The 72,089-nt window shown below is 42.5% G+C and overlaps 2 protein-coding genes across 2 annotated transcripts; one reads left to right on the plus strand and one right to left on the minus strand.

Annotated features, from left to right (window-relative positions):
- The first annotated feature begins 2,976 nt into the window (after window positions 1–2,976).
- LOC127343156 (uncharacterized) lies at window positions 2,977–17,819 on the plus strand. The gene is made up of 21 exons (XM_051369270.2): window positions 2,977–3,220; window positions 3,349–3,433; window positions 7,300–7,339; window positions 7,430–7,678; window positions 8,652–8,751; window positions 8,825–8,899; window positions 9,122–9,220; window positions 9,382–9,498; window positions 9,581–9,696; window positions 9,800–9,899; window positions 10,605–10,954; window positions 11,333–11,663; window positions 12,779–12,975; window positions 13,101–13,319; window positions 13,784–13,970; window positions 14,214–14,461; window positions 14,740–14,832; window positions 14,910–15,011; window positions 15,155–15,524; window positions 15,747–15,884; window positions 16,734–17,819. The coding sequence occupies exons 1-21, from the start codon at window positions 3,089–3,091 to the stop codon at window positions 17,565–17,567; spliced, it is 4,182 nt and encodes a 1,393-aa protein (XP_051225230.1). The 5' UTR covers window positions 2,977–3,088; the 3' UTR covers window positions 17,568–17,819.
- Window positions 17,820–18,741: 922 nt separating this feature from the next.
- Window positions 18,742–20,384, minus strand: LOC127343157 (uncharacterized). The gene has a single exon (XM_051369273.2). It carries the CDS (start codon window positions 20,320–20,322, stop codon window positions 18,826–18,828), a length of 1,497 nt encoding a protein of 498 aa, XP_051225233.1. The 5' UTR covers window positions 20,323–20,384; the 3' UTR covers window positions 18,742–18,825.
- Window positions 20,385–72,089: the final 51,705 nt, after the last annotated feature.

The following is a 72,089-nucleotide window of genomic DNA, read 5'->3' on the forward strand; positions in this document are numbered from 1 at the left end:
AAGGACGACGAAATTAGGGGGAGAAGGGGGAACAAGTTCCTTCTTTTTAAGTAGTAGAGATAAGTAGTAGAGATAAAGCCCTGATAAGGTATATACTACTGATAATTCCATTAAGACTGCAAGGTACGTGGTACCAGCTAGGCGACGCACTATCGCCCATGCCGACAAGGATGTAAATTTGGATCAAGGAAAAAAGCAATATTTCAGTTTTAAGCTGCTCAGCTGAAGTACAGATTGTTCAAGAGGATGAGGTGAAGCCCACCTTCAGAACTCCATGCCAAAAATCTGCCAAGCTTCACCACCATTAGAGCCACCTCAAGAACACAAGATTTGCAAGATCTCCTCCCTCACCCAACCAAAGTTCTTGAGCTTTGGAGATTCGAAGGAGAAGACACCGATCTACATCCTCACCGAAGCGATTTACATTTCCCCCTCATATGCTTGAGGACCCTCTTGCTAGTGTTCCTCTTTGGATCCCTAGTTGTTTGTTGTTGATGTATTGTTGTTGATTGTTGTGTTGTTACAGATTTGGGAGCCTCCAATTTGGTTGTGGATGTGTGCCCCAAGAACCTTGTAAAGGCCCGGTTTCCGCCTCGAGGAAATCCCTTAGTGGAAGTGGGCTAGGCCTTCGTGGCGTTGCTCACAGGAGACCTGAGTGAAGTCTTCGTGACTGTTGGTCTGGCTTTCGTAGCGACCACACTCTTCCAAACGTAGACGTACCTTCTTGCAAAGGAAGAGAACTACGTGAATCAACTCCGTGTCTCCGTGTGCTCCACTCTCGGTTACCTCTATCCTTTATCTCCTTTATATTGCGTTGCCATATCTTGCTTAGACGTTGACCTTGTCATATAGGTAAATTCACATAGTTGCATATCTAGAGAATTTACATTTGTGTCAAGCCTAAATTGAAAAAGAACTAAAAATTGGTTAGCACCTATTTACCCCCCTCTAGGTGCGGCATACGATCCTTTCAGCCTTGAAGTACTCCAAAGCAAGGGCACCTACGCATATGCAAATTGTGGTAGTACAAACGTCTTTGCACCTGCGGACGTGATCAAGCTTGTTGAGGAGGCGTCTCCAGCCTATACCCTCGCGTCAGCGAGCGCCTCGCCCTTGATCACAAGGACAACTTTGCGATAGCTTTGAGCTGAAGAGTTGGGCACTAGCCTTGGCACGAATGGCCATGAAGAGCTCGGCCTTTTCCTTGGTTGTGGCTGCGGTTGCTGCCTTGTCCTTCTTTACCCTCACTATGACGTGCCAGACACCGCCCTTGTTGGTCTCAAGTGCCCCACCGCCGGTGCCACCTCTTTTCTTCGGGGCCTTGACCTTGCAACTGATGACGGCTTTGGTGGTAGGGGGAGTAGGGGCAAGGTCGATGGTGACGGCTTCCTCCATGGTAGGCTAGTGCTTTGGAAGCGGCACCGACAAAATTCGAGGCAGGGTGGCAGGAGAGGGAGTGGCTGTTGTGCCCCGAGCTGGCGGGGCAAGGGAATAAAAGAGGAGGGCGCGTGTGGACGCATGCGGTGTCTGTGCTGACGCATTTCCAGGTCAAATTTTTGTCCGGGATCGATTCGTCGTCGTGGACAACTCTATCAAATTACGTTGCCGTTTGGCTGGGTTTTCCTGCGGACCGAAATAGACAACCACTGTCAATTTGCATCAGGATGCTATGGACCAGGTCGGCACCTACAGTGCGCCGCACTGCTCACGCCGCACACCCCGCGTGTGGTACAGTCGACCTAATTAGCCACACTACATTTTTTCAATTCTATTTCATATTTTTTTTCTTTTCTTTCTATGTTTCTTTTTTCATTTTCTTTTCTATTTATTTTTTTGTAAGATTCGAAAAATATTAAGATTTTTTTTTGAAAATGTGTAGATTTTAAAAATGTTTAAAACTAAAAATCATTTAAATTTGAAAAATGTTCATGTTGAAAAAATGTTCAAATTGAAAAATTATTCAAATTTGAAACTTTTCTAATTGAAAAAATGTTCAAAATTGAAAAATATATGGATTTACAAAAAAAAATTCAAAATTATTTGAAAATGTCTAGTTTTTTATAAACAAAAACATTTAGATTTCAAAAAATACAATTTGGAAAAAAGAAATATCTATATTTGTTTGAAAAACCATTAGTATTAAAAAATAGAACAATAAGGAGAAAAAAGAAGAAAAGAAAAAGAAAAGCTTTTTTTACCTAATGGGCCGCGGCCCATTTAACCTTCGCTGGGTCAGAGGGGTTTGGGGCACCCCGTACATGCCGATGGGAGGTCCTTTACACTGACCTAGTCGACCCTAGTAGGCTACCTGTAGCAGGTTTGTTCGGCCACGACCCATCGCATGAGATACCTTCCTTTTTCTTTTCACATATTTTTGTTATTTTGCTTTGTTCTTTGTTTTTTAAAATATGTACGTTTCTTCAAAACCAGAATATATTTTGAGATATTAATTTTTTAATCCTTATATTTTTCATTATATAAACAATTTTGAATTTGAACAATATTAAGTTCTAAAAAAATTTAAATTTTGAACACTTTTAATTTCCAAACAATTTTAAATTTTAGACATCTTTTAGAAATATATACATATTTTTAGTCTGGATATTTTTTTAAAAATAACATTTTGGTAATCTAAACATTTTTTAAATAAAATTTGAATATTTGAACAGATTCAAATTTTGAACAAAAATCAAAATCGGGATATTTTATGTTTCTTTGGAAATGTTCATATTTTGAATTGAAAAAGTAAAAAGAAACAGGAAAACAAAAAAAGCAGTCCTTACTCGAAAAAAATCATGTGTCCTTATATATTCAGGATAACCCTGATATGAAGCCCATTCGTAGCTTACACCAAAGTCCAAAAAGCGAGCAGGCCCAAGTTACCCATTCGCAGTTTCGCACAGCTCACCTTGCTCTGTCTTCTCTTCTCTTCTCTGTCGTCGTCCAAAGTCCCAACCCAGATCTCCCCGACCTCCAGCGAGCTCCCACAACAAACCACACTGCCCCGACCCCTCTCCTCCGCTTCCTCCCCCGGATCTCCAGATCCCTATACCCGCTCGTCGCCGCCGCTCGCGGCGGGCGCGGCGATATGCTCCGCCTCAGGGCGTTCCGGCCGACGAGCGACAAGGTGGTGAAGATCCAGCTCCACCCCACTCAACCCTGGCTCGTCACCGCCGACGCCAACGACCGCGTCGCAATCTGGAACTGGGAGCACCGCCAGGTACCACTTACTATCTGAGAGATCCCGCTCTGAATTGGGCCCTCTCATCCTTTTCGTCCCCATTTGTGAACCAGCTCAGCAACCTCTGCCTGCGGTTAATTGATCTCCACTTGCTTTGGAATTTGTAGGTGATCTATGAGCTCAAGGCAGGTGGCGTCGATGAGCGGAGGTTGGTCGGCGTGAAGCTTGACAAGCTCGCAGAGGGAGAAACTGGTATGCGCTGCACTACTTCTGCTTGAAATAGCTTGTTGGCAATTCCATAGGTTTTTGTTATGCGCGGTTGGACTGATAATGTTAGATTTGCTAGTTCTCTAGTTAGATGAAAGGCCTGTTGCTTAAGTTGTTCAAATGCGTGTTTTAATTTACTATTCTAGAGCTAATACACAATCCGGTCCTTGAACTATCGCACGTAGCTCAGTTGCATCCTCGAACTACAAAACTGACCGAAGCAGTCCTTGAACTTTGGCTTGCTTACTTCTCGCCGCTCACATGACGCTACATGTGAATCACCTGACTCAGTACAGCCAAGTCATTGCCCACTCATAGTGTGCAAAAGGTCTCATCCATGCTTTGAGCTTATTCACTTATGAAGTCCAGACCGAAGTAGGATCCGAATTCCTATCACATTGACCCTTACAAAACCCAAATTGATGTGCTGGTGGGCATGCTATGTTTCCATGGACCTTAAGCCAAAGGCAGCCCTGGAAGCTGGTTCTTTGTTTCTGTTGCAGCCTTTTATTTGGTGGTAAGCCAATCCCAAAGCTGGAACAAATGGTCCTAAGGATTTATTACGTGTGTCAACTCTTTCTGTGTTGCAAATACATTTTATATATAATGGCAGCATAGCTTGGAATGGATGCACAATATCTTAATAACATGGTCTGAGTGCAATATTACCTGTAACAGTCTATCAGGGGTATTTGGGTCTTTTTGAGTGTTCTAATAACTGGGTTGAGACTTTCCCTACTGCGTTAGCTTGTCCAGCAGTAGCGACACATAACGACGGGATGGAGAGGACCAAAATTCAAAGTTCAGGCCTTCAGAGGCCTTGTTGGTGGTTCTCTAGTTCAGAAACTAAAATTGAGCCCCAATTATTTTACATTGGTTATACGTTTCCGACATCTTTACCTACTAATAAAGGAAGTAAGGTTTCTCCCCAAAAATTTCTTCCGTTTTTTAATTACCTCTAATCTCCAGATAATATTACAGAAAATGCCACCGCTCTGTGTAAAAAACGTTTCATCCAGTATAGAAAAATATACTCCGTACTTCCGTTTCCTGCGCGCGCCCGCGTCGCACTGACCCCTGGACATCGGCATTTCTCTTGGGCCCTCCATTTGGTGGGCTTCTCTATTGGGATTTAGAAAAGCAGCAACCGAACGAATTATTATTCTTAAAATAGTCCCACATCGTTTCCTTAGGATGATTCCAACCGGTTTATATACGATTCGAATTTGCTTGGAATATCAGCAAGGTGAATCAACAAGATGTACTTCGATTGATTGGCTGAAATCTTTTGCCTGCGCATATGAATTAAAGGAGGGATTGCCTGCATGAATAGAGGGATTTCTGGTGAGTTTGATCTAAACTGGCTGGCCTAATTAAGATCCAGATCCCGAAGAGAAAGAGGATGGGGAATATTATACGGTGACCCGAGAAAATCACATGGCGAGAGAGAAATTGGGGGATGTTCTGAATCTGAAGTACCGGACCCCGGCGGCGGCGTGCAGTTGGCCGGCCCGCGCAGATTAAGAGACATCAGCGGCGGCCGCTGCTCCTTCGCCGAAATCCACTCGCCGCCTCTACTTCATGGCTCAGCACTTTGTCCGCACGTCTATCTCCAGAGGGGATCACATGCCTGCAACCGGAATGGGGTGGCTCCTCTCTCCTCCGAGTGGAACGCAGAAGACAAACAATACGCCATGCCGCGCGGATTATATGCTCTCTCGTCTTTTTTTTTTTTTGCTACTGTACAATACATTCTCGAACATAAAATCATTCTCCTGTTTTGTATTTATTAAGTATTTGTGGAACTAAATATCACGGATTACATGATTTTTTTTGAACATAGAGAATACCATGATTTTGTGAAAGAATACTTTATGATATATTTAGTGATAAGCAAGTCTAATACTCCTTATCAAAACACATAAAATCTAAGAAAAAATGTACCTCAGACGAATACATGCGAGCACAACATGATTGGAGAGACCCCGTTAACTAGAATATATAGAAAAAAAAATCCGCTGATCCAAAATATGTAGTTACATTGAATTCTAAACATTATTATTCTTCTCTACGACACCGTAAGTTAACGAAAAGAACGTTTCGTCTTGTCCGCTCCCGCAAGTAGCAGGGCGAAATCCTAGCTGCGCGCCGCCGGTCCTTCCACCTCCCCCCTCGCTGCCGTCGGGCAAAGCCCTGGGGCGTAGGCGGCGAGGACCCTCCTTCCTCCTCGAGCCGCGGTGTGGCGCGGGCCGACTTGGTCATCGGGGACGACGTGCTGGTTGGAGGGCGCGGCGGCACTGCTTCCTGGCGGCGGTGTGGTGGCTTCATGTGCAGGGCTTGCTCGCGGCGGCGGGCGACGCGGGCGGGCGCTCCGATCTATCCAAGGCGGGCCTGGTCTTCTCCGACGCGGGGGCGCGTGCATCACCGAGCTGGGATTCTGGCGGGGGCGGGTAGAGCGACCGGTGGCCGCCGCGAGCTCGGGCCAGGGCAGAGGCCCCGACCCTTCGTGCCCATCTTCCTCTGCCCCATATCTTCGTCAAATGCAACCATGGGGCGCTGGATGTCGATCTGGAAGGGGATCTCTGCTCTGGTGCCTCTTTTCTCGGTGGTGACCTCCGGTTTGTCTCTGTTCATTGGCGTGATGTGCCTGGTCCCTAGGGCGGCGACCCTGGACGGTTGGAGCCTTGTTGGTTGGTGGGCGTGCCAGGGTTCCGGTGCTGCCTTGTTTGCTTGGTCATGTGGACGGCGTGGTGCCGACGATTTTTTCTGGCATGGTAGTGGTACGGCTGCTGCTTTGGTGTCAGCCACTACCCTATGTGGACGGCCGAGTTCTTTCGCCGGGGAAACCATTGCCCTTTGGGCACGATGGGTCTACAGACGCCGTTCTTTTCTTGAAGGCGTCGATGCGGCGGTGCCCGGTCTCTCTGCGTACTCCGGGTGAAACCCCAAGATCCTCAGATCTGGTGGTAGCGGCGCTTTTGTGTCGTGATGCTCTTGAAGATGCCACCTTGGAGTTATCACGCCATGCGGCTCTCCCGTGTTTGGGTGGCGGAGGCCCTCCTCAGTTTTGCTCTCATCGGCAAAGCTTTCTTCGTGTTCTGCACCTGCATGCGGTGTTTCTCGTTGGGCTCTCCCTTGGTGTTCCTCGCCGTTCTGTGAGCTATGTTGATCGATTCCTGGTGGTGGCCGGCCTATGGTGGTGTCTGCGACGGTGGTGTTGTCTCGTCAGTTGTTGTGGTTGTTGGTCCGCCCATGCTTGGCTGAGCACCGGTCCGACAACATATCCCGCCCTGCGCTTCCTCAACCTCATCGTAGCCTGTAATAGTCGTGCCAACTGTTTGTGTTTCCGTTTGTCGCACCCTCGAGTGGCTCTTGTCGTGTGTATGTGTACAATTCTACCTTGTAAGCTGGACTCAACATCTTATATTTGTTTTGCTGGCTGAAGTCGTTATTAATTTAATATTGGTCTTGTGGCCTTTTATCAAAAAAGTTAAGGGAAAACTGACTTTCTTTGATAAAATTCTAAAATGTAATCCGTGGCAATGCACGGGCAAATGTACTAGTTCTATTATAATTTTTGAAAGTAATTTGTAAAACTTGTTAGTTCCTCGATCCTAACTCTCAAGTGCAAGCTAAATTGTAATCCCCGTCAAAGCTGGTTTCAGTTTAGTTTTTACGACAACAGTCTGTTTTCTGACTTCACAACTTTCCCCTCCAACTTCGCTATACATGGTTTTTTAGTTATTTGCTTTATTTTCGCATTCTCTCTTTTCAAGATGGGCATGTGAAAGTAACATACCATATGAGATATATACTTTTGGCTTACTATGACTTTGTCAAAATCTGTGCAGATTCAAAAGGAAAACCAACTGAGGCAATTCGAGGCGGAAGGTATTGATTTGAGAGTTTTGTTACTTTCCCATGGCCATTTTATATGGTATCTTGCCTGACATCGCTACCGGCCAACTATTGTACTCCAAGTGTAAAGCAGGTTTCTTTTTATGACGACGATATACGCTTTTGGCAACATTGGCGCAATTGCTCTGCTGCTGCCGAGGCTCCAACTGCAGTTAATCAACAATCATCCGCTTTCACTGCACCCGCACCATCTACAAGAGGAAGGCATTTTGTTGTCATTTGTTGTGAAAACAAAGCAATATTTTTGGACTTAGTGACTATGCGGGGCCGTGATGTTCCTAAGCAAGAACTTGATAACAAGTCACTTTTATGGTACACTTACTTTGCAGAGTACCCATCCTTATGTCTATATGTATTTCTTTTCATTTATTCATGGTGTTTTACATGTGCCTAAATGAATTGTGCATGCCGGATTCAGTTTTCCTTTTAACTAAGATTTTGGTTGGTGATGTAAGGCGTAAAATAGGAAAAACATAATTTCGTGTGATGCTTGTCATGCATCATTTAGAGCCTGTAGGCTATACTGGTTGTGAACCATTTCTCAGCTGAGTATCCCTGGGTTAATGTTTCTTGGAAATGATAATAATCAATCATAATAGGTACTCCCTCCGTTCCTTTCTATAATGCCTATTGTTTTTTCGCATTTGTTTCAGAATATAAGAGTAAATCTATGTTTTTTTTTTTGCAAAGAACCCCTTCCACCGATCAGGTCAAGTCCAGAAAATCTGGAAACCGATCTGGTCATGTATTTCTGAGATCTGATTTCAGTTTCCTATTTTGTCTGTGATATCGCTAGGGGGTTTTGCGTGAAAAAATGGCTCGCGCTAATTTCCGTGCCAAAAAACAATAGGCACTATAGAAAGGAACGGAGGGAGTATTATATTCTTAGTTTTCACAACAGCATATTGTTCCCAAATCCTAATTACATGCACTCTGGTGGTATTAACAAATAAATCTGCATTTGGCATCGATTCCAACATTTCAGCATTGTTTTGTAATTGGAACCTGGACCTGAACTGAGCTGAAATGTTATGTTCATAAACCTTATGCTCCTTTTTTATCAGTGCTGCTGCATTTCCTGGTATATTTGACCATACTATATATGATAAAATAAATCAATTACCACCAAGTCCGATATATGATTAAGAACTACAAACAGCTTGGCTTCTGTCATTTAATTATCTCTGAAACCCAGTTCAACATACATCTGTTGAACATCAACAAGTACTTTAAAGCTTTGGATTAGTGCTAGATTTTGACTTAGATCATGTTTGTGCTTTTGCAGTATGGAGTTTCTCTCCAGGTCATCTTCTAGTGATGCCCCTCTAGTTGCATTTGGGGCATCTGATGGCGTGATCAGAGTTCTCTCAATGATAACATGGAAGGTTACACATCTTATACTTGCCCCCTTTGCTTCTTCGTAATTGCATTTCAAACCTAGCAGATTGGTCCTTGCAGCTCGTGCGAAGGTATACTGGTGGACATAAAGGAGCAATATCTTGCTTGATGACATTCATGTCTGCAGCCGGCGAGGTAATTTTTCTCATGGTTTGTTTTGTTTTATTAGGATTTGGTCAATTCTGTTTGATCATCAAACTGTGATTTTCCCCTATTGACTGTTGTGTCCATATGCTATGTGCTTGTGTTGTTTGTTGTACTTATCTGCTATTTCATTGTTGCTAGTTTCTGCAGCTTTTCAATTTTCCACATGGTACTGTTATATCTTTACTTATCAATAAGTATGCGTGTCTTCAGGTACATTTAGTTTCTGGTGGTAGTGATGGTCTGCTGGTATTATGGAGCGCTGATCATATCCATGACTCTCGTGAACTTGTACCTAAGATTAGTTTGAAGGTACCATTTTTAACACATTTTTTGTTTCTGCTTTTTTTAAATGCATAATCTTTTGGACAGATATGCAGAATGTTTAGGTTAATCATGTAAATAACATTAGTAAGCAGTTTCTCACGTGGGTTGTTTGATACTGGTTCTTTTCTTTGTGTATCTTTCCAAAGGCTCATGATGGAGGGGTGGTTGCGGTTGAACTTTCAAGAGTAATGGGAAGTGCTCCACAACTCATTACTATAGGGGCTGATAAAACTTTAGCCATATGGGATACCGTTACATTCAAGGTATGTATACTCAATATTTACATGAAACTATGTGTTTTGTTATCCTAGGAAACACTTATACAATAGCATATTTGCTGCGCAGGAAATAAGGCGCATTAAACCAGTACCTAAGCTTGCCTGCCATAGTGTTGCATCTTGGTGTCATCCTCGTGCACCAAACCTTGATATTCTGACTTGTGTCAAGGACTCGCATATTTGGTATGATTTTCTTGTGTTTGGGAAGAAACATCAGATTGTAGAAATTATATATAGTGTTGAAAAAACGATTACATGCGTAATTTTGCATTTTGGATTGTTACAGGGCCATAGAACATCCGACTTATTCTGCTTTAACAAGACCACTCTGTGAATTGTCCTCGCTTGTTCCTCCACAAGCCCTTGCACAGCATAAGAAACTGAGGGTATGCTTCTGGACTGATACCTTTAGTAGAAAATATTTTGCCATTTCAGGTCAAGCTATTGTGTTTTTGACTATTATTATCGGATGATTCCACAATATTCCTGTAAATATTTATTTCCGTCTCATTTTCTCCCAGCTTTAGTAACTGTTGTGTTGCAATGCTAGGCATGTTTATTGTAACTAAGAATGTAGCACAAAGCCAGATTGTAAGCACTCAACGATCACTGAGCATGTTGTTAACGTTGTCTCCAGTCCTATTTGTAGGACATGTTAGGTTTCATTAAGACAAGATTTTGACGAAGAATTACTCCATTAATACATACTTCATATGATACCAATTTCATGTCATAAAACACATTAAAAAGTGACTCTTGGTCAAAGTCTTGTCTGAACAAAACCTAATCCGCCCTACAAATAGGAACGGAGAGAGTATTAATAATTTAGGTGTTAAACATATGTCTCTACTCTCCAGTGTCTATAATGATGCAGTTTGCAAAAGTCATATACCACATCATTCTGGACTTAAAATTGGAAAGGGAATTATCACAGATCAGTGAAAGGTAACTTGAATGCACGTAATGTAAAAAAATCTGGTTCACAGTACCATGTTGCTGATAAGATGCTGGTTTCCGTATGAAGATAACACCACTGTAATGCAGAGTTTTTCAAGCATGCTAACATAGACTGAACTTTGTGGCTACTCTAGGTTTACTGTATGGTGGCACATCCCTTGCAACCACATCTTGTTGCTACTGGAACGAATATTGGTATTATCTTAAGCGAGTTCGATCCAAGAGCACTTCCAGCCGTTGCTCCTTTACCAGCACCGGCAGAAAGCAAGGAACACTCTGCTGTTTACATTGTTGAAAGAGAACTTAAGTTACTGAATTTCCAATTATCAAACACAGCAAATCCATCCCTAGGAAGTGCATCTGAAACAGGAAGATCAAGGAATGAATCTATGGATCAGCTGATAGTAAAGCAATCTAAGAAACATATCAGCACGCCTGCTCCACATGATTCGTATTCAATCCTTTCAGCTAGCAGCTCTGGAAAGTAAGTTTTTATGCCATCTTATCGCTATTGCCTAGCACTTGAGTACTACAAAAGAAACAGACATCATGTACTGGGTTTTTCTATTCCATGAATCTCATGTTGGATTGTTGGCTGCAGTACGCATAGGCCCTAGCTGAATTCGTTTTAGTCATCATTCTGGTTATTGTTGCATTATACATTGCGTGAGAGAGGTTTAGTGTTGCATAGTAGTTACTTTGCTGTTATGTGCTGTGAGTTGTTCATTGCAACTAGAAGTGAATGTTTCGGATATCTAATCTGTTTTGTATTCACTACTGTTTTACGGTGCTTGTGTAGGCTATAATTAGTTGCTCGGTATATGCTATGAATTTTGTAAAAAAACTATTTACTTATTTGCAGGTACGTTGCAGTTGTATGGCCAGACATTCCATCGTTCGCTGTGTACAAAGCTAGTGATTGGTCAGTTGTTGATTCAGGTACAGGAAAACTTTTTGCATGGGACAGCTGTCGTGACAGATATGCTCTGGTCGAGAGTGCATTGGCTCCAAGGATGCCACTTATTGTGAAAGGCGGTTCTTCTAAAAAGGCAAAAGAAGCAGCTGCAGCAGCAGCTCAAGCAGCAGCTGCAGCAGCTAGTGCTGCTTCTGCAGCCACAGTACAAGTTCGCATTTTGTTAGATGATGGAACAGCTCATGTTTTGCAGAGGTCGATTGATGGCCGCAGTGAACCGGTTGGTAATCTTCATTTATGATATATTTTTTACTTATGGAGAATCTTTCCTTTTCTATAGATACCGGTTGGTAATTTGACAGCATGCGATTTTTGAGGAGCAGTAACTTTATTCCTTTTATTTTCTGGTTTTGTTTCTTGATGGAAATATGAAGGCCATTGGCATCACTTATGGAAAACTATCATACCATGCTTGGCATATACTGGAAAAGTTCCAGCCTGAGTACCTTAGTTACATTCATACATTGTTGAAACAAACATGCTACTTGACCACATTTTGACATGATGCACTCAATTTTTTTTTTGTTTTTGTTTTTGGGGTGGGGGTGGGGTAATAGAGCTATAGTCGTAATTATTTGATATGAAAATGCTTGTTTTCTCTAAATGGGCAGAATAAGTTATAGTTCAGTTATTGTTATTAATCTGTATCATACAAATTAAAACATGTGATTTATTTCTGATTATGAGGTCATCTGTTTTCTTATTATGCTTGGTTAATTGTACTGAGTACTTTTAAAACTCTATTGTGTTGCCATTGCTTGGGAGATTTCTGTGCATACCTTGGTTTAACTGTCTTGGATATCAGTATTACTGAAACATAAGGTGGTCAGCAATGCCCATTTTGATGTTAGCATGGTTGTGCGTTCTTGCTTTCACCTCTAAGCAAGTGAAAATAATCTTGATTTTTTGGCCATATAGCTACATGATCTTTCTTTAGGCACATGTCCTTGGGACTGAAGGAGTTTCATTGTATTTTTGTGGCATTTCAATGAATTTTTTCCAATATAGGGCATTTGTATCCCAAAGTTCCTTGGATTGCTTCTATAGGATTCGTTGCAAGAGGTTTGACCTCATGGAAATTTCCCTTTATTTCTTGGATGCACCTTTTCTCTTTTGAAATTCTTGCAAAAATCCTTTGGAGTACCCGAATGCCATGTTTGCAAATTCCTATTTCGTTTTTCGTTTCCTGTAGGATTCAGTAAGTCGTGACATCTCAATCCTACTGTTTTTCCTATTCCTGCGTACTTAAGATTCCGCATTCCGAAGACACTTAGTTTAGCGAGTTGTTCTTAGCATTCTGTTGTTTCAAGAGGTTTATGGTTTGTACTCTTGCAGGTCGTTGGCTTGCATGGTGGTGCTCTGCTTGGTGTCACATACCGGACATCTCGTAGAATCAGTCCTTTGACAGCCACAGCTATATCAACTGTTCAATCAATGCCCCTATCAGGTTTTGGAGGTAGTGCATCATCTTTTGCTTCGGATGACCCATTTTCCACCAGAGAAGGGCCACCCCAAAATTTCCAGTTATACAGGTATATATGCACCTATGGATTTCATGCTTCCTGGATATCTAGAGAATTTATTTGTTGGCCGATACTAGATGATCGCTATGCTATGTATTACATATATTAATCTTAGCTACATTTGATTCGTGCAGCTGGGAGACCTATCAGCCTGTAAGTGGCCTACTTGCACAACCTGAGTGGACTGTGTGGGACCAAACTGTTGAATATTGCGCATTTGCGTACCAGCAGTATATTGTAATTTCTTCCCTGCGACCTCAGTTTAGGTATCTTGGAGACGTTTCAATTCCCTTTGCTACTGGTGCTGTTTGGCACCGTAGACAGTTATTTGTGGCTACACCAACAACCATAGAGTAAGTTAACTCTTCTGTGTGCAGTCTGAATTGTTCATTTAGTGCACCTCAATATTTTCATTATCATGTGTTCCCAACTTCCACTGCCGAGTCTGTTTCAAGCTCTTGGCTGTCTTTTAATAAAGGTACACTCGTGTTTGATTCAAGATGGTAGATAGAAATCAAAGGTGCTGTAGGAAGCTTAGGAGTCCTTGTACGATTTATGTTATATTATCCAATGAGTTCTGAAAACTACATCCATTAAGTTGTATAATAATATAATATGTATATAATCAATGGCGTAAAAGGGGGCAGTTCTACGGTATTGAGAAGGCAGCTACTTTTAAATGGTTTTCTGGTATAGGTATATTTTTTTCCAGCAAATAGTGTTTTGGTGCTTTGATGGCACTCGTGGTTCTAAAAAAAAACTTTGATAGCACATGGGATATCTTGCTATCTCTTGAACTTTTGAACCTATTTTCCAGGTGCGTTTATGTTGATGCTGGAGTTGCTCCAATTGACATCGAGACAAAAAAGAGAAAAGAAGAAATGAAAGCAAGAGAAGCTCAGGGTCGAGCAGTTGCAGAGCATGGAGATTTAGCTCTTATCACAGTTGAAGCTCCCCAGGTTACGGCAAGTGAGAAAATCTCATTAAGACCTCCGATGTTGCAGGTGTGTATTTGTATGTGTTGAATGCTGTTAGTAACCTTTTTTTTACATTGATTGTTTTCTTCAGTGTTCACTAAATTTTAATGGAACTCAGGGTTACTAGTGTAATTTCTTAATTTCAATGTACTTTACTGCATTATTTGACTTCTGTTTAACTGTGCCTTTTTGTCTTTGTTACTTCTTTTTATATATATGAGCTTGTTATAAGGTCTTGTTAATTACAGCTTGTATTTCGCAATTTTCCAGGTTGTTCGTTTAGCCTCCTTTCAACACACCCCATCAATACCACCGTTTGTAGTGCCAAAGCAACCGAAATTAAATGGGGATGATTCAGTATTTCTGAAAGAATTGGATGATAGAAGATACGCTGAAGTTGCTGTTGCTGGAGGAGGGGTGTCGGTTGCAGTAACCCGCTTTCCTGCAGAGCAGAAAAGACCTATTGGACCACTTGTCCTGGTTGGTGTCAGAGATGGAGTTCTTTGGCTTGTTGACAGGTAATACATGCTGTAAGGACAACAAGAGCAGTTCCATGATCATTTTGTGCAAGTAAATGCTCGTTAAAAGAACATTCGCTCAAATAGAGCTAAATTTTTACTCCATCCGTCTCAAAAAAAGCTGCACAACTTTTTCTAGATACGATCAATTACTAAAATATGTCTATATACATCATATTTAGACAAAGTTGAGCAGCTTTTTTTAGGGACGGGGGGAGTTATTGTTAGTTCAATGCTAATTTGGGTGCAATTCTGACATCTTCCAACATTCCTCAAAGGTATATGTGTGCACATGCCTTGTCTCTCAGCCATCCCGGTATACGATGTCGGTGCCTTGCAGCATATGGAGATCCAGTTAGTGCTGTCAAATGGTATGTTTTTATGGTTTAGCACATTTTATTGGCTTTTGCAAGTGGTGTGAGTGACAACTTAAAAACCAATCATGCAGGGCTACTAGACTTGGCCGAGAACACCATGATGACCTTGCTCAGTTTATGCTTGGAATGGGCTATGCTACTGAAGCACTTCATTTACCTGGAATATCTAAGAGGTGAAAATTCTTGCTGCCTGAATTTTTCTATTGCCAGATATTCATTAGTTTTTCTTTTATTTAATTTTATTCTCATGTTTCTCTTTGATAGATGGATCCATATACTATTTTCATGAGTTTAAATTTGTGTTGACATTCCTCAGGTTGGAGTTTGATCTTGCAATGCAGAGCAAGGACTTGAAAAGAGCACTTGCATGTTTGCTGACAATGAGCAATAGCCGAGACGTGGGACAAGAAACTACTGCTACTGATGTTACACAGATTCTCAATTTGGCAGTAGCTAAGCAGGCTAAGCAAGAAAGTCTTGCAGATGCTGTGCAGGGAATAGTGAAATTTGTCAAGGAGTTCTTTGACCTTATTGATGCGGCAGATGCCACCGGCCAGGCTGAAATTGCTCGTGAAGTTTTGAAGAGATTAGCCGCTGCAGCTTCTGTAAAGGGAGCTCTACATGGACAAACCTTACGAGGCCTTGCACTCCGTCTTGCAAACCATGGGGAGCTTACTCGACTGTCGGTATGCTACTTTGACCTAGCAATATTTTACTATTAGAACTTGATTCTTGCCCATTAATGGTGATTTCCATCTGGGACGTTAATACGGCGAGGCTCCTTGTTGATCATGCATGCTAAAACCTGATGTTTCCTTTCTGTTGACGCATTATATTTCGTTTATGATCATTTGCACATGTTTGGGAGTTTCTTAGGAGCAATCACTAATACTGTTGCACCTTTCCAGGGTTTGGTGACCAATTTGATAACAGCTGGCCATGGGCGTGAAGCAGCATTTGCAGCTGCAGTTCTGGGCGATAACGCCCTCATGGAAAAAGCATGGCAAGACACAGGAATGCTGGCAGAGGCTGTTTTACATGCTCAAGTAAGTTTTATTTTGAATTCCATTCTCTCACCTATTCTTCCTAATTTATACTACTATAAGAAACTTGAGTTTGGTGTGAACCAATTAGTCGACATCCATAATAATTAGGTCCAATGGCTGAGAGTAGAAGTTGGTCCCTTACCCCCTAATATCATACTTATCGTCTTCTAGTTACTGCTCCATTAGTTGCTTCAGAAATCAGAACCAATAGATCCTAAAACCCAAAGCACCACTGACATCCTGCCTCAGACGCATGTGTTTTCTGCTCCGACTATACGACCTCTTCTTCCTCTCCATTTCCTAACACCGTCTTCTCAGTTGATTCTGTATAATGAAAATTCCAAATGCATGATGTGTAGATGAGTAAAAAGAATGGAGTTGCTGCGCTTCCTTGCAGTTCAACTAGCAATGAAATGAGTTATCTATTGTGAAGCACTGGTTCTTCTCCAAAAAAAATAGTACTCCTCCGTCTCACGAAAGTTGTTTTGGATTTATCAAAATTTAGATGTATCTAGACACTATCTAGTATATAGATACATCTAAATTTGAAAAAATCTCAGACAAGTTTCACGAGACGGAGGGAGTAATATTGTGAAGCATTGTGGTTGGGGGTTGGGGGTATATATTTTGTATTTTTGTGCAAATACATTGCAAAGAAGTTAATGTGATTGACAGTGACATCATTGATTATGAGATAAACCAACCATAACGAGTTGTCCATAATGAAAGATTTTGGTGAATATGCATTCTGCTCCTGCTGTTTCCTAAAAATGTGACATCACCTTTTTATTTGGCCAAATGACAATGAGTATGGTTGCCAAGTCCTTACACGGTTTTTCCACTCTCTAGGCCCATGGTCGCCCGTCATTAAGGAGCTCAGTCATAACATGGAACAAGGTGCTACAAAAGGAGCTGGATCACACACCAACTGTGAAAACCGATGCTGCCGCAGCATTCTTGGCTTCTCTTGAGGACCCGAAGCTTACTAGTTTGGGAGAAACCGAGAAAAAGCCACCAATTGAAATACTTCCTCCTGGAATGCCGCCACTATCTGCAGCTCCCATTGTTATTAAAAAGGCGGCCACTGCAAAACCTGGGCTTCCTAATGCAGCCATAGGTGCTCCCATGAATCAAGCAGGTGCTCCCATGAATCAAGCAGGTACTCCGATGAATCAAGGCACCCCAATGGCTCAAGGTACTCCAATGAATCAAGGCACCCCAATGGTTCAAGGTGCTCCAGTAAGTCAAGGTGCCCCAGTGGTTCAAGGTGCCCCAATTGTTGAAGGAGCTCCGGTGGCTCAAGGAGCTCCAACAGATAATGGCACTCCTGCTCCGGCACAGAGCACCGATGAGGTAAAGCCATTGGAGGCAACAACAGCTCCTGACAATGTGGAGGCTACAGCAGCTACCAGCAATGCAGAAGCTACTGCAACCCCTGGTAGTACTGCGGAAGCTACAGAAGCTCCGGTTACAGACCCAACAAGTAGTCCTGACGCTGCAGCTGCTCCAGCTCCAGCTCCGGCAGCTGGTTCCAGTGGCACTGATGCACCTGCTGTAACTCCCGGAGAAGCTACAAAGGATGCACCTTCTACCGAGGCACCAGAGACAGAGGATAAACCACCTTCGACAGAGGCATCGTCATCACCCCCACCCCCACCCCCACCCCCTTATTCTTCTGTATAAAATATTTCATTCTCATTTCTCATAGTGGTGTGCCAATTTTTTTATGTATGCTGGTTCTTTCGTTCCACTGTAATTTTTTCCGTTGGTATAGATATTTTGATATGCTTAGTACTCAAAGACGACGAGCAGTATGTGATTAGCTGTGTACATCTGCTGTTCTTGTCGAAAAGAGAGCACTTCAACTGCGACCTTATCTCATGCTGTTTGTGATTAGTGGAGATGATTCAATCGAAGTTTTGCGTGATGAGTTAATCGTGTTTGGCCAGTTCATTGTTTGTTTGCCTCGTGCTGATGTGTCTAGGAGTTCCTGTAGCTCGACAAGTTCATAGTCATTTTCGTTGCTTGTCAAGCATGCTGTGAGGAGTAAGCCATATGGAAAATCCAAACTGAACATCTTTATTTACAGGCGATTCGTGCTAAAATGCTGCCAGTAACATAGCAACGAGCGAAAGACTAGTATTTTTTTTTTTTTTTTTTGGAGGGAAAGCCACCACGGCAAGCTTTATTGATTATAAAACATGATTCACTAAGAGATTCACAAGAAAGAATAGCGTCATTGATAAATTGATCAAGACCAAGATGATTCCAAACCTCCCTTGCACTGGCACATTTGAACAACATATGGCCAACATCCTCCGCTTCATTATGGCAGACTGGGCATTGATCGGTCTAGTTTTTGTCCGAAAATTGAACATGACGGCAGCTCTATGAAAGTCGTCTCAGAATCACTCTAGTAAAGTCTGAAGGGGATGCCGTAAGAAGGAGAACGAGGTAGAGGGTACCGATCCCGGAGTTCCCTCGAAGCTAGCACTCGTACTGCTGTACATCCACGCCACATATACGGAGGCGGGTCAACCCTGCAACGCTCTCTTGCTTTGCTTCCCAAAAAAGCATTCGTCACCTCAAAGAAGCTGTGAAACTTTCGTGCTACGCACTTCAGCAGACATGTTTCCAGTATAATGCTTCGTTTATACTACCGCCGCTCCATTTTGGAACCTGTAGTAAATCAGCGACAACTAATTCAAAGAGAGGGAGTAATATTTATCAAGATACCTAGTTGCAGTCTTTGTGACCAAGATATGTAAGCCTAAAGTTGATACTACCTCTTAGTGATTCGGGATGTTAATCATCAATTTTTTTAACCGAGTAAACTTACATAAGGGGAAAAAAGGCGAAAGAGAAACATCATACAGTATAATCTTAGTACTACATTCGTATTCGTCTGATTATTAAGAACAAGGAGGCATTGCTGACAAAACTAATCGAACTCAGCGGGGTACCCACAGAATGACTCGTTCTTGACACAGAGGAAGAGCCTCTCGTACGCCAGGGCCATCTTGGTGGCCGCGAACATGGACTTGGCGTACTCCCTGCACGCGCGGCCGCGCTCCGCCGCGCGCCGGGCGCCATCCTTCACCACCGCCTCCAGGCTCTCGAGCAGCGACTCCACGTTGGGCGCGAACATGTGGCCGAACTCGTCGTCCACCACGACGCTGCCCTTGATGCTCGGGAACCGCGTGGCCACCACCGGCTTCCCGCACTGCATCGCCTCCATGAGCGTCAGGTCCAGCCCCTGCGGGCGCAGCGTCGGGTCCACGAACACGTCCAGCGCGTTGTAGAACGCCCTGAGCTTCCCCGGCGACACGGCTCCCAGCACCTTGGCGTTGCGCCCCAGGTCCATGTACCGCGACTCCCACGGCCCCTTGCCGGCGACGAGCAGGTACACGTTCGGGTGGCGGAGCGCCAGCCTGGAGAAGGCCTCGTAGAGCAGTGCGTGGCCCTTGTCCTTGACGAGCCTGCCCGACACGCCCAGCACCAGGTCGGCGCTCTTGGGCAGGTCGATCTCCTCCCGGAACTCCCGGCCGAGCTGCGCGTCCGGCGTGAACTGCGCCTCGTCCACGCCGTTCAGGATCACGTGCACGCGGCGGCCCGGGATCTGGTACACGTCGCGGAGCATCTCCCCCGTGGAGTCGCTGATGGCCACCTGGTGCGCGTAGCTCCGGAAGAAGCGGACCTCCGACAGCACCCGCCGCACCGACTCCGACAGGCTCTGGTTGAACGCCGGCGACATGGGCTCGTCCTCGCCGCGGGCCAGGTCCTGGTATATCCCCGAGTGCAGCGCCTCCAGGGAGATGCCGTGCCACGTCACCACCAGGTTGGGCACGCCGCGCGCGTACCGGTGGAACACCGCCACGCTCTCCGAGTGGATCACGTCGAACGGGTCGTTCTCGCCCTCGGCCTCGTACAGCTTCCACGCCTCGTCGCAGCGCCACTGCCCCGGGGTGCCGTCCAGGAAATGCAGCTGAGGCCCGTCGGCGGTGGGCGACGGCGCCGCCTCCGTATGCGGCGGAGGGGAGGTGAACACGTGGACGCGGTGGCCCCGCGCGGCGAGCGCCGTGTGCAGCGTGTGCGCGTGACGCTCCATGCCACCCGGGGCCGTGGCCACGGGCCACTTCCGAGAGAACACGGCGATCTTGAGCTTGGCCAGGGGAGGCTGGGACGACGTGAACGGCAGGTGGTTCCACGAGAACTCGATGTCGCGAAGGTCTCCGGCGAAGCCGCTCACGCTCGACGATGAGCGTCCGACGGCCGTGAGGTGGCTGAAGAGCGGGGAGCACGAGGACCGGTGGATCAGGAGGAGGTAGAGGATGGGGACGATGAAGAGGAGAGAGAGGAGGGCTGGGGAGACGGAGAGCATGGGGTGGGACGGGCACCTCCGCTTCCTCGACCTCTGCAGGGAGGTTAGTGCCGCCATCACGTCATGCACTAGCTCTACCGCTCTAGCTAGCTAGTCATGCAATGCATACACATGAAGGTGGAAACGAAGGAGAAGGAACAAGGACGGAGATGTGCAGATCCCAGTGCACAAAGAGCTTTTGCAAGGAGAGAGTGTGGAGGTGGAGTACCTTGCAGGATATTGACATTTGGGCACGAACTTCATGCCTTGCTTTCCATGGCTGAAGTTACTTAGGGTGTTTGCTTTATGCCCACACAAGCCTTACCAAATATTTTGCAAAAATTGGCTGCCAATTTTTTAGTCAAGAAATCCCTTGCCTAGGTTTGGCCAACTATTTGGCAAGAATCTGGGAGTGGGAAGTGTAGACACTAGTTGATTCCCCGCGCGTTGTTGCGGGCATTTTAAAAGATATTTTTTATGCAAAAGCATGACCATCTGTGAAATTAATACTCATTTTGTATGGTATTGGTTGTGGAACATCAGTGTAACATATTGAGAGATGTAAAATGCGTGAGTAATGTCCAATTTAATCATGTAATATGGATGAAAATAGACTGAAGAAGTTGTATCCCAGATAAAAGAAAGTTAAACGACTTTGTTAACACGCTCCCTCAAAGATAAATTGCATGCATAATTCTCTACCATACACGAACTCACGAGTCATGACTCAATCAACCCATAATCATATTTCCTGATTCCAAATGGGAACAATAGACATACAGAAAGGTGACATGCTATGGGATAGTAAAGTATATTACACTTTCTCAGCAAGTCACTAACCATACATTAGCTTACTTCGTGTTACCATTGCAGCCACGATTATTCTGAAGATGTATTCAGCAAGAGTACATGTGTACTCGCAAAGAAAGGATACCTATCCAGAAAGTTCGATTAAACATGCTCTGCTGGGAAATCAATGAGTGATCTTTTCATATTTTCTGTGAGCCTGTGGTTCGTAAATATTTTGGTTAAGGTTGAAGATTGAAGAAAACTATGATCCAAAGAGAGCATTAATCTAAATCAGAAAATTTTAGAAGAACAAATAATGTTGTGGAACATTAGTGTAACATATTGGGAGATTTAATTTTTGTGACTAATGTCCAATTTAATCATGGAATATGGATGAGAATAAACTGAAGAAGTTGTATCCCAGCAAAAAGAAAGTTAAACCACTTTGTTCACACGCTCCCTCAAAGATAAATTGCATGCATAATTCTCTACCATACACAAACTCATGACTCAATCAACCCGTAATCATATTTCATGATTCCAAATGGGAACTATAGACATACAGAAAAGCGACATGCTATGGGATGGTAAAGTATATTACACATGCTCGGCAAGATACTAACTATACATTAGCTTACTTCTTCTTACCATTTGCAGTGACGATTATTCTGAAGATGTATTCAGCAAGAGTACATGTGTACTCGCACAGAAAGGATACCAATCCAGACAGTTCGATTAAAGATACATGTTCTGCTGTGAAATCAATGAGTGCTCCTTTTATATTTTCTGTGAGCCTGTGACTGCCTGCGTTCGTAAACATTTTGGGTAAGGTTGAAGATTGAAGAAAAATATGATCTAAACAAATCCTTAATCTAAATCAGACCAGTTTAGAAGAAAAAAAAGGAAGTCGGATGGCAGCTCGACCAGCAAGGCGCTAGTCAACCATGGCCCGCTCGGGCGTTGTGAACAATCCTTCACCCCCTTCCTATGTGTTTTACCTATCACGCGGCACAACGCATCGGACGAAGAGTGCGGGGATGAGCGAGAACTGGATGGCAGCCAACGGCCAAGGCAGCGAAAAGCAGGGAGCTAGGTGGCGATCGTGAACAGGTGCTTGGCGGCAACGATTTGTAGTGTTTTCACCTGCAGAATTGCTTCTACTCGCAACGAACATATGCAGTATTGCCTGGTGGCTCACCGTGCACACTTCAATGGAATCATTACTAGAGAGCAAAAGGAGCCCTGCAGCAGCGGTGCTAGTGGAGATCAAAAGTTTGCACGGATGGTTAGAGTATATATAATGCATAGGCAGCCCTGATTGTAATCAATCAGAATGTGAAGGGAATACGCTTTTCAGAACAATAAAAAGAAGTTGGTTGTGAATGCTCTGATAGTGGGGAGAGAAGAGGGTCAGTCACCGTTTGGTTTCTCTGAGTGATCAGCTTCCGCACATCGTGCTAGCATGAAATTTGGCTAGACAATTAAATGTTATCATGTAGAAAATCTAGTGCATCTAAATTTGATCAGATGGCTCTGATTATTTGAGATGATGTGGCTCATTGTGAAGGCAGCTTGCAAACATTAAATACACATAGTGGGGATCAACTTTATAGATATTATAGATTATAGATTCATTGGCAGCTAATTTTTTAGCTACAAACCAAACAATAACCAAAACTTCATGGGCAACCAAAATTTTTTTTTGTCGAGGCTATTTGGGGAACCAAACCAAACACACCCTTAAGAAGATGGCCATGTGGGGGATGTAGGGCGTGTTTGGTTTGAGCCCAAGCCAAGCTCACCAAAAATTTGGCTAGCCAATATTTTGATTGCCTACCGTTAAAAAAGAAAAATGATTGCCGAATGTTGGCAAGGAAAGTGAACTATACTTGGCTAGGGAGTTTTAACCGATCTGGTGCTTTGAAATTCGTGCATATGTGCATCATCAAGTTTTATTTAGAATCTATGAAAAGTAAAGAAACTTAGTGAAACTGAATGATCCGGTGTACTAGAAAAAGTCATTTCTTAAGCATTGACATACACAATTGTTGGCAATCCTGCAAGCAAGTGCCAGAAGTTCAGCCATGACCAACAAAATGGTAGGGTTAGTTTTGGTCACATGTAGTGTTGGTGCAATGTGAGTTTCATTTGTTACCAATTTTGTTTACCAAATTAATACACAATATTTAGGCTAGTTTAGTGCAATATGGTGAATAACTAAGGAAAACACTTGTATCGGCCGATTGTGCCCCACTCTCCTCCTGGTCCCACACATTTTCCTATCTTCTCCATTGCAGCATTATTTTCATCCCTTTCCATCAGCCGCATGTAGCCTGAGGACATGGCCAACACATGGTCCTAGCTTGCGTAGAGAACATGTAGGTTCAGATGCCTACATGGCATGTTCTGCAATGACATGTGTTGCTTGCCGGAGAGGCTGCTTCCTCAGCTTTGAAAAGAGAAGAACAATGGAAAGAGAAAAAAAAGTAGGAGAGAAGGGGCAGATGGAGACCTAAATAATTATTATTTGTGGCAGTGTTGAGCATAAACATTATATCTGGATCTTGTTTAATGTAAGATGGTTATTCATTCCAGTATGAGAACAATGGTTGTTCGATTTATATGAATAATATCTTTTATGGTCATGTGATGTTAGCGTGGTAGTTAACACACGTCCGTTGGGAACCCCAAGAGGAAGGTGTGATGCGTACAGCAGCGAGTTTTCCCTCAGTATGAAACCAAGGTTATCGAACCAGTAGGAGTCAAGGAACACGTGAAGGTTGTTGGTGATGGAGTGTAGTGCGGCGCAACACCAGGGATTCCGGCGCCAACGTGGAACCTGCACAACACAATCACAATACTTTGCCCCAACTTAACAGTGAGGTTGTCAATCTCACCGGCTTGTTGTAAACAAAGGATTAAACGTATGGTGTGGAAAATGATGTTTGTTTGCAAAGAACAGTAAAGAACAGAGTTTGCAGTAGATTGTATTTCAGATGTAAAAGAATGGACCGGGGTCCACAGTTCACTAGTGGTGTCTCTCCCATAAGATAAATAGCATGTTGGGTGAACAAATTACAGTTGGGCAATTGACAAATAGAGAGGGCATAACAATGCACATACATATCACGATAACTACTATGAGATTTAATCAGGGCATTACGACAAAGTACATAGACCGCTATCCAGCATGCATCTATGCCTAAAAAGTCCACCTTCAGGTTAGCATCCGCAACCCTTCCAGTATTAAGTTGCAAACAACAGACAATTGCATTAAGTATGGTGCGTAATGTAATCAACACAAATATCCTTAGACAAAGCATTGATGTTTTATCCCTAGTGGCAACATCACATCCACAACCTTAGAACTTTCTGTCACTGTCCCATATTCAATGGAGGCATGAACCCACTATCGAGCATAAATACTCCCTCTTGGAGTTACAAGTATCAACTTGGCCAGAGCCTCTACTAGCAACGGAGAGCATGCAAGAACATAAACAACACGTATATGATAGATTGATAATCAACTTGACATAGTATTCCATATTCATCGGATCCCAACAAACACAACATGTAGCATTACAAATATATGATCTTGATCATGATAGGCAGCTCACAAGATCTAACATGATAGCACAATGAGGAGAAGACAACCATCTAGCTACTGCTATGAACCCATAGTCCAGGGGTGAACTACTCACACATCAATCCGGAGGCGATCATGGTGATGAAGAGTCCTCCAGGAGATGATTCCCCTTTCCGGCAGGGTGCCGGAGGCGATCTCCTGAATCCCCCGAGATGGGATTGGCGGCGGCGGCGTCTCTGGAAGGTTTTCCGTATCGTGGTTCTCGGTAATAGGATTTTCGCGACGAAGGCTATAAGTAGGCGGAAGGGCAGAGTCGGAGGGCTGACAAGGGGCCCACTTCATAGGGCGGCGCGAGCCCCTCCCTGGTCGCGCCGCCTTATGGTCTGGCCACCTCGTGGCCCCACTTCGTATCCCCTTCGGTCTTCTGGAAGCTTCGTGGAAAAATAAGACCCTGGGCGTTGATTTCGTCCAATTCCGAGAATATTCCTTTGTAGGATTTCTGAAACCAAAAATAGCAGAAAACAACAACTGGCTCTTCGGCATCTTGTCAATAGGTTAGTGCCGGAAAATGCATAATAATGACATAAAGTGTGTATAAAACATGTGAGTATCATCATAAAAGTAGCATGGAACATAAGAAATTATAGATACGTTTGAGACGTATCAAGCATCCCCAAGCTTAGTTCCTACTCGCCCTCGAGTAGGTAAACGATAACAATGATAATTTCTGAAGTGACATGCTATCATAATCTTGATCAATACTATTGTAAAGAATATGAGATGAATGCAGTGATTCGAAGCAATGGTAAAGACAATGAATAAACAACTGAATCATATAGCAAAGACTTTTCATGAATAGTACTTTCAAGACAAGCATCAATAAGACTTGCATAAGAGTTAACTCATAAAGCAATAAATTCTTAGTAGAAAGCTTTGAAGCAACACAAAGGAAGATATAAGTTTCAGCGGTTGCTTTCAACTTCAACATGTTTATCTCATGGATAGTTGTCAACATAAAGCAATATAACAAGTGCAATAGGTAAACATGTAAGAATCAATGCACACAGTTGACACAAGTGTTTGTGTCAACACCCGGATTTTTAAGTCCAGATGCCTATTATGCCATACATCGCAATCCCAGGAATATTGTTGTTGCGAGACATAATAGTTGAATATCATAGAGTCATCATTTATTACAACACATAATCGTCTTACAAAGGTAGATCACATGATCCAATATTACAATAGTAGTTGATCTATTGATCAACGAACATCACAAATAGCGGAAGCGAAGTAGTAGTGGCTATCTAATCCACAGGCCAACGCTTGACGTCAGGAGTAGTCCTAGTTGTCGTAGACGTCCTGCTGTCCATCTTCCTCTTCTTTGTTCTCCTTCAAAGTCTGGCCATTTGAATAGCCAGGGACAAAGCCATGAGTACTTTTAAAGTACTCGCAAACTAATACTAAGGTAAGTACTTATCAATTTTAGTAAGGGGTGCTAAGCTCTAAGTTTATTTGCATAAAGCCAATTTTAGTTTACAAACATTTAGTAAAAGCCTCCTCATTTGCTAACTAATTCAAGTGGGAACATTAGTATCATTCCCACAACTCTGTTGTGATTCAAGCCAAATTCAACATTCACCTTTCAATTGCAAAATCACAAGTCATATGTCACATTTTTGAAAATGGTCCGATGACGGAACAGTATGGCCTTTCCAACCGTCCTTAACCGTGGACGCGGCTATTCGAATAGGTTTACACTCTGCAGAGGTTGTACGCTTGTGCCACAACTTTTGATTACATCCGTCGAGGGTAACCCTGAATAATCGTAACTCGAAGACGCGGATCATCAACCATAACCTTTCACTTATATATCCTAGTATAGGCACCTCTCCCCATGAGCTTGGCCTCCCGGTGAAGACAGACGGTCGGCACTGAGGAGCTTGCATGAGGCTTGGGCCGGACATTCACCTCATCTTTAATGTCATTTGTTTTGTGTTGTGGAGGCAGCTTTCGGCATAACCCCGATGACGCTTGTTTAGAGGGAACCCATACTAAGACACATAAACTTCCAGTTAAGCCCTACCCATAATCAGGTATTGTGGGGGTACTTGTAAATTGGAATGGTATCGCATCCGAACCCAACCATCAGTTTTCATCAAAATTTCCTCAAGTCATTCATGTCACATTTACCTTCAAAATCTTTCAAAGTCATTTCATTTCACGTGTTCCCATCTAGAGTAGTCAATTTTATTTATTTAGCAATAGCAACTAGTCATGAGGGGTGCTATCTAGCTTTGTTTGCTTGAAGCTAAATTTGATGCTCTTGTTCTATTCTAGCCCAAGTGAATCATAAATCAAAAATAAGCTTTGAAATACCATAAGCAAAATAATTGCAAGGTAAAAACATGGGATAGGTTTACTGGACATAAAAATAAATGGTGATGGTGCCTTGCTCTTGTAGAGCTTTGCACTTGGGACTTTGCAAGAGTGTTAGCTTGCGTTGGTAATAGCTTGCAAGAATATTAGCTTGCCTTGGTTGGTGTATGGATCAAAATGTTCCTCCTTCTTCTCCGTAGATGTTCTCGTCGTCCCCTTCGTAGCCTTCGGTACTAGCGTCTATAAACGAATACGAGGATACAATCACCACACAAAAATTGCATGCTAGACTAAACACACCAAAGATTCACACAAGCCTATGCTAGCATCACATCTTATTAGCCTGGTGATTTACTTTGTTCTATTTTAAAGAAAAAATAATTTCCTCTCATTATAATTATTTATTAGTGTAGCTCTTTAATGCTTTGGAGGAAATAATTTCCTCTCATTGAATCTTATTAGGATTTAATCTCTTCAACTAATAATAAGATATGAGTATAGGTTGACCAAGGTCAACACTCATATTTATTATTTGAGAGTGGAAATTTAAATGAGGTGCTACACCTCATGCATTTTAATACTAGCATGGAAATGATTTAATGTCTCTAAGTAACCAAGCATGAGGCTTATTATACCAAGGTCGGTACCTCTATTTGAATTACTTAGGATCACAATTTAAATGAGAGAGAAGCTCCCATACTATTTAAATAAGTTTATGTGTATGTGTTAAATGGACAAGAAATGGCTCCATAGTCATTATTGTGCTCTAGTCCATGATCATGCACAACAACTATGCTATATTTGTGCATAGACAATTAGAGTATGTCAAATGTGATTTATTAGAGTTGGAATCAACTCAAAATCATTTATAGATAATCTTTAATATTTATTTGAAGTTAGAAAAGGCCCTGCCTTGTTATTTTTATCATTTGAATTTAACTACGAATTTGGAGATGGGACCAGTGGCATTGGATAGATAAATTCATTAGCTTTCCAACGGTATAAAACTTGCTAGATTTGGTTTGGTAGATTTCAAACTATTCAAAAAATTACTAAAGCATCTGCAGGACAAATTTCATTATGAATAAAACCTAGTTTGAATTATTGGGCTAGGCGGGAAACACTACTGGGCCGAAACGGTTTTAATTCGAACATCGCAGCCCAACAAGCAACTGGTGCGCTTGGGCCGCCCTGACGAGGTGGGGGCCACCCGTCAGCGGCTCTTTAAACGCCGAAGCGGTACGCGCGCTGAGAGGCGTTGGATTAGAGGATGGATCGACGGCCAGCAGTCGTCGTCTTCTCCGACGAGAAGGCGAGGTTCTGGCGGCGGACGTAGGGGGTCGACGGCCTTACCGGTGTTCCCGCGGGGTCCTGCTGGTGGCGAGGCGAGGTTGTCGACGATGCTGGAGCTCCTGGTAGCAGTGGCGAGGCGTGGGGAGGCGTGGATCAACGGCGGCGATCTCAGGTCTCCGGCGGCCTTCGTCTTGCGATTGGAGCAGCTCCGGCGGTGTGGTGTCAAATTGATGGGTGGAGATGAGGCAGAGATGAGAGGAGAGCAGATGGTGTGAAGAAATGGAGCTCAGAGCTCCTCTATTTATAGCGGGCGAGGTGGTGCCGTGGGTGCTGCGAAGGGGCGTCCATGGCGCGGCGTCTACGGTCAGCGAAGGGGCAAGCGAAGGACGGCATCGTGTAGGCGTTGTCCTGGCGATGCTCTAGGTGCAGCGGGCGCAGCGAGAGGACGACGGGATCGCTCAGGCGCGTGCGGTGATCATTGCAGTACCCGCGGTACTTCTCCGGCGAGGACGACGGTGACGAGGCAGCCACAGTCGCTCGAGCATCTCTAGTGGCTAGAGGGCGTGGAGACGGTGCTCGTTCCAGGCATAGGGATGCAGGGGGAGGACGATGGTGTTCGAGTGCGCGACGTACTGGCGCGTTCCAGAGCATGATCACCACGCCGACTGTCATGTACTGGCAGGTTTTGGGCGTGCGCGTTCTGGCCAATGGCGTTCGTTGGCGATCGAGTGCACGGTACTGGCGTGATCCTTGAGCTGCAGAGATGCTCCAGGACAAGGAGAAAGGTTGAGATGGTGGCTAGAGAGAGGGATGCCAAAGGTGGCAGGGTGTGCATGACATGGCATAGTTTAGGGTTCTTCTCCATTTTAAACGACGAGGCAAGTACATGGTTTGATGCAGGGAGGCTCAGAGAGCAACAATGATCAAGATTAGAAAGGGGTTTAGGCTAAGGACCGATGGACAAAGGGCTGGGTTGCATTTCAGAATTCTTGCCATCCAAGTGTTCGATCAAATGGCCGCGTGAACTTTGAATTTGAATTTCGAAATTCTTTTTGGTGGAACTCAAACATATTAATTATAGGCTAGTTTGGTGGTGGTGGGGGTCAATTTGGAAAAGAATTGCAACATTTCAAATTTGAGGTCATCTTCATATTGATTCAAGGTCACCACTTGTCAATACTCTACTGGTCAACCTGGTCAACTTTAACCATGGTGGTCAACATGAAAGTTGTAGATTTTGACATGGTCTTGGATGACATAGCATTGGTTGACCAAGATTAGTTTAGGAAAGAAATAAACCAGAAGGGTAAAGAGGGGATCATGTTAAAAATCACACAAATGACCATCATCACATGTGAGATGGTTTTGAGTTAAAATTCGATTTGATTCTGGTTTCTTTGATGAATTTGGGTTTGTTTGAGTTATATAAGTATTTTAGAAACCAAAGATTGAGCTATGGTGACCTTTGGTGAAGATTTGCAATTTTGGCCTAAGTGTATGTGAGGGAAAAATGGGATTTTCTCACTAATTGATTTCTCTTCATTTGATTTGACTTTTCTTGACTCTAAAGTGATTCTTATTAGTTTAGAAACATTTCCAAACTATTGAAACCATTCCAAATGGTCTAGTTCAAAGATTTGCAAAAATGGCCAAAACACATAAGAGGTGATATGTCAAATTTCATTATTCTTGTAAATTGTTCCCCTTGCTTTACTTAGGCATGGGTTAGGGTCAATTTAGTGTTATATTAGGTTTAGAGATGGTTTCACACCATTTGGTCAAGGTTTGAAGTCATAGGTCAAGGTTTGGTGAAAAGGCTATGTGTCACATATGCCTCTATGCATATGTTGCATTTGAATTTTAATTTGACTTGGCTTGACCCAAATGAGGTTGTTGAGTGTTGAAATGGTATATAGGAGTGATCCAACCATTCACAACATGTCATAGGGTCAAGATTCTTAAATTCACAAATTTGCTATTTTACTCTCATATGCCTCTATGGCATTTTTAGTTTCGTTTTAGTTTCATTGGAAACAACTTGGATTAGGTTTGATAAGTGCTAGGTAAGGGTTATGAAGGTTTTCCAAAACTCTAAACAAAGTATAAGAGCTTAGGGTAAAGATTTACAAAAATAGTCATAGGCACAAATGCCTTTTTCTTATTAAATTTCCTTTTATTTTATTTTAACTTTAGTGGTGAAGAGAGGGGTGAGGTTTAGGGTTTAAGATCATTTCAAATACTAATAACAAGCAATCATGGAACTAAAAAAATAATTAAGCAAGATCACTATGTATCAAACTTAATTTAGGAAAAGTTTTGGTTGGTTCCAAAATTTGGAAAAATATGGAAATTCATTTTCTTTGTTTTGTAATTTTTGGGATGTTACAAACCCTTTCCCCTTAAACAAATCTCGTCCCGAGATTTTAAGAAAAGTTAGGTTCCTAAGAGAGATTGAGCAATTGGATTAACAGGAAGACATAGTTGGCATGGCCTGGGGTGCTTCCTGTGCTTCTGTGACATTCAAGCGGTAGTAACGACCGTTGCGGTTGTTTGGGTAGTTTGGGGCAAACTTCCTTCCAGTTGTGATACGGCGCGGCTCTTTGGGCAGGTACAGCGGTATTGAGGGCAGTCTTGGCAAGCTTCTTGGGGCATTCATTGGAGTAATGACCTTGGATTCCACATTCATAGCAGGTCACAGTTGACTTGTCCTTTTGGGCAATGGGTACAGCATTGCTTCCAGTCCTTGGGGCATTGTTGGCGGCTTTCATCGGGCACTTCCTAGAGTAATGACCAGTAACACCACATTCATAGCAAGTCACAGTGGACTTGCCTCTGGGGGCATGGTTGGGTATTGGGATGAGCTGCTCCAGTGATGCTATCCTCACGCGGAGGCGAGCAATGAGGTAGTCCTTCTTGGCGTGCTGATGACGAAGTGCCTTGCGCTCCATTGCAAGGATGTTGATGGTGTTAGTCATCTTGGCGTGCTCAATGTGCATCTGGTTGGCTTGGGCACGGGGGTTGTTGCGGGTAGGAGGGGCCATCTGAACAATGAGGTATATCATAAGATAAGAGGGGAATTTCTATGGTTTGTTTGAGATAAAATTTGAAAAGTTCCAAACTTGAGTAGTGTTGAGGGGGTACAACCAACAACACTTTTTCATTCATACCAAACATCACACGTTACAAAGCTAACACACCGTTGGTTTTAAGAACCATTCATCACTCTACGATACAAGGGGATCCTGATACAAACTCTTGCGTAGGTGTGAGTTCAACTAAAGTGATCAAGTGTGCAAAATTTTAGGTAGAATTTCAAGGAAAAGTAGAGCATGGACTTCTCCTTTTGAAAAGATTTCAAGGATAAGAGTGAGAATAAGTTTTCATAAATATTCACTTCATTGGTTTTGAAACTAAGTTTTTCAGACGTCCATTCTAACTAGGGTCTCCTAAGGTCAAACAATGGCTCTGATACCAACTTGTCAACACCCGGATTTTTAAGTCCAGATACCTATTATGCCATACATCGCAATCCCAAGAATATTGTTGTTGGGAGACATAATAGTTGAATATCATAGAGTCATCATTTATTACAACACATAATCGTCTTACAAAGGTAGATCACATGATCCAATATTACAATAGTAGTTGATCTATTGATCAACGAACATCACAAATAGCAGAAGCGAAGTAGTAGTGGCTATCTAATCCACAGGCCAACGCTTGACGTCAGGAGTAGTCCTAGTTGTCGTAGACGTCCTGCTGTCCATCTTCCTCGTACTGCTGTTCTCCTTCAAAGTCTGGCCATTTGAATAGCCAGGGACAAAGCCATGAGTACTTTTAAAGTACTCGCAAACTAATACTAAGGTAAGTACTTATCAATTTTAGTAAGGGGTGCTAAGCTCTAAGTTTATTTGCATAAAGCCAATTTTAGTTCACAAACATTTAGTAAAAGCCTCCTCATTTGCTAACTAATTCAAGTGGGAACATTAGTATCATTCCCACAACTCTGTTGTGATTCAAGCCAAATTCAACATTCACCTTTCAATTGCAAAATCACAAGTCATATGTCACATTTTTGAAAATGGTCCGATGACGGAACAGTATGGCCTTTCCAACCGTCCTTAACCGTGGACGCGGCTATTCGAATAGGTTTACACTCTGCAGAGGTTGTACGCTTGTGCCACAACTTTTGATTACATCCGTCAGGGGTAACCCTGAATAATCGTAACTCAGTACGCGGATCATCAACCATAACCTTTCACTTATATATCCTAGTATAGGCACCTCTCCCCATGAGCTTGGCCTCCCAGTGAAGACAGACGGTCAGCCTGGGAACTGCACAGGGCTTGGGCCGGACATTCACCTCATCTTTAACGTCGTTTCTTTTGTGTTGTGGAGGCAGCTTTCGGCATAACCCCGATGACGCTTGTTTAGAGGGAACCCATACTAAGACACATAAACTTCCAGTTAAGCCCTACCCATAATCAGGTATTGTGGGGGTACTTGTAAATTGGAATGGTATCGCATCCGAACCCAACCATCAGTTTTCATCAAAATTTCCTCAAGTCATTCATGTCACATTTACCTTCAAAATCTTTCAAAGTCATTTCATTTCACGTGTTCCCATCTAGAGTAGTCAATTTTATTTATTTAGCAATAGCAACTAGTCATGAGGGGTGCTATCTAGCTTTGTTTGCTTGAAGCTAAATTTGATGCTCTTGTTCTATTCTAGCCCAAGTGAATCATAAATCAAAAATAAGCTTTGAAATACCATAAGCAAAATAATTGCAAGGTAAAAACATGGGATAGGTTTACTGGACATAAAAATAAATGGTGATGGTGCCTTGCTCTTGTAGAGCTTTGCACTTGGGACTTTGCAAGAGTGTTAGCTTGCGTTGGTAATAGCTTGCAAGAATATTAGCTTGCCTTGGTTGGTGTATGGATCAAAATGTTCCTCCTTCTTCTCCGTAGATGTTCTCGTCGTCCCCTTCGTAGCCTTCGGTACTAGCGTCTATAAACGAATACGAGGATACAATCACCACACAAAAATTGCATGCTAGACTAAACACACCAAAGATTCACACAAGCCTATGCTAGCATCACATCTTATTAGCCTGGTGATTTACTTTGTTCTATTTTAAAGAAAAATAATTTCCTCTCATTATAATTATTTATTAGTGTAGCTCTTTAATGCTTTGGAGGAAATAATTTCCTCTCATTGAATCTTATTAGGATTTAATCTCTTCAACTAATAATAAGATATGAGTATAGGTTGACCAAGGTCAACACTCATATTTATTATTTGAGAGTGGAAATTTAAATGAGGTGCTACACCTCATGCATTTTAATACTAGCATGGAAATGATTTAATGTCTCTAAGTAACCAAGCATGAGGCTTATTATACCAAGGTCGGTACCTCTATTTGAATTACTTAGGATCACAATTTAAATGAGAGAGAAGCTCCCATACTATTTAAATAAGTTTATGTGTATGTGTTAAATGGACTAGAAATGGCTCCATAGTCATTATTATGCTCTAGTCCATGATCATGCACAACAACTATGCTATATTTGTGCATAGACAATTAGAGTATGTCAAATGTGATTTATTAGAGTTGGAATCAACTCAAAATCATTTATAGATAATCTTTAATATTTATTTGAAGTTAGAAAAGGCCCTGCCTTGTTATTTTTATCATTTGAATTTAACTACGAATTTGGAGATGGGACCAGTGGCATTGGATAGATAAATTCATTAGCTTTCCAATGGTATAAAACTTGCTAGATTTGGTTTGGTAGATTTCAAACTATTCAAAAAATTACTAAAGCATCTACAGGACAAATTTCATTATGAATAAAACCTAGTTTGAATTATTGGGCTAGGCGGGAAACACTCTTTGGGCCGAAACGGTTTTAATTCGAACAGCGCAGCCCAACAAGCAATCAGTGCGCTTGGGCCGCCCGACGAGGTGGGGGCCACCCGTCAGCGGCTCTTTAAACGCCGAAGCGGTACGCGCGCTGAGAGGCGTTGGATTAGAGGATGGATCGACGGCCAGCAGTCGTCGTCTTCTCCGACGAGAAGGCGAGGTTCTGGCGGCGGACGTAGGGGGTCGACGGCCTTACCGGCGTTCCCGCGGGGTCCTGCTGGTGGCGAGGCGAGGTTGTCGACGATGCTGGAGCTCCTGGTAGCAGTGGCGAGGCGTGGGGAGGCGTGGATCAACGGCGGCGATCTCAGGTCTCCGGCGGCCTTCGTCTTGCGATTGGAGCAGCTCCGGCGGTGTGGTGTCAAATTGATGGGTGGAGATGAGGCAGAGATGAGAGGAGAGCAGATGGTGTGAAGAAATGGAGCTCAGAGCTCCTCTATTTATAGCGGGCGAGGTGGTGCCGTGGGTGCTGCGAAGGGGCGTCCATGGCGCGGCATCTACGGTCAGCGAAGGGGCAAGCGAAGGACGGCATCGTGTAGGCGTTGTCCTGGCGATGCTCTAGGTGCAGCGGGCGCAGCGAGAGGACGACGGGATCGCTCAGGCGCGTGCGGTGATCATTGCAGTACCCGCGGTACTTCTCCGACGAGGACGACGGTGACGAGGCAGCCACAGTCGCTCGAGCATCTCTAGTGGCTAGAGGGCGTGGAGACGGTGCTCGTTCCAGGCATAGGGATGCAGGGGGAGGACGACGGTGTTCGAGTGCGCGACGTACTGGCGCGTTCCAGAGCATGATCACCACGCCGACTGTCATGTACTGGCAGGTTTTGGGCGTGCGCGTTCTGGCCAATGGCGTTCGTTGGCGATCGAGTGCACGGTACTGGCGTGATCCTTGAGCTGCAGAGATGCTCCAGGACAAGGAGAAAGGTTGAGATGGTGGCTAGAGAGAGGGATGCCAAAGGTGGCAGGGTGTGCATGACATGGCATAGTTTAGGGTTCTTCTCCATTTTAAACGACGAGGCAAGTACATGGTTTGATGCAGGGAGGCTCAGAGAGCAACAATGATCAAGATTAGAAAGGGGTTTAGGCTAAGGACCGATGGACAAAGGGCTGGGTTGCATTTCAGAATTCTTGCCAAGTGTTCGATCAAATGGCCGCATGAACTTTGAATTTGAATTTCGAAATTCTTTTTGGTGGAACTCAAACATATTAATTATAGGCTAGTTTGGTGGTGGTGGGGGTCAATTTGGAAAAGAATTGCAACATTTCAAATTTGAGGTCATCTTCATATTGATTCAAGGTCACCACTTGTCAATACTCTACTGGTCAACCTGGTCAACTTTAACCATGGTGGTCAACATGAAAGTTGTAGACTTTGACATGGTCTTGGATGACATAGCATTGGTTGACCAAGATTAGTTTAGGAAAGAAATAAACCAGAAGGGTAAAGAGGGGATCATGTTAAAAATCACACAAATGACCATCATCACATGTGAGATGGTTTTGAGTTAAAATTCGATTTGATTCTGGTTTCTTTGATGAATTTGGGTTTGTTTGAGTTATATAAGTATTTTAGAAACCAAAGATTGAGCTATGGTGACCTTTGGTGAAGATTTGCAATTTTGGCCTAAGTGTATGTGAGGGAAAAATGGGATTTTCTCACTAATTGATTTCTCTTCATTTGATTTGACTTTTCTTGACTCTAAAGTGATTCTTATTAGTTTAGAAACATTTCCAAACTATTGAAACCATTCCAAATGGTCTAGTTCAAAGATTTGCAAAAATGGCCAAAACACATAAGAGGTGATATGTCAAATTTCATTATTCTTGTAAATTGTTCCCCTTGCTTTACTTAGGCATGGGTTAGGGTCAATTTAGTGTTATATTAGGTTTAGAGATGGTTTCACACCATTTGGTCAAGGTTTGAAGTCATAGGTCAAGGTTTGGTGAAAAGGCTATGTGTCACATATGCCTCTATGCATATGTTGCATTTGAATTTTAATTTGACTTGGCTTGACCCAAATGAGGTTGTTGAGTGTTGAAATGGTATATAGGAGTGATCCAACCATTCACAACATGTCATAGGGTCAAGATTCTTAAATTCACAAATTTGCTATTTTACTCTCATATGCCTCTATGGCATTTTTAGTTTCGTTTTAGTTTCATTGGAAACAACTTGGATTAGGTTTGATAAGTGCTAGGTAAGGGTTATGAAGGTTTTCCAAAACTCTAAACAAAGTATAAGAGCTTAGGGTAAAGATTTACAAAAATAGTCATAGGCACAAATGCCTTTTTCTTATTAAATTTCCTTTTATTTTATTTTAACTTTAGTGGTGAAGAGAGGGGTGAGGTTTAGGGTTTAAGATCATTTCAAATACTAATAACAAGCAATCATGGAACTAAAAAAATAATTAAGCAAGATCACTATGTATCAAACTTAATTTAGGAAAAGTTTTGGTTGGTTCCAAAATTTGGAAAAATATGGAAATTCATTTTCTTTGTTTTGTAATTTTTGGGATGTTACAAACCCTTCCCCCTTAAACAAATCTCGTCCCGAGATTTTAAGAAAAGTTAGGTTCCTAAGAGAGATTGAGCAATTGGATTAACAGGAAGACATAGTTGGCATGGCACAGGGTGCTTCGTGCAGCGTGACATTCAAGCGGTAGTAACGACCGTTGCGGTTGTTTGGGTAGTTTGGGGCAAACTTCCTTCCAGTTGTGATACGGCGCGGCTGCTGGGCAGGTACAGCGGTATTGAGGGCAGTCTTGGCAAGCTTCTTGGGGCATTCATTGGAGTAATGACCTTGGATTCCACATTCATAGCAGGTCACAGTTGACTTGTCCTTTTGGGCAATGGGTACAGCATTGCTTCCAGTCCTTGGGGCATTGTTGGCGGCTTTCATCGGGCACTTCCTAGAGTAATGACCAGTAACACCACATTCATAGCAAGTCACAGTGGACTTGCCTCTGGGGGCATGGTTGGGTATTGGGATGAGCTGCTCCAGTGATGCTATCCTCACGCGGAGGCGAGCAATGAGGTAGTCCTTCTTGGCGTGCTGATGACGAAGTGCCTTGCGCTCCATTGCAAGGATGTTGATGGTGTTAGTCATCTTGGCGTGCTCAATGTGCATCTGGTTGGCTTGGGCACGGGGGTTGTTGCGGGTAGGAGGGGCCATCTGAACAATGAGGTATATCATAAGATAAGAGGGGAATTTCTATGGTTTGTTTGAGATAAAATTTGAAAAGTTCCAAACTTGAGTAGTGTTGAGGGGGTACAACCAACAACACTTTTTCATTCATACCAAACATCACACGTTACAAAGCTAACACACCGTTGGTTTTAAGAACCATTCATCACTCTACGATACAAGGGGATCCTGATACAAACTCTTGCGTAGGTGTGAGTTCAACTAAAGTGATCAAGTGTGCAAAATTTTAGGTAGAATTTCAAGGAAAAGTAGAGCATGGACTTCTCCTTTTGAAAAGATTTCAAGGATAAGAGTGAGAATAAGTTTTCATAAATATTCACTTCATTGGTTTTGAAACTAAGTTTTTCAGACGTCCATTCTAACTAGGGTCTCCTAAGGTCAAACAATGGCTCTGATACCAACTTGTCAACACCCGGATTTTTAAGTCCAGATACCTATTATGCCATACATCGCAATCCCAAGAATATTGTTGTTGGGAGACATAATAGTTGAATATCATAGAGTCATCATTTATTACAACACATAATCGTCTTACAAAGGTAGATCACATGATCCAATATTACAATAGTAGTTGATCTATTGATCAACGAACATCACAAATAGCAGAAGCGAAGTAGTAGTGGCTATCTAATCCACAGGCCAACGCTTGACGTCAGGAGTAGTCCTAGTTGTCGTAGACGTCCTGCTGTCCATCTTCCTCATCTTCTTTGTTCTCCTTCAAAGTCTGGCCATTTGAATAGCCAGGGACAAAGCCATGAGTACTTTTAAAGTACTCGCAAACTAATACTAAGGTAAGTACTTATCAATTTTAGTAAGGGGTGCTAAGCTCTAAGTTTATTTGCATAAAGCCAATTTTAGTTCACAAACATTTAGTAAAAGCCTCCTCATTTGCTAACTAATTCAAGTGGGAACATTAGTATCATTCCCACAACTCTGTTGTGATTCAAGCCAAATTCAACATTCACCTTTCAATTGCAAAATCACAAGTCATATGTCACATTTTTGAAAATGGTCCGATGACGGAACAGTATGGCCTTTCCAACCGTCCTTAACCGTGGACGCGGCTATTCGAATAGGTTTACACTCTGCAGAGGTTGTACGCTTGTGCCACAACTTTTGATTACATCCGTCAGGGGTAACCCTGAATAATCGTAACTCGACGCGGATCATCAACCATAACCTTTCACTTATATATCCTAGTATAGGCACCTCTCCCCATGAGCTTGGCCTCCCAGTGAAGACAGACGGTCAGCCTGGGAACTGCACAGGGCTTGGGCCGGACATTCACCTCATCTTTAACGTCGTTTCTTTTGTGTTGTGGAGGCAGCTTTCGGCATAACCCCGATGACGCTTGTTTAGAGGGAACCCATACTAAGACACATAAACTTCCAGTTAAGCCCTACCCATAATCAGGTATTGTGGGGGTACTTGTAAATTGGAATGGTATCGCATCCGAACCCAACCATCAGTTTTCATCAAAATTTCCTCAAGTCATTCATGTCACATTTACCTTCAAAATCTTTCAAAGTCATTTCATTTCACGTGTTCCCATCTAGAGTAGTCAATTTTATTTATTTAGCAATAGCAACTAGTCATGAGGGGTGCTATCTAGCTTTGTTTGCTTGAAGCTAAATTTGATGCTCTTGTTCTATTCTAGCCCAAGTGAATCATAAATCAAAAATAAGCTTTGAAATACCATAAGCAAAATAATTGCAAGGTAAAAACATGGGATAGGTTTACTGGACATAAAAATAAATGGTGATGGTGCCTTGCTCTTGTAGAGCTTTGCACTTGGGACTTTGCAAGAGTGTTAGCTTGCGTTGGTAATAGCTTGCAAGAATATTAGCTTGCCTTGGTTGGTGTATGGATCAAAATGTTCCTCCTTCTTCTCCGTAGATGTTCTCGTCGTCCCCTTCGTAGCCTTCGGTACTAGCGTCTATAAACGAATACGAGGATACAATCACCACACAAAAATTGCATGCTAGACTAAACACACCAAAGATTCACACAAGCCTATGCTAGCATCACATCTTATTAGCCTGGTGATTTACTTTGTTCTATTTTAAAGAAAAATAATTTCCTCTCATTATAATTATTTATTAGTGTAGCTCTTTAATGCTTTGGAGGAAATAATTTCCTCTCATTGAATCTTATTAGGATTTAATCTCTTCAACTAATAATAAGATATGAGTATAGGTTGACCAAGGTCAACACTCATATTTATTATTTGAGAGTGGAAATTTAAATGAGGTGCTACACCTCATGCATTTTAATACTAGCATGGAAATGATTTAATGTCTCTAAGTAACCAAGCATGAGGCTTATTATACCAAGGTCGGTACCTCTATTTGAATTACTTAGGATCACAATTTAAATGAGAGAGAAGCTCCCATACTATTTAAATAAGTTTATGTGTATGTGTTAAATGGACTAGAAATGGCTCCATAGTCATTATTATGCTCTAGTCCATGATCATGCACAACAACTATGCTATATTTGTGCATAGACAATTAGAGTATGTCAAATGTGATTTATTAGAGTTGGAATCAACTCAAAATCATTTATAGATAATCTTTAATATTTATTTGAAGTTAGAAAAGGCCCTGCCTTGTTATTTTTATCATTTGAATTTAACTACGAATTTGGAGATGGGACCAGTGGCATTGGATAGATAAATTCATTAGCTTTCCAATGGTATAAAACTTGCTAGATTTGGTTTGGTAGATTTCAAACTATTCAAAAAATTACTAAAGCATCTACAGGACAAATTTCATTATGAATAAAACCTAGTTTGAATTATTGGGCTAGGCGGGAAACACTACTGGGCCGAAACGGTTTTAATTCGAACAGCGCAGCCCAACAAGCAACTGGTGCGCTTGGGCCGCCCTGACGAGGTGGGGGCCACCCGTCAGCGGCTCTTTAAACGCCGAAGCGGTACGCGCGCTGAGAGGCGTTGGATTAGAGGATGGATCGACGGCCAGCAGTCGTCGTCTTCTCCGACGAGAAGGCGAGGTTCTGGCGGCGGACGTAGGGGGTCGACGGCCTTACCGGCGTTCCCGCGGGGTCCTGCTGGTGGCGAGGCGAGGTTGTCGACGATGCTGGAGCTCCTGGTAGCAGTGGCGAGGCGTGGGGAGGCGTGGATCAACGGCGGCGATCTCAGGTCTCCGGCGGCCTTCGTCTTGCGATTGGAGCAGCTCCAGCGGTGTGGTGTCAAATTGATGGGTGGAGATGAGGCAGAGATGAGAGGAGGGCAGATGGTGTGAAGAAATGGAGCTCAGAGCTCCTCTATTTATAGCGGGCGAGGTGGTGCCGTGGGTGCTGCGAAGGGGCGTCCATGGCGCGGCATCTACGGTCAGCGAAGGGGCAAGCGAAGGACGGCATCGTGTAGGCGTTGTCCTGGCGATGCTCTAGGTGCAGCGGGCGCAGCGAGAGGACGACGGGATCGCTCAGGCGCGTGCGGTGATCATTGCAGTACCCGCGGTACTTCTCCGACGAGGACGACGGTGACGAGGCAGCCACAGTCGCTCGAGCATCTCTAGTGGCTAGAGGGCGTGGAGACGGTGCTCGTTCCAGGCATAGGGATGCAGGGGGAGGACGACGGTGTTCGAGTGCGCGACGTACTGGCGCGTTCCAGAGCATGATCACCACGCCGACTGTCATGTACTGGCAGGTTTTGGGCGTGCGCGTTCTGGCCAATGGCGTTCGTTGGCGATCGAGTGCACGGTACTGGCGTGATCCTTGAGCTGCAGAGATGCTCCAGGACAAGGAGAAAGGTTGAGATGGTGGCTAGAGAGAGGGATGCCAAAGGTGGCAGGGTGTGCATGACATGGCATAGTTTAGGGTTCTTCTCCATTTTAAACGACGAGGCAAGTACATGGTTTGATGCAGGGAGGCTCAGAGAGCAACAATGATCAAGATTAGAAAGGGGTTTAGGCTAAGGACCGATGGACAAAGGGCTGGGTTGCATTTCAGAATTCTTGCCTGCCAAGTGTTCGATCAAATGGCCGCATGAACTTTGAATTTGAATTTCGAAATTCTTTTTGGTGGAACTCAAACATATTAATTATAGGCTAGTTTGGTGGTGGTGGGGGTCAATTTGGAAAAGAATTGCAACATTTCAAATTTGAGGTCATCTTCATATTGATTCAAGGTCACCACTTGTCAATACTCTACTGGTCAACCTGGTCAACTTTAACCATGGTGGTCAACATGAAAGTTGTAGACTTTGACATGGTCTTGGATGACATAGCATTGGTTGACCAAGATTAGTTTAGGAAAGAAATAAACCAGAAGGGTAAAGAGGGGATCATGTTAAAAATCACACAAATGACCATCATCACATGTGAGATGGTTTTGAGTTAAAATTCGATTTGATTCTGGTTTCTTTGATGAATTTGGGTTTGTTTGAGTTATATAAGTATTTTAGAAACCAAAGATTGAGCTATGGTGACCTTTGGTGAAGATTTGCAATTTTGGCCTAAGTGTATGTGAGGGAAAAATGGGATTTTCTCACTAATTGATTTCTCTTCATTTGATTTGACTTTTCTTGACTCTAAAGTGATTCTTATTAGTTTAGAAACATTTCCAAACTATTGAAACCATTCCAAATGGTCTAGTTCAAAGATTTGCAAAAATGGCCAAAACACATAAGAGGTGATATGTCAAATTTCATTATTCTTGTAAATTGTTCCCCTTGCTTTACTTAGGCATGGGTTAGGGTCAATTTAGTGTTATATTAGGTTTAGAGATGGTTTCACACCATTTGGTCAAGGTTTGAAGTCATAGGTCAAGGTTTGGTGAAAAGGCTATGTGTCACATATGCCTCTATGCATATGTTGCATTTGAATTTTAATTTGACTTGGCTTGACCCAAATGAGGTTGTTGAGTGTTGAAATGGTATATAGGAGTGATCCAACCATTCACAACATGTCATAGGGTCAAGATTCTTAAATTCACAAATTTGCTATTTTACTCTCATATGCCTCTATGGCATTTTTAGTTTCGTTTTAGTTTCATTGGAAACAACTTGGATTAGGTTTGATAAGTGCTAGGTAAGGGTTATGAAGGTTTTCCAAAACTCTAAACAAAGTATAAGAGCTTAGGGTAAAGATTTACAAAAATAGTCATAGGCACAAATGCCTTTTTCTTATTAAATTTCCTTTTATTTTATTTTAACTTTAGTGGTGAAGAGAGGGGTGAGGTTTAGGGTTTAAGATCATTTCAAATACTAATAACAAGCAATCATGGAACTAAAAAAATAATTAAGCAAGATCACTATGTATCAAACTTAATTTAGGAAAAGTTTTGGTTGGTTCCAAAATTTGGAAAAATATGGAAATTCATTTTCTTTGTTTTGTAATTTTTGGGATGTTACAAACCCTTCCCCCTTAAACAAATCTCGTCCCGAGATTTTAAGAAAAGTTAGGTTCCTAAGAGAGATTGAGCAATTGGATTAACAGGAAGACATAGTTGGCATGGCCTGGGGTGCTTCCTGTGCTTCTGTGACATTCAAGCGGTAGTAACGACCGTTGCGGTTGTTTGGGTAGTTTGGGGCAAACTTCCTTCCAGTTGTGATACGGCGCGGCTGCTGGGCAGGTACAGCGGTATTGAGGGCAGTCTTGGCAAGCTTCTTGGGGCATTCATTGGAGTAATGACCTTGGATTCCACATTCATAGCAGGTCACAGTTGACTTGTCCTTTTGGGCAATGGGTACAGCATTGCTTCCAGTCCTTGGGGCATTGTTGGCGGCTTTCATCGGGCACTTCCTAGAGTAATGACCAGTAACACCACATTCATAGCAAGTCACAGTGGACTTGCCTCTGGGGGCATGGTTGGGTATTGGGATGAGCTGCTCCAGTGATGCTATCCTCACGCGGAGGCGAGCAATGAGGTAGTCCTTCTTGGCGTGCTGATGACGAAGTGCCTTGCGCTCCATTGCAAGGATGTTGATGGTGTTAGTCATCTTGGCGTGCTCAATGTGCATCTGGTTGGCTTGGGCACGGGGGTTGTTGCGGGTAGGAGGGGCCATCTGAACAATGAGGTATATCATAAGATAAGAGGGGAATTTCTATGGTTTGTTTGAGATAAAATTTGAAAAGTTCCAAACTTGAGTAGTGTTGAGGGGGTACAACCAACAACACTTTTTCATTCATACCAAACATCACACGTTACAAAGCTAACACACCGTTGGTTTTAAGAACCATTCATCACTCTACGATACAAGGGGATCCTGATACAAACTCTTGCGTAGGTGTGAGTTCAACTAAAGTGATCAAGTGTGCAAAATTTTAGGTAGAATTTCAAGGAAAAGTAGAGCATGGACTTCTCCTTTTGAAAAGATTTCAAGGATAAGAGTGAGAATAAGTTTTCATAAATATTCACTTCATTGGTTTTGAAACTAAGTTTTTCAGACGTCCATTCTAACTAGGGTCTCCTAAGGTCAAACAATGGCTCTGATACCAACTTGTCAACACCCGGATTTTTAAGTCCAGATACCTATTATGCCATACATCGCAATCCCAAGAATATTGTTGTTGGGAGACATAATAGTTGAATATCATAGAGTCATCATTTATTACAACACATAATCGTCTTACAAAGGTAGATCACATGATCCAATATTACAATAGTAGTTGATCTATTGATCAACGAACATCACAAATAGCAGAAGCGAAGTAGTAGTGGCTATCTAATCCACAGGCCAACGCTTGACGTCAGGAGTAGTCCTAGTTGTCGTAGACGTCCTGCTGTCCATCTTCCTCGTACTGCTGTTCTCCTTCAAAGTCTGGCCATTTGAATAGCCAGGGACAAAGCCATGAGTACTTTTAAAGTACTCGCAAACTAATACTAAGGTAAGTACTTATCAATTTTAGTAAGGGGTGCTAAGCTCTAAGTTTATTTGCATAAAGCCAATTTTAGTTCACAAACATTTAGTAAAAGCCTCCTCATTTGCTAACTAATTCAAGTGGGAACATTAGTATCATTCCCACAACTCTGTTGTGATTCAAGCCAAATTCAACATTCACCTTTCAATTGCAAAATCACAAGTCATATGTCACATTTTTGAAAATGGTCCGATGACGGAACAGTATGGCCTTTCCAACCGTCCTTAACCGTGGACGCGGCTATTCGAATAGGTTTACACTCTGCAGAGGTTGTACGCTTGTGCCACAACTTTTGATTACATCCGTCAGGGGTAACCCTGAATAATCGTAACTCAGTACGCGGATCATCAACCATAACCTTTCACTTATATATCCTAGTATAGGCACCTCTCCCCATGAGCTTGGCCTCCCAGTGAAGACAGACGGTCAGCCTGGGAACTGCACAGGGCTTGGGCCGGACATTCACCTCATCTTTAACGTCGTTTCTTTTGTGTTGTGGAGGCAGCTTTCGGCATAACCCCGATGACGCTTGTTTAGAGGGAACCCATACTAAGACACATAAACTTCCAGTTAAGCCCTACCCATAATCAGGTATTGTGGGGGTACTTGTAAATTGGAATGGTATCGCATCCGAACCCAACCATCAGTTTTCATCAAAATTTCCTCAAGTCATTCATGTCACATTTACCTTCAAAATCTTTCAAAGTCATTTCATTTCACGTGTTCCCATCTAGAGTAGTCAATTTTATTTATTTAGCAATAGCAACTAGTCATGAGGGGTGCTATCTAGCTTTGTTTGCTTGAAGCTAAATTTGATGCTCTTGTTCTATTCTAGCCCAAGTGAATCATAAATCAAAAATAAGCTTTGAAATACCATAAGCAAAATAATTGCAAGGTAAAAACATGGGATAGGTTTACTGGACATAAAAATAAATGGTGATGGTGCCTTGCTCTTGTAGAGCTTTGCACTTGGGACTTTGCAAGAGTGTTAGCTTGCGTTGGTAATAGCTTGCAAGAATATTAGCTTGCCTTGGTTGGTGTATGGATCAAAATGTTCCTCCTTCTTCTCCGTAGATGTTCTCGTCGTCCCCTTCGTAGCCTTCGGTACTAGCGTCTATAAACGAATACGAGGATACAATCACCACACAAAAATTGCATGCTAGACTAAACACACCAAAGATTCACACAAGCCTATGCTAGCATCACATCTTATTAGCCTGGTGATTTACTTTGTTCTATTTTAAAGAAAAATAATTTCCTCTCATTATAATTATTTATTAGTGTAGCTCTTTAATGCTTTGGAGGAAATAATTTCCTCTCATTGAATCTTATTAGGATTTAATCTCTTCAACTAATAATAAGATATGAGTATAGGTTGACCAAGGTCAACACTCATATTTATTATTTGAGAGTGGAAATTTAAATGAGGTGCTACACCTCATGCATTTTAATACTAGCATGGAAATGATTTAATGTCTCTAAGTAACCAAGCATGAGGCTTATTATACCAAGGTCGGTACCTCTATTTGAATTACTTAGGATCACAATTTAAATGAGAGAGAAGCTCCCATACTATTTAAATAAGTTTATGTGTATGTGTTAAATGGACTAGAAATGGCTCCATAGTCATTATTGTGCTCTAGTCCATGATCATGCACAACAACTATGCTATATTTGTGCATAGACAATTAGAGTATGTCAAATGTGATTTATTAGAGTTGGAATCAACTCAAAATCATTTATAGATAATCTTTAATATTTATTTGAAGTTAGAAAAGGCCCTGCCTTGTTATTTTTATCATTTGAATTTAACTACGAATTTGGAGATGGGACCAGTGGCATTGGATAGATAAATTCATTAGCTTTCCAACGGTATAAAACTTGCTAGATTTGGTTTGGTAGATTTCAAACTATTCAAAAAATTACTAAAGCATCTGCAGGACAAATTTCATTATGAATAAAACCTAGTTTGAATTATTGGGCTAGGCGGGAAACACTACTGGGCCGAAATGGTTTTAATTCGCACAGCGCAGCCCAACAAGCAACTGGTGCGCTTGGGCCACCCTGACGAGATGGGGGCCACCCGTCAGCGGCTCTTTAAACGCCGAAGCGGTACGCGCGCTGAGAGGCGTTGGATTAGAGGATGGATCGACGGCCAGCAGTCGTCATCTTCTTCGACGAGAAGGCGAGGTTCTGGCGGCGGACGTAGGGGGTCGACGGCCTTACCGGCGTTCCCGCGGGGTCCTGCTGGTGGCGAGGCGAGGTTGTCGACGATGCTGGAGCTCCTGGTAGCAGTGGCGAGGCGTGGGGAGGCGTGGATCAACGGCGGCGATCTCAGGTCTCCGGCGGCCTTCGTCTTGCGATTGGAGCAGCTCCGGCGGTGTGGTGTCAAATTGATGGGTGGAGATGAGGCAGAGATGAGAGGAGAGCAGATGGTGTGAAGAAATGGAGCTCAGAGCTCCTCTATTTATAGCGGGCGAGGTGGTGCCGTGGGTGCTGCGAAGGGGCGTCCATGGCGCGGCGTCTACGGTGAGCGAAGGGGCAAGCGAAGGACGGCATCGTGTAGGCATTGTCCTGGCGATGCTCTAGGTGCAGCGGGCGCAGCGAGAGGACGACGGGATCGCTCAGGCGCGTGCGGTGATCATTGCAGTACCCGCGGTACTTCTCCGGCGAGGACGACGGTGACGAGGCAGCCGCAGTCGCTCGAGCATGTCTAGTGGCTAGAGGGCGTGGAGACGGTGCTCGTTCCAGGCATAGGGATGCAGGGGGAGGACGACGGTGTTCGAGTGCGCGACGTACTGGCGCGTTCCAGAGCGTGATCACCACACCGACTGGCATGTACTGGCAGGTTTTGGGCGTGCGCGTTCTGGCCAATGGCGTTCGTTGGCGATCGAGTGCACGGTACTGGCGTGATCCTTGAGCTGCAGAGATGCTCCAGGACAAGGAGAAAGGTTGAGATGGTGGCTAGAGAGAGGGATGCCAAAGGTGGCAGGGTGTGCATGACATGGCATAGTTTAGGGTTCTTCTCCATTTTAAACGACGAGGCAAGTACATGGTTTGATGCAGGGAGGCTCAGAGAGCAACAATGATCAAGATTAGAAAGGGGTTTAGGCTAAGGACCGATGGACAAAGGGCTGGGTTGCATTTCAGAATTCTTGCCTGCCAAGTGTTCGATCAAATGGCCGCATGAACTTTGAATTTGAATTTCGAAATTCTTTTTGGTGGAACTCAAACATATTAATTATAGGCTAGTTTGGTGGTGGTGGGGGTCAATTTGGAAAAGAATTGCAACATTTCAAATTTGAGGTCATCTTCATATTGATTCAAGGTCACCACTTGTCAATACTCTATTGGTCAACCTGGTCAACTTTAACCATGGTGGTCAACATGAAAGTTGTAGACTTTGACATGGTCTTGGATGACATAGCATTGGTTGACCAAGATTAGTTTAGGAAAGAAATAAACCAGAAGGGTAAAGAGGGGATCATGTTAAAAATCACACAAATGACCATCATCACATGTGAGATGGTTTTGAGTTAAAATTCGATTTGATTCTGGTTTCTTTGATGCATTTGGGTTTGTTTGAGTTATATAAGTATTTTAGAAACCAAAGATTGAGCTATGGTGACCTTTGGTGAAGATTTGCAATTTTGGCCTAAGTGTATGTGAGGGAAAAATGGGATTTTCTCACTAATTGATTTCTCTTCATTTGAATTGACTTTTCTTGACTCTAAAGTGATTCTTATTAGTTTAGAAACATTTCCAAACTATTGAAACCATTCCAAATGGTCTAGTTCAAAGATTTGCAAAAATGGCCAAAACACATAAGAGGTGATATGTCAAATTTCATTATTCTTGTAAATTGTTCCCCTTGCTTTACTTAGGCATGGGTTAGGGTCAATTTAGTGTTATATTAGGTTTAGAGATGGTTTCACACCATTTGGTCAAGGTTTGAAGTCATAGGTCAAGGTTTGGTGAAAAGGCTATGTGTCACATATGCCTCTATGCATATGTTGCATTTGAATTTTAATTTGACTTGGCTTGACCCAAATGAGGTTGTTGAGTGTTGAAATGGTATATAGGAGTGATCCAACCATTCACAACATGTCATAGGGTCAAGATTCTTAAATTCACAAATTTGCTATTTTACTCTCATATGCCTCTATGGCATTTTTAGTTTCGTTTTAGTTTCTTTGGAAACAACTTGGATTAGGTTTGATAAGTGCTAGGTAAGGGTTATGAAGGTTTTCCAAAACTCTAAACAAAGTATAAGAGCTTAGGGTAAAGATTTACAAAAATAGTCATAGGCACAAATGCCTTTTTCTTATTAAATTTCCTTTTATTTTATTTTAACTTTAGTGGTGAAGAGAGGGGTGAGGTTTAGGGTTTAAGATCATTTCAAATACTAATAACAAGCAATCATGGCACTAAAACAATAATTAAGAAAGATCACTATGTATCAAACTTAATTTAGGAAAAGTTTTTGTTGGTTCCAAAATTTGGAAAAATATGGAAATTCATTTTCTTTGTTTTGTAATTTTTGGGATGTTACAGTTTGCTTCTAAGATAGAAAGAAGTAGGTAAACTGACTCAACATAAAGTAAAAGAATGGCCCTTCGCAGAGGGAAGCATGGATTACTATTTTTGTGCTAGAGCTTTTCATTTTGAGAACATAGAAACAATTTTTTCAACGGTAGTAATAAATCATATGTGTTATGTATAAGACATCCTATAAGTTGCAAGCCTCATGCATAGAATACCAATAGTGCTCGCACCTTGTCCTAATTAGTTTGGATTAATACGGATCATTGCATAACATATGTTTCAACCAAGTGTCACAAAGGGGTACCTCTATGCCGCCTGTACAAAGGTCCAAGGAGATAGATCGCATTTGGTTTCTCGTTTTTGATAGATCTGAACTTAGGACATCCAAACCGGGAAAACATAGACAACATATAATGGACTCCTCTTTAATGCATAAGCATTCAACAACAGATAAAATTCTCATAAGAGATTGAGGATTGATGTCCAAACTGAAACTTCCACCATGATTCATGGCTTTAGTTAGCGGCCCAATGTTCTTCTCTAACAATATGCATACTCAAACCATTTGATCATGAAAATCGCCCTTACTTCAGACAAGACGAACATGCATAGCAACTCACATGATATTCAACAAAGGTGTAAAAGTTGATGGCGTCCCCAGAAACATGGTTCTCAACAAGCAACTTATAAGAGGTAAGATACATAAGCTACATATTCTTTACCACAATAGTTTTTAAGGCTATTTTCCCATGAGCTATATATTGCAAAGACAAAGAATAGAATTTTAAAGGTAGCACTCAAGAAATGTACTTTGGAATGGCAGAGAAATACCATGTAGTAGGTAGGTATGGTGGACACAAATGGCATAGTTTTTGGCTCAAGGATTTGGATGCACGAGAAGAATTCCCTCTCAATATAAGGCTTAGGCTAGCAAGGTTGTTTGAAGCAAACTCAAGTATAAACCGGTACAACAAAACTTACATAAGAACATATTGCAAGCATTATAAGACTCTACGCTGTCTCCCTTGTTGTTCAAACGCCTTAACCAGAAAATATCTAGACTCTAGAGAGACCAATCATGCAAACCAAATTTTAACAAGCTCTATGTAGTTCTTCATTAATAGGTGCAAAGTACATGATGCAAGAGCTTAAACATGATCTATATGAGTACAACAATTGCCAAGTATCAAATTATTCAAGACATTATACCAACTACCACATGAAGCATTTTCTGTTTCCAACCATATAACAATGAACGAAGCAGTTTCAACCTTCGCCATGAACATTAAAAGTAAAGCTAAGAACATATGTGTTCATATGCAACAGCGGAGCGTGTCTCTCTCCCAAACAAAGAATGCTAGGATCCGATTTTATTCAAACAAAAACAAAAATAAAAGCAAACAGACGCTCCAAGTAAAGCACATATGATGTGACTGAATAAAAATATAGTTTCACTAGAGGTGACCTGATAAGTTTTCGATGAAGAAGGGATGCCTTGGGCATTCCCAAGCTTAGATGCTTGAGTCTTCTTAAAATATGCAGGATGAACCACGGGGGCATCCCCAAGCTTAGACTTTTCACTCTTCTTGATCATATTGTATCATCCTCCTCTCTTGACCCTTGAAAACTTCCTCCACACCAAACTCGAAACAAACTCATTAGAGGGTTAGTGCATAATCAAAAATTCACATGTTCAGAGGTGACACAATCATTCTTAACACTTCTGGACATTGCACAAAGCTACTGGAAGTTAATGGAACAAAGAAATCCATCCAACACAGCAAAAGAGGCAATGCGAAATAAAAGGCAGAATCTGTCAAAACAGAACAGTCCGTAAAGACGAATTTTTCTAGGGCACTTAACTTGCTCAGATGAAAAAGTTAAAATTGAATGAAAGTTGCGTACATATCTGAGGATCAAGCACGTAAATTGGCAGATTTTTCTGAGTTACCTACAGACAGGGCTGCAAAATTTCGTGACAGTAAGAAATCTGTTTCTGCGCAGTAATCCAAATCTAGTATCAACATTAATATCAAAGACTTTACTTGGCACAACAATGCAATAAAATAAAGATAAGGAGAGGTTGCTACAGTAGTAACAACTTCCAAGACTCAAATATAAAACAAAAGTGCTGTAGTAAAATAATGGGTTGTCTCCCATAAGCGCTTTTCTTTAACGCCTTTCAGCTAGGCGCAGAAAGTGTGAATCAAGTATTATCAAGAGATGAAGCATCAACATCATAATTTGTTCTAATAATATAATTATAAGGTAACTTCATTCTCTTTATAGGGAAGTGTTCCATACCTTTCTTGAGAGGAAATTGATACTTAATATTACCTTCCTTCATATTAATAATAGCACCAACAGTTCGAAGAAAAGGTCTTCCCAATATAATGGGACAAGATGCATTGCATTCAATATCCAAGACAGCAAAATCAACGGGGACAATGTTATTGTTAACCATAATGCAAACATTATCAATCCTCCCCAAAGGTTTCTTTGTAGAATTATCAGCAAGATTAACATCCAAATAATAATTTTTCAATGGTGGCAAGTCAAGCATATTATAGATTTTCTTAGGCATAACAGAAATACTTGCACCAAGATCACATAAAGCATTACAATCAAAATCATTGACCCTCATTTTAATGATGGGCTCCCAGCCATCTTCTAACTTCCTAGGAATAGAAGTTTCAAGTTTTAGTTTATCTTCTCTAGCTTTTATGAGAGCATTTGTAATATGTTTTGTAAAGGCCAAATTTATAGCACTAGCATTGAGACTTCTAGCAAGTTTTTGTAAGAACTTTATAACTTCAAAGATATGACAATCATCAAAATCTAAACCATTATGATCTACAACAATGAGATCATTGTCCCCAATATTTTGAAAAACTTCAGCAGTTTTATCACAAGCAGTTTCAGCAGTTTTAGCAGTTTCAGGCAATTTTGCACGCTTTGCACTAGGAGTAGAAACATTGCTAACACCAATTATTTTACCATTAATTGTAGGAGGTTTAGCAACATGTAAAGCATCATCATTACTAGTGGTGGTAATAGTCCAAACTTTAGCTACATTATTCTCTTTAGCAAGTTTTTCGTTTTCTTCTCTTTCCCACCTAGCATGCAATTCAGCCATTAATCTAATATTTTCATTAATTCGAACTTGTATGGCGTTTGTTGTAGTAGCAATTTTGTTATCATTATCCTCAGGTTTAGCAGCCATTTTATTAATTAAAGAAGATTGTGACTCAGACATGTATGAGATTCGGTTTTCAGCATTTGAAAGCTTAGTTTGCAGACCAGAAATCTCCATATTCAAATTTTCAAGTTGATTTCCTATATTTTTTTAACAGGGCAGATTGTTCATTCATAGTTTTAGTAAACAATTGATTTTGCTCATATTGTGATTGCATAAAGCTCTTAGTAGCTCTTTCAATTTCTAGCATCTTTTCCTCATTAGGCAAAACAGCTCTACCATAAGAATTACCATAAGGATTACCACTAGCAGGATATGGCCTATAGTTGTTACCAGAATTATTCCTATAAGCATTGTTGTTGAAATTATTACTTTTAATAAAGTTCACATCAACATGTTCTTCTTGGGCAACCAATGAAGCTAAAGGAACATTATTTGGATCAACATTAGATCTACCATTCACAAGCATAGACATAATAGCATCAATCTTATCACTCAAGGAAGAGGTTTCTTCAACAGAATTTACCTTCTTACCTTGTGGAGCCCTTTCAGTGTGCCATTCAGAGTAGTTGATCATCATATTATCAAGGATCTTTGTTGTCGCCCCCAAAGTGATGGACATAAAAGTACCTCCAGCAGCTGAATCCAATAGGTTCCGCGAAGAAAAATTCAATCCTGCATAAAAGGTTTGGATGATCATCCAAGTAGTTAGTCCATGGGTTGGGCAATTCTTCACCAAATATTTCATTCTATCCCATGCTTGGGCAACATGTTCATTATCCAATTGCTTAAAATTCATTATGCTACTTCTTAAGGATATAATTTTAGCAGGAGGATAATATCTACCAATGAAAGCATCCTTACATTTAGTCCATGAATCAATACTATTCTTAGGCAAAGATAGCAACCAATCTTTAGCTCTTCCTCTTAAGGAGAAAGGAAACAATTTTAATTTTATAATATCACCATCTACATCCTTATACTTTTGCATTTCACAAAGTTCAACAAAATTATTAAGATGGGCAGCAGCATCATCAGAACTAACACCAGAAAATTGCTCTCTCATAACAAGATTTAGTAAAGCAGGTTCAATTTCAAAACATTATGCTGTAGTAGCATGTGGAGCAATAGGTGTGCATAGGAAATCATTATTATTTGTGCTAGTGAAGTCACACAACTTAGTATTCTCAGGAGTACCCATTTTAGCAGTAGTAAATAAAGCAAACTAAATAAAGTAAATGCAAGTAACTAATTTTTTTGTATTTTTGATATAGAGAACAAACAAAGCAGTAATTAAAATAAAGTAAAGCAAGACAAAAACAAAGTAAAGAGATTGGATGTGGGAGACTCCCCTTGCAGCGTGTCTTGATCTCCCCGGCAACGGCGCCAGAAAAATCCTTGCTGTTGGCGTGGTAGTTAACACACGTCCGTTGGGAACCCCAAGAGGAAGGTGTGATGCATACAGCAGCGAGTTTTCCCTCAGTATGAAACCAAGGTTATCGAACCAGTAGGAGTCAAGGAACACGTGAAGGTTGTTGGTGACGGAGTGTAGTGCGGTGCAACACCAGGGATTCCGGCGCCAACGTGGAACCTGCACAACACAATCACAATACTTTGCCCCAACTTAACAGTGAGGTTGTCAATCTCACCGGCTTGCTGTAAACAAAGGATTAAACGTATGGTGTGGAAAATGATGTTTGTTTGCGAAGAACAGTAAAGAACAGAGTTTGCAGTAGATTGTATTTCAGATGTAAAAGAATGGACCGGGGTCCACAGTTCACTAGTGGTGTCTCTCCCATAAGATAAATAGCATGTTGGGTGAACAAATTACAGTTGGGCAATTGATAAATAGAGAGGGCATAACAATGCACATACATATCACGATAACTACTATGGGATTTAATTAGGGCATTACGACAAAGTACATAGACCGCTATCCAGCATGCATCTATGCCTAAAAAGTCCACCTTCAGGTTAGCATCCGCACCCCTTCCAGTATTAAGTTGCAAACAACAGACAATTGCATTAAGTATGGTGCGTAATGTAATCAACACAAATATCCTTAGACAAAGCATTGATGTTTTATCCCTAGTGGCAACAGCACATCCACAACCTTACAACTTTCTCACATCGTCCTGCATTCAATGGAGGCATGAACCCACTATCGAGCATAAATACTCCCTCTTGGAGTTACAAGTATCAACTTGGCCAGAGCCTCTACTAGCAACGGAGAGCATGCAAGAACATAAACAACACATATATGATAGATTGATAATCAACTTGACATAGTATTCCATATTCATCGGATCCCAACAAACACAACATGTAGCATTACAAATAGATGATCTTGATCATGATAAGCAGCTCACAAGATCTAACATGATAGCACAATGAGGAGAAGACAACCATCTAGCTACTGCTATGGACCCATAGTCCATGGGTGAACTACTCACACATCAATCCGGAGGCGATCATGGTGATGAAGAGTCCTCCGGGAGATGATTCCCCTTTCCGGCAGGGTGCCGGAGGCGATCTCCTGAATCCCCCGAGATGGGATTGGCGGCGGCGGCGTCTCTGGAAGGTTTTCCGTATCGTGGTTCTCGGTAATATGGTTTTCGCAACGAAGGCTATAAGTAGGCGGAAGGGCAGAGTCGGAGGGCTGACGAGGGGCCCACACCATAGGGCGGCGCGGGCCCCTCCCTGGCCGCGCCGCCTTATGGTCTGGCCACCTCGTGGCCCCACTTCGTATCCCCTTCGGTCTTCTGGAAGCTTCGTGGAAAAATAAGACCCTGGGCGTTGATTTCGTCCAATTCCGAGAATATTTCCTTTGTAGGATTTCTGAAACCAAAAACAGTAGAAAACAACAACTGACTCTTCGGCATCTTGTCAATAGGTTAGTGCCGGAAAATGCATAATAATGACATAAAGTGTGTATAAAACATGTGAGTATCATCATAAAAGTAGCATGGAACATAAGAAATTATAGATACGTTTGAGGTGTATCATCATGCACCTAAGAAAAATGGTTTATTTCTTTTGAATCTTGGTAGCAGTAATACACACATTCATAATGTGAATGCCAAAAGAATTAAGTTGAATGATGATATTGTTGCATTCACATGGCATTGCTGCATAGGACATATTGGTGTGAAACACATGAAGAAGCTCCACTCTGATGGACTACTGGAATCACTTGATTATGAATCATTTAATACAAGCGAACCAAGAATTATTGGCAAGATGACTAGAACCCTGTTTTCTGTTAGAGATATGCCCAAGAGGCAATAATTAATTAGTTATTGTTATATCTTAGTGTTCATGATAAATGTTTACATCCCATGCTATAATTGTATTAACCGAAACATTGATACATGTGTGTTATGTAAACAACAAGGAGTCCCTAGTAAGCCTCTTGTATAACTAGCTTGTTGATTAATGGATGATCATGGTTTCGTGATCATGAACATTGGATGTTATTAATAACAAGGTTATGTCATTAGGTGAATGATATAATGGACATACGCCCAAATGAGCGTAGCATAAGATCAAGTCATTAAGTTCAATTTGCTATAAGCTTTCGACACATAGTTGCCTAAGTCCTTCGACCATGAGATCATGTAAATCACTTACACCGGAAGGGTACTTTGATTACATCAAACGCCATTGCGTAAATGGGTGGTTATAAAGATGGGATTAAGTATTCGGAAAGTGTGAGTTGAGGCATATGGATCAATAGTGGGATTTGTCCATCCTGATGACGGATAGATATACTTTGGGCCCTCTCGGTGGAATGTCGTCTGATTAGCTTGCAAGCATATGATTGGATCATAAGAGATGACATACCACGGTACGAGTAAAGAGTACTTGTCGGTAACAAGGTTGAACAAGGTATGGAGATACTGATGATCGAACCTCGGACAAGTAAAATATCGTGTGACAAAGGGAATCAACATCGTATGTAAAAGGTTCAATCGACCACTAAGTCATCGTTGAATATGTGGGAGCCATTATGGATCTCTAGATCCCGTTATTGGTTATTGCTCGGAGAGGAGTCTCGACCATGTCTGCATAGTTCATGAACCGTAGGGTGACGCGCTTAAGGTTCGATGTCGCATAAGTAGATTCAGAATATGAGATGGAGACCGAAGTTTGTTCGGAGTCTCGGATGGGATCCAGGACATCACGAGGATGTCCGGAATGGTCCGGAGAATAAGATTCATATAAGGGAAGTTGATTTCTAGGTTTCAGAAAAGTTCGGGATTTTCCGGTGGAAGACCGGGAAGGTTCTAGAAGGTTCCGAGGGGTCCACCATGGGGCCCACCACCTAGGGGGTCCAACATGGGCCTAGGGGGTGCATCCTAGCCCTAATGGGCCAGGGGCACATGCCCCTCAAGGCCCAAGTCGTCCACCCTTAGGGTTTTCCCCAAAACCCTAGGGGGGATCAACTTGGGGGGAAGAATTCCCCCTCCCCCCTTTGGCCGCCGGCCCTAGATGGGTTTGGGGGGTTGGGGGGCCACCCAAACCGACCTCCCCCCCTATATAAAGAGGGGAGGGGGCAGGGGGTCGGCCAACCCTTCATACCACAACCCTGGCCGCCCCTCTCTCCTCCACCGCAAGTCTGCTCCGGCTTGGCGAAGCCCTGCAGCTTTTCTCCTCCACCACCACCAACACGCCGTCGTGCTGCTGGGATTCCGTGGAGATCTACCACACCTCCGCTGCCCTCTGGAACGGGGAGAGGAAGGGGCTTCATCGACACCGTACGCGCGACCGAGTACGGAAGTGCTGCCGGATTGCAGCACTGGGGACGATCGTCTACACCAACAACGAGATCTAATCTCGTAGGCTTTGGAAATCTTCGAGGGTTAGTCTCACATCAATCTCGTTGCTCCGATCTTGTAGATTAGATCTTGGGTGTTCCATATATTAGATCTTGGATTTATTCGTCTTGCGGTAGGAATTTTTTTGTTTTCTATGCTACGAACCCCTTCATTTTCCGGTAGAATGGAGCGGGCGACGAACTTGTTGGAAATAATACATACCGATGTGAGTGTGTCAGCTCGCGGTGAATGTCATTACTTCGTAACTTTCATGGATGATCTGAGTAGATATGAATACATTTACTTGATGAAACACAAGTCTAAATCTTTTAAAAAGTTCAAAAAAATAGAGTGAAGTGGAAAATCATCGTAACTGAAAGATCAAATTTTTACGATCCGATCGTGGAGGAGAGTATCTTAGTTACGAGTTTGGCACACACATGAAACAATGTGGAATAGTTTCACAACTCACTCGTGTTGGAATACCACATCGTAATGGTGTATCCAGCGTCGTAATCGTACTTTATTAGATATGGTCCAGTCTATGATATCCCTTACACATTTGCACTTTTTTTTGGGGGGGGGGGGGGGGTCATGCACTAGAAACAACTGCATTCACTTAAAATAGGGTACCATCTGAATCCATTGAAACGACACCATGTGAATTATGGTTTCGCAACAAACCTAAGCTATCCTTTCTAAAAATTTGCGGATGCAATGTTTATGTGAAGAAACTTCAACCTGATAAACTCGAACCCAAAACGGAAAAATGTGTCTTCATAGGATACCCTAAAGAAAGAACTGGGTACACCTTCTACCACAGATCCGAAGGCAAAGTTTTAGTAGCCAAGAATGGATCCTTTTTGGAGAAGGATTTTTCTCAAAAGTTGTGAGTGGAAGAAAGGTAGAACTTGAAGAGGTTATTGAACCTTCTGTTCCTGAAATGGTGAATGGCACAGCGCCGAAAACTGTTCTAGTGGTGACTTCACCAAATGTAGAGGGAACTAATGATGGAGATCATGAAACTCCGAAAGAGGATACTACTGTACTTCGCGGGTCAACAAGGACACGTACAAATCCTAATCTGTATGTTCTCATCATGAATGTCATGGTAGTTGAGAACGATGACCCTGCGTCGTATGTTGAAGCGATGATGAGACCAGATTCCGACAAATGGATTGAAGCCATGAAATCTGAGATGGGATCCATGTACGAAAACCAAGTATTGACTTTGGTGGACCTTCCCAATGACCGTAAGACCATTGAGAACAAATGGATCTTAGGGAAGAAAACATACGCTGATGGTAATGTGATGTATATAAAGCTTGACTTGTCGCAAAGGGTTTTCAACTAATTGAAGGAGTTGACTACGATGAGACTTTCTCACTCGTAGTGGTGCTAAAGTTTGTTAGGATTATGTTAGCAATTGATGCATTTTTTTGATTATGAAATCTCGTAGATGGATGTCAAAACCCCATTCCTTAATGGGAACATGATAAAGTGTTGTACATCGTGCAACCCAAGGGTTTTTTCAATGCTAAGGATGCTGATAGGGCATGCAAAATTCATCGATCCATTTATGGACTGAAGCAAGCGCCCGAAGTTGTAATCTCTACTTTGATGAGGTGATGAAAGGGTTTGGATTTGTCCAAACTTATGGAAAAGCTTGTATTTACAAGAAAGTTAGTGGAAGCTCTGTAGAATTTCTGATATTATATATGGATATCATACTATTGATTGGAAAGGATATAGAACTTTCGAAAGGGTGAAAGATTACTTAAACAATAAGTTTTCAATGAAGGAACTTAATGAGCTCCCATTGAAAGATGCCTAAGTGGTTGGGTGGCATTCCGGAGGATCGGGTGTGTGATGGCGTGTAACACACACGTTCGTTGGGAACCCCAAGAGGAAGGTATGATGCACACAGTAGCAAGTTTTCCCTCAGAAAGAAACCAAGGAACCATTGAAAGAGGTTGCAAGGAGCTGATCTCGATGGCACGTCCAGAATCGTCGACTTCGTCGGTAGCAAGCAATGCGATGGATCGAGGTAAACGGGAACAAACTGATCTAGTCGATTTTATTCCTCACCCGCCCTCCCGTGTGGATGCATGTGCGTATCTGGAGGAGCCCATCGTCATGACGTTCGGAGAATTCCGATTTAGCGTCAACAAGGAAGGATCTTATCGTCTCGAAGTTCCGATCTTGCCGGAATTTTCAGCGATCGATTCTGACTTTTCATCGAGCGATGAAGAATTTTCGTCGCCACGCTTCATCAACACCAAGGCAGGCGGAAAGCTCGCCAAGATCTTCAGCGACACATCCTTCGGGTCGTCTGCGGACTCCTTTATAGGCAGCCTCGACTTCATCGACAAATCTGCTGCCATCGAAAAGGTCTTCACCAATCTCTATGATGGTGTCACCAATCCTGACAAAAATCAACACCCAAAATATCATCAAGTCTATGCAATCGAGGAGGCAAGCCGAGCAACACCAGAAACGTCAGAGGCTTTCGACGATTTGGGAAACCCATACGTCGATCCCGCTGATCTTAGAAGAGGCCTAGGCACTAAATATGCTGGGTCTTCGCCTCGCGAAAGAGTCCAACTCCCACAAGCAGCGTGGGATAGAGCCGCAAGAGCTATGGACGGTACAGAACCAATGACTACAACCGCTACTGTCGAAGAGTTACAGGCCTATCAATATAGACTTGCTCGTGTGAGTAGGGAACTGGAAAAACAAACAGCTTCCTTGAACAGGAGAAAGGAAGCAGCTTCCGCGTCAAGTAGGCGAAGAGCAGAACTAAGCCGACAATCAGGAACTTCGGGAGATAGTCACAGAGAGGCTCGAAGGAGAGCAAGATCTCGACTGCAAAACATACCCGAAGCAGAGAGGGATCATCTCATCTGATTCAAAACCTCGACATGTCTTTCATGACGATCGACACCAGGGGAAATATTATCCCTAAAACACCAGAAGCTGGGTACATGGCAACGCAAGCTTATATCCTCGCGTCCAGACCACCCCCTGGGGATCCTAGAGAAGCGTTATTCAACATGGCAATGGCAGGAGTTGGAGTCATGGGAACAGCATTCACAGCTACACCTCCCGAAGGAACTGCAAGGCAAAATAGTCCACGACCCACTGCAGCAGTGCAAGATCCACCGAGAACAAGTGGGGCAAGAGATACAACGGCTCAAGCAAGGGTAGACAGAGCACGACAAGAAAGAAGGGAACATCGGCATTCACCAGAAGTTGCAGATGAAGATCTGTGCGGGCTCCCGTGCTTTACGAGACGAGTCCGAAAAACTCGAGTCCCGTCAGGGTTCAAGCTACCCGAAAACTTCAAGAAATTCGATGGATTACAGGATCCTGAAGATTGGCTTGTTGACTACCTCGAGATGGTGAAGTTGATAGGAGGAACCAGGGCAACAGCTATGCAAAGCATCCAGGTACATCTGAGTGGAGCCGCACGATCTTGGATAAAGAAACTTCCCCCAGGTTCTATCGACAACTGGGATAGTTTTGAAGACATCTTCGTGAAAAATTTCCGGTCCACCTGCAAAAAACCAGCGTCATTAGAAGAGTTGAGGGCGTGTCGACAGAAACACGACGAATCTATGAGAAAATATATACAGAGGTGGAACATCATCAAAAACTCGGCAGAAGATATATCGGACGAGAGGGCAATAGATGCGTTCGTGGCAGGAATTCGGCGAGGAGATTTTGTCGAGGACCTAGGAAGAACTAACCCAAAAACAATATCAGCATTGATGGAAATAGCAAATAAGTGGGCAGATGGAGAAGATGCTATACATAACAAGCGACACAGGTCGCCAGAGGAGGACCGCAGTCGAAATTTTCAAAATAGAAGGCGATTTTCTCGCCAGTTTTACAACAATGATGCTCCTAGCCACATATCGGCTGGGTTCCGCGGAAATCCTGGAGGAAATAATCAAGGTAATTACCAAAGAGGTAACGAGCAACAAGGTGACAACAGAAGTGACTACCGTGGTAATAGGCAAAATAGTGGACCAAGGTTTCAGAGACCATATGTGTCTCCCGAGGAAATGATGAACGGACCATGTCAGATGCACTTTTTTCTTGATAATGATGGGAAGAGGCAGTCAGGACATCTGCAGAAGGATTGTCGAAATTTTCAAGCAATGTTGCGAGCCGCAGGAATGGCCAACGCTCAAGCGATGAATAGAAACCCCCAGGGGCCAAGGAGCGAGATACATCTCCCACCCCCTTCCGCAATTACGGACGAAAATCGACACCAGCTCAGGATAGCGGCAGCACCACAACCACCTCCATATGTTGACCCTAACTCTAATGGTGCAGTCTTGATGATTCAGAAAACTAGGCCATCTAACAGGGCGCAGAAAGTAATTTCGCGGCAAGTATTCATGGCAGAAAAGATGCCTCCACCAACAGTTGACTATCTAAATTGGTCGGGACAGGACATTGGCTTCACAATTGCGGATCACCCGCAGCAGGTTCCTCGACCAGGGAAATCCGCACTTATCTTACCCGCAGTAATTGCCGGTTTTGATGTGTCGAGAGTCTTTATAGATGGCGGCAGTAGCTTAAACCTTATGTACGCAGATACATTAAGGAAGAAGAACATATCCTTGGCAAATCTAGCACCAACTGACACACGTTTTCACGGGATCACGCCAGAGAAACCAAGTTATCCGCTGGGCAAGATCAATCTTGACGTTCAGTTTGGGACCCGAGAAAATTACAGGATAGAGAAATTGGAGTTTGAAGTCGTGGATTTCCCGTCGCAATATCACGCTTTGTTGGGACGACCAGCATATGCCAGATTTATGGCGGTACCTCACTATACGTACTTATTGTGGAGGTTGCCTGGACCCAAAGGACCAATCACAGTCAAGGGAAGCTTTGCGTTAGCTGATAAGTGCGATAGAGATTTTCATCAATTGTCGGAAACTTTCGGGATGCAAGCAGAATATATGGCGCCAAGGCTCACTGATTATGATGTGTTGCCAGACACAGGGAGGCCACTCAGAGAACCAACCTTCAACACGACAAAGGATTCAAAAGAGGTGCAGATCCACCCAACGGACCCGAAGAAAACGACGTCCATCGCAACAAATATGAACCTCGCATAGGAAAGCGCGCTCGTCGAGTTCCTCCGTGAGCACTGGAAAATCTTCGCATGGTGTCCAGCTGACATGCCAGGAGTACCCAGGGAACTTGCCGAGCACCACCTAAACTTGGATCCTATTGCGCGACCAATCAAACAACCCTTGCGGCGTTTTTCGGAACCAAACCGCAAAGCTATGTTGTCAGAAATTGATCGACTCAAAGATGCTGGTTTTATTAAAGAGATATCTACAGAAGCCACGTGGGTAGCTAAGCCAGTGATGGTGCCGAAGAAAAACACGAAAGTCCTTCGCATGTGTGTCGACTTTACGTGCCTCAATAAACATTGTCCAAAGGATCACTTTCCCCTCCCAAGGATCGATCAAATTATCGACTCCACGGCAGGATGCGAACGTCTTTCCTTCTTGGACGCATATTCTGGTTACAACCAGATCCGATTAAAGGAAGACGACGAAGCCAAAACAGCGTTCATCACACCGTATGGCGTGTTTTGTTACAAAACAATGCCTTTTGGTTTGAAAAACACGGGAGCAACATATCAGCGGATGATGCAAAAATGCCTAGAAACACAGATTGGAAAAAACGTACAAGTCTACATCGACGATGTCGTCATAACTTCAAAAAAGGGAGAAACACTGATCGAGGATTTGAAAGAAACTTTTGCCAACCTCGACCAGTTTTGCCTCAAGCTGAACCCGACGAAATGTTCTTTCGGCGTTCCTGCGGGAGAACTTCTTGGGTTCCTAGTCTCAGCAAGAGGGATTGAAGCAAATCCCGAAAAAATCCAGGCTATCGTAACAATGAGGAAGCCAACAAAGTTGAAAGAAATACAGCAACTAACGGGGCGAGTCGCAGCTTTAAGCAGATTCGTCGCCAGGCTAGGAGAAAAGGCGCTACCGTTCTACGCCTTAATCAAGCAAGGAGAAAAGTTCTAGTGGAATGAAGAGGCAGACAGGGCTTTCGAGGATCTTAAACGGACAATTTCGACACCACCAATCTTGGTGGCGCCAAAAGAGAAGGAACCTCTCCTGCTATATATTGCGGCTACACCTCAGGTGGTCAGCACGGCGCTAGTTGTCGAAAGAGAAGAAGAAGGAAAACTCCATGGAGTGCAGAGGCCAGTATATTTCATCAGCGAAGTATTATCGCCTTCAAAACAGAGGTACTCGCAGTACCAAAAGCTAGCATATGGAGTATTCACAACCACAAGAAAATTGCGCCACTATTTTTTGGTGCATCCGATAATAGTGGTCAATGAGGCGCCTTTATCCAACATACTCAATAATCCAGAAGCTACAGGCCGTGTCTCCCTTTGGGGAATAGAACTTTCTCCTCGGGACATCACGTATGAAAAAAGAAAGGCAATAAAGTCACAAATTCTACCAGACTTCATCGCAGAGTGGATGGAATTGCAAAATACAGGACCTCCGGATTTATCGAGAACTTGGACCATGAACTTCGATGGATCCAAGAGATTAGAGGGAGCCGGAGCAGGCGTCATTCTCATATCGCCTGAAGGCGACAAATTAAAATACGTCTTACGGATGACGTTCCCAAACGCATCCAATAATGAGGCAGAGTACGAAGCTCTTATACATGGAATGAAGATGGCGAAAGCTTGCGGTGCAACCCGACTGAAAATCTTTGGCGACTCACAATTGGTGGCACAGCAAGTCATGAATCAATGTGATGCAGTCAACGAGAGTATGATAGCATACAAGGAGATGTATAATGAGCTAGAAAAGCTGTTTGATGGATGCGAGGTAAATCATATCAGCAGATTGAGCAATGATGAAGCTAATGTTCTCGCAAATATCGGGTCGCAATGCCTGGCGATTCCTCCAGGTGTGTTTTGGGAAGAAATAAGCGAGAGATCCACCAAGCCAATGAAATCAAAAAAGAAGGAGAAAGATGCAAAACCCTCGAGTGCTGCAAAAGAATCACTAGACGAAGAAGAAGAGGAACATGAGTTAGTCATGATGGTGCAAATTCCATGGATGCAAGCGTACATATCGTATATCCTAAGAAAAACAATACCTGACGATCCAGTTGAAGCAAGGCGGATAATTAGACGTTCTAAAGCTTTTACTGTGGTCAAAGGGGAGTTGTATAAGCGAAGTATTTTGGGTGTGCTACAGAGATGCGTTACACCCGAAGAAGGGAGAGTAATTCTGAAGGAAGTACACGAAGGAGTATTCGGCCATGACGCAAGTAGCCGAGCTATTGCGGCCAAAGTTTTTCGAGCTGGATTTTACTGGTTAACGGCAATTGAGGATGCGAAGGAAATAGTGCGAACCTGCGACGCGTGCCAGAGATTTGCCGCAAAACCTCACTCTCCGGCAGCGGAGTTAATGCCAATACCCTTATCTTGGCCCTTTGCTCAATGGGGTCTCGACATGGTGGGAAAGTTACACAAGGCCTCGCCGGGAGGATACGAGTATATGCTCGTCGCTGTCGACAAATTCACCAAGTGGATAGAAGCGAAGCCGATAAATTCACCAGATGCAGCGTCAGCAATAAAATTCGTGAAGAGCATTGTTTTTCGGTTCGGGGTACCTCATAGCATCGTCACGGACAATGGCAGTAACTCCACATCCAAGGAATTCAAGGCATATTGCGCAGAAGTAGGCATCAAATTGCACTTCGCGTCAGTCGCGCATCCACAAACTATTGGTCAAGTCGAGAAAGCCAACGGTATCATCTGCAATGGTATCAAGAAGCGTCTTTTAGGGCCACTGGAAAAAGCTCGACACACTTGGCCAAAAGAGCTGCCGAGCGTGTTATGGAGCATCCGAACAACGTCAAATACAGCGACACAAGAGACTCCGTTTTTTCTGGTCCATGGGGCAGAGGCAATACTGCCGATAGAAATAGAGCACGACTCTCCGAGAGTCACGGAATACAATGAAGAAACTTCTGGAAGGGCATTGGAAGACGATGTCGACGCACTTGACGAAGCTCGAGACGAAGTACTATCAAGAGTCACTAAATATCAGCAAGACCTCAAAAATTACCACAGTCGACGTTTGCGACCAAGGTCCTTCCAAGTTGGAGACTTAGTTCTGTGAATCAATCAAGATCGTACTGAAAAACTCGAGTCGCCGTGGCTCGGTCCCTACATTGTTACGGAAATAATCGAAGGAGGAGCATACAGGATCAAGGATAAGAAGACAGGGGTTCCCGAGAAAAACCCCTGGAACGTAGCGCAGCTAAGGCGTTTCTACGCCTAGTATCAAAATATAGCTCTCCTTGTAAAAATACAATGTACTGAAACGCCCGCGAGTTTTCAGACGCACTCTTTTCCTTTTTCGGGGCACCGAGTGGGGCCGGGAAAGGTTTTTAATGAGGCGGGCTCGCGGTGCTGCAATATAAAAAAGATAGTGGAAACACATATTTTTTCCATCGACATGTTGCAATTACAATATATCTACAATATAGATGGGTTCAACTGACAAAGTTATTTCGCCTTGGTACAAAATACCTCGCCAAATAAAGCAAAGATACAAAAATAGCAGTCAAAACAGAGCAAAACACTCGGGGGCTAATGCCTGCAAATATAGTACTCAAAATAATTTATTTTGCCTTGGGACAACCTCGCATTATAAAAATCATCGCCAACAAAACGCCCGGGGGCTTGGCAAAGACAAAACAGTAACTTTACAAATATAGCTTATGTTTACAGCATATGGGATACAAATCCTCGAGAAGCAAATCTTCAATTATTGCCCAGAATATTATCTATGGTCAATCGCTCATTATTTACAGCGCGAGTGCTATGTTCAGCATAACTACCCTTCACGAAGAACTCGGCGTCCAGTCGAAGAAGTTCATCCATCATATCCTCAGCAACAGGGGTGACAATGTCATCGTACTTGCCGAAGTTCCTTTTCCTCTTCGCCATCTTCGCTAGGCATTTCGGAACAATTTGACCCATGTCTAATTTCGGGCAGCAGATTTTTATCATTATCATGGCAAATCTTGCGCCAGCAGCTAATTGGGCTCGCACAAAGCCATGGATTCGAGGAGCATCCCGAAATTGTTTCATCAAGGCAGGAAGGGTTTCTGGCATCTTATTACGCGGAAACATGGTCCCATAAACTAAAGACAAAGTCCTCGTACAAAAGTCGAGAAAGTCGCGGACCTGAAGCGCACGATCTTGAAATCTAACGATCTGGCGGGTACGTTCAGGTGTGCCCCAAAAGTTAGAACCATGTTCCTGTGCAAGTCTGAGAAGTACATTGGATCGGGCTTCAACACGCTCATCTTCGGTAGCAGCGTGCACAAAAGAACCTATTTGGAAAGAGTCATCAGGAAAAGAGGAGGCAAGAAAAAGAGAAAAAATGCGACTAAGTTCAGGAAGCACACCTGCCATATCCAAGCTAGCATCAGTCAGCAGTTGCAACATGAAATTTTCTCGAGTAGAAGCTGCTGCGGCCTCAGCAACCGCAGTTTCCTTTTCAGCCAAGGCATCTTGAGCTTGTTGAAGTGCAATTTGCTCCCTCTCGGAAGATTTTCGAGATTGTTCCATCAGTACAAGTGATTGCTTCTTCGTGGACTGGAGCTCTCGATGAAGTTCCTCCAAATCTGATGCTGAACCTTTATTCGATAACTTCTCAATAACTTCGATAGCAACAGGTGTTTTCTTCGAGTACGAGTGATAACCCACAAGTATAGGGGATCGCGATAGTCTTCGAGGGTAGTATAACCCAATTTATTGATTCGACACAAGGGGAGGTAAAGAATACTTATAAGCCTTAACAACTGAGTTGTCAATTCAGCTGCACCTGGAAAAGCACTAGCAACAGGGGTGATGTGAAAGTAGCAGTAATATGAGAGCAATAGTAACAGTAACACAGCAGCAGAAATAGCAATATGAGAGCGATGGCACCGGAAAATAGTTGATACTACTTCCAATGACATAGAGAACGAGTATATAATGATGAGAGATGGACCGGGGTTCCCAGCGATCTTCACTAGTGGTAACTCTCCAATAAGTGACAAGTGTTGGGTGAACAAATTACAGTTGGGCAATTGATAGGAATCAAAGGCATTAAGAAAGAACATCAGGCTTATTAATTATGTAGGCATGTTTTCCGTATATAGTCGTACGTGCTCGCAATGAGAAACTTGCACAACATCTTTTGTCCTACCAGCCGGTGGCAGCCGGGCCTCAAGGGAAACTACTGGATATTAAGGTACTCCTTTTAATAGAGTACCGGAGCAAAGCATTAACACACCGTGAAAACATGTGATCCTCACATCACTACCATCCCCTCCGGTTGTCCCGATTTCTGTCACTTCGGGGCCATTGGTTCCGGACAGTGACATGTGCATACAACTTGTAGATACAATCTAAGCAATAATATAGAGCTTAAATCTAAGATCATGCCACTCGGGCCCTAGTGACAAGCATTAAGAATAACAAGATTGCAGCAACAATAACTTCACAAACTTTATAGATAGACTAATCATAATGTATCATCCATCGGATCCCAACAAACACAACACCGATTACATCAGATGAATCTCAATCATGTAAGGCAGCTCATGAGACCATTGTATTGAAGTACATGGGGGAGAGTATACCGACATAGCTACTGCTAGAACCCGTAGTCCATGGGGGAACTACTCACGGAGCATGATGGAGGCGGTGGCGTTGATGGAGATGGCTTCCGGGGGCACTTCCCCGTCCCTACAGGTGCCGGAACAGAGTTCTGTCCCCCGAATTGGAGTTTCGCGATGGCGGCGGCGCCCCTGGAGTCTTTCTGGAGTTTCGTCAATTGGTACTGTGTTTTTAGGTCGAAAGGGGTTATATAGGCGAAGAGGCGGCGCAGGAGGGTCGACAGGGTAGTCTCACCCTAGGCCGGCGCGGCCAGGGTCTGGCCCGCGCGGCCCTATGGTGTGGGGCCCCCCTGGCTCTCCTCCGACTCTTCTTCGGTGTTCTGGAGCCTTCCGGGAAAAATAGGAGGTTTGGCGTTGATTTCGTCCAATTCCGAGGATATTGCCCGAACAGCCTTTCTGGAACCAAAAACAGCAGAAAACAGGAACTGGCACTGTGGCATCTTGTTAATAGGTTAGTTCCGGAAAACGCATAAAAACATTATAAAGTGCAAGCAAAACATGTAAGTATTGTCATAAAACAAGCATGGAATGACAGAAATTATGGATACGTCGGGGACGTATCAGCATCCCTGCTTAGTTCTCGTCGTCCCGAGCAGGTAAACGATAAAAAGAATAATTTTTGTAGTGACATGCTACTTACATAACCTTGATCATACTATTACAAAGCATATGAAATGAATGAAGTGACTTAAGGCAATGATCTATAGTTGCTAACAAATAGATAACATATACCAAAACTTTTCATGAATAGTACTTTCAAGACAAGCATCAAAAGATTGCACAAGAGTTAACTCATAAAGCAATAGATTCAAAGTAAAGGCATCGAAGCAACACAAAGGAAGATATAAGTTTCAGCGGTTGCTTTCAACTTTCAACATGCATATCTCATGGATAATTGTCAACACAAAGTAATATGATGAATGCAAATATGCAAGTATGTAAGAATCAATGCACAGTTAACACAAGTGTTTGCTTCTAAGATGGAAGGAAGTAGGTATACTGACTCAACATAAAGTAAAAGAATGGCCCTTCGCAGAGGGAAGCATTGATTGCTATATTTGTGCTAGAGCTTTGGTTTTGAAAACATAAAGAGAGCACAAAAGTAAAGTTTTGAGAGGTGTTTGTTGTTGTCAACGAATGGTAGTGGGCACTCTAACCCCCTTGCCAGACAAACCTTCAAAGAGTGGCTCCCATTTTATTTTTATTTTTGGGTGGCACTCCTTCCAACCTTTCTTTCACAAACCATGGCTAACCGAATCCTCGGGTGCCTGCCAACAATCTCATACCATGAAGGAGTGCCTTTTTATTTTAGCTTTATTATGATGACACTCCTCCCAACCTTTGCTTACACAAGCCATGGCTAACCGAATCCTTCGGGTGCCGTCCAACAATCACATACCATGGAGGAGTGTCTATTTAGGTTAATTAATTTGGGACTGGGAATCCCATTGCCAGCTCTTTTTGCAAAATTATTGGATAAGCGGATGAAGCCACTAGTCCATTGGTGAAAGTTGCCCAACAAGATTGAAAGATAAACACCACATACTTCCTCATGAGCTATAAAACATTAACTCAAATTGAGAAGCATTTTGAATTGTTTAAAGGTAGCACTCAAGCAATTTACTTTGGAATGGCAGATAATACCACATAATAGGTAGGTATGGTGGACACAAATGGCATAGTGGTTGGCTCAAGGATTTTGGATGCATGAGAAGTATTCCCTCTCAGTACAAGGCTTAGGCTAGCAAGGTTGTTTGAAACAAACACAAGTATGAACCGGTACAGCAAAACTTACATAAGAACATATCGCAAGCATTATAATACTCTACACTGTCTTCCTTGTTGCTCAAACACTTTTACCAGAAAATATCTAGACCTTAAGAGAGATCAATTACGCAAACCAATTTCAACAAGCTCTACGGTAGTTCTCCACTAATAGGTTTAAACTACATGCAAAAACTTATGATCTACTTGAGAGCTCAAAACAATTGCCAAGTGTCAAATTATCCACAACATATGAGGCATTTTCTTTTCCCAACCAAATAAAGATAAGTATTGTAGCTTCCAACTTTTATTCATTGAACATTAAAAGTAAAACGAAGAACAAGTGTTCATATGAAAAAGCGGAGCGTGTATCTCTCCCAAACAAGGATTGCTAGGATCCAAATTTATTCAAACATAACAAACGAAAAAGTAAACACACAGACGCTCCAAGTAAAGCACATATGATGTGACCGAATAAAAATATAGTTTCAGGGGAGGAACCTGATAAGTTGATGAAGAAGGGGATGCCTTGGGCATCCCCAAGCTTAGACGCTTGAGCCTTCTTGAAATATGCAGGGATGAACCACGGGGGCATCCCCAAGCTTAGACTTTTCACTCTTCTTGATCATATATCATCCTCCTCTCTTGACCCTTGAAAACTTCCTTCACAACAAACTTCTCATAAACTTCATTAGAGGGGTTAGTACTCAAAAAATTTGAATCCACCTTGATCCTGTAGTGGCACATTGCAAGAACTCAATAAAACATTAGCTACAGCCCTCTACGTCTAGAAAACCTCGCTTAAAGTCCACAAGAGACAATGCAAAAAACAGAGACAGAATCTGCCAAAACAGAACAGCCAGTAAAGACGAATTTTAATAAAATACTTCCGTTGCTCAAATCAGAAAACTCAAAACTAATGAAAGTTGCGTACATATCTGAGGAACACGCACGTAAATTGGCATATTTTTATGATTTTTCTACAGGGAAAACAGCCCAGATTCGTGACAGATAGAAATCTGTTTCTGCGCAGAAATCCAAATCTAGTATCAACCTTCGATTAGAGGCTTCACTTGGCACAACAAAACACAAAACTAAGATAAGGAGCGGTTGCTACAGTAGTAAACAACTTCCAAGACACAAATATAAAATAAAGTACTGTAGCAAAATAACACATGGGTTATCTCCCAAGAAGTTGCTTCCTTTATAGCCATTAAGATGGGCCCAACAGTTTTTATGATGCACTCGCAAGAAATAGTATTTGAAGCAAAAGAGAGCATCAAGAGGCAAATCCAAAACACATTTAAGTCTAACATGCTTCCTATGCATAGGAATCTTGTAAATAAACAAGTTCATGAAAAGCAAAGTAACAAGCATAGGAAGATAGAGCAAGTGTAACTTCAACAATTTCAGCATATAGAGAGGTGTATTAGTACCATGAAAATTTCTACTACCATATTTTCCTCTCTCATAATAATTTTCAGTAGCTTCATGAACAAACTCAACAATATAACTATCACATGCAGCATACTTTTCATGATTTCCAAACACATAATTTTCATCAAGTTCAAGAATAGTGGAATTAAAACTTTCAAACTTACTTTTATTAATAATATAACAAGGTAGTTGATCAATCTCAAGAGATATGGGACACATAGATAAAGTCAAGAACTCTCCAATCCCATTTTCATTAGTAGTACAATTAATAGTATCAAGTAACATAGGACCATCATCTAGAGCTTTGTCATAAACATTTGCCAAGCAAAATTCTTTAGTACCATGCATTTCGACTTCAGGCACAAACAAAGCATTATCATAAGATTTATCAAAGTAGCATGGATTATCATATATAACAGTAGCGTAATTATTTTCACAAGTTTTACTCATAGGTAGTATTTCAAGAGAATCCACAGGAACATAACATTCAACCTCTTTCGGTAAGCATGGAGGACAATCAAATAGTGTAAGAGATAAAGAGTTACTCTCATTAGAAGGTTGGCATGGGTAGCTAATCCAGTCTTCCTCCTTTTGTTCGTCGCTCTCCTCTTCTTTTTCATCCAATGAGCTTTCAGGTTCATCAATTTTCTCCTCTTTTTCATCCAATGAGCTTTCAGGTTCATCAATTTCTTCTTCCACCGGTTCCTGCAAATTGTGAGTGCATTCTTGTGCATTAATGTGTCTCTCTTTATAATCAATGATATAAGGATTATTACCGAAGCATTCTATGCAACAATTAAGGATAGAAGAGACATAATCTTTAAGGTCCTTACAAACAACACAAGTTTCATAATTCTCAACCATGAAGGATTCGATCTCAGAGGCTCCCATAAACACGACAAATTGTTCTACCTCTTCGAACCCATAATGAATATAGCAATTCCGATTATAGTTCTTAATTAAAAATTCCTCACTAAAGCCACATTGAAATTTAAGATGTTTAGTATCCTGTTGAGAGCAACAGTTTATATCATGGCGTTTAAGCAAGATTTTAGCAATTGTATTCACTTTTTCTATCATAGCACTCATTACTTCACCAGCTCTTGATTTTCTATAATTATTATAACATTCTATGAGCTCCAAGTAGGTTGTTGGTTCTCCCATAACAGCAGTTTTTTAATTTTTAGGTTTTTCAAATTTTTATGGATTTTTGGGTATATGAGGAAAATAAAACAAGACAAAAATAAACTAAGCAAAAGTAAACTACGCAAAAT

This window comes from Lolium perenne, chromosome 3, assembly GCF_019359855.2.
Source record: "Lolium perenne isolate Kyuss_39 chromosome 3, Kyuss_2.0, whole genome shotgun sequence".
In the NCBI taxonomy this organism is placed as follows: Eukaryota; Viridiplantae; Streptophyta; class Magnoliopsida; order Poales; family Poaceae; genus Lolium; species Lolium perenne.

Bases quoted from the DNA above. Each gene is read 5' to 3' on its own strand.
- LOC127343156 (XM_051369270.2), top strand. From the start codon at position 3,089: ATGCTCCGCCTCAGGGCGTTCCGGCCGACGAGCGACAAGGTGGTGAAG. The intron at 13,320-13,783 runs GTAAGTTAACTC...CCTATTTTCCAG, and splicing joins GCTACACCAACAACCATAGA to GTGCGTTTATGTTGATGCTG. The intron at 14,462-14,739 runs GTAATACATGCT...CATTCCTCAAAG, and splicing joins GTTCTTTGGCTTGTTGACAG to GTATATGTGTGCACATGCCT.
- LOC127343157 (XM_051369273.2), bottom strand. From the start codon at position 20,322: ATGGCGGCACTAACCTCCCTGCAGAGGTCGAGGAAGCGGAGGTGCCCG.